The sequence below is a fragment of the Scyliorhinus canicula genome, unplaced genomic scaffold (assembly GCF_902713615.1).
Source record: "Scyliorhinus canicula unplaced genomic scaffold, sScyCan1.1, whole genome shotgun sequence".
Lineage (NCBI taxonomy): Eukaryota > Metazoa > Chordata > Chondrichthyes > Carcharhiniformes > Scyliorhinidae > Scyliorhinus > Scyliorhinus canicula.
In genome coordinates this window covers 568,542-640,630 of record NW_024055498.1, presented here as the reverse complement: position 1 = coordinate 640,630, position 72,089 = coordinate 568,542, and the positions used below count along the sequence as shown (strand labels likewise).

The window sequence follows — 72,089 nt, the reverse complement described above, 5'->3', positions numbered from 1 at the left end:
AGTTTATACATTCTTCCCGTGTCTGCGTGGGTCTCACCCCCACAACCCAAAGATGTGCAGGATAGGTGAATTGGTCACACTAAATTGCCCCTTAATTGGAAAAATATAATTGAATAATTAAAAAAAAGAAAAATGAAATGAAAATCGTTTATTGTCACAAGTCGGCTTCAAATGAAGTTACTGTGAAAAGCCCCTAGTTGCCACATTCTGGCGCCTGTTCGGGGAGGCTGGTACGGGAATTGAACCGTGATGCTGGCCTGCCTTGGTCTGCTTTAAAAGCCAGCTCTTTAGCCCTGTGCTAAACCAGCCCCTAATAACCTTTGGACTGTGGGAGGAAACCGGAGCACCCGGAGGAACCCACGCAGACGCGGGGGGAGGGGGGGAGAACGTGCAAACTCCACACAGTCACCCTAGGCCGGAATCGAACCTGGATCACTGGCGCCGTGAGGCAGCAGTGCTAACCTGAAGATCACCACACCTCAGGCGAAGGGCAAAGATTCAGACTGGGGCCTTCATGAATTTTTTTTTTTAATTTAGAGTACCCAATTCATTTTTTTTTTACCAATTAAGGGGCACTTGAGCATGGCCAATCCACCTACTCTGCACATAGAACATAGTACAGTACAGCACAAGAACAGGCCTTCGGCCCTCGATGTTGTGCCGAGCCATGATCACCCTACTCAAACCCACGTATCCACCCCTATACCCGTAACCCAATAACCCCCCCCCCCCCTTAACCTTACTTTATTAAGACACTACGGGCAATTTAGCATGGCCAATCCACCTAACCCGCACATCTTTGGGGTTGTGGGGGCGAAACCCACGCAGACACGGGGAGAATGTGCAAACTCCACACGGACAGTGACCCAGGGCCGGGATCGAACCTGGGACCTCGGCGCCGTGAGGCTGCAGAGGGTAACCCACTGTGCCACCGTGCCGCCCTTGGGGCCTTCATGAATAACGTCAACCTGCCACCATCCTGATCGAGGCTGTGGGCTCTGTCTCGATATCTCCTCATGTGGCTCTGTGTGTTCGATAAAACTCCTGTCAAGCACCTCGGGGACGTCTTACTTAACCGAAGGATGAGTAACGAAGAGGCCCAGGGTGATGTTCCGAGGGCCCTCGGTTCGAACCTCGCCACAAATAAAAAAACGTGGAATCGAAAGCTCACATCCCCTGCATTAAAATAAAAAATCTTCATCCTTGGAAAGTGGAGTGTTGATTGGACGCGATGTGCTGGCTGTGTGTCTGACTCTACTCCCAGCTGCTTGGCAGTGGGAACCATCAGGGTTTAGTTCGGTATACGCGGCGGGAGAACATCGGAGGACAGAACTAAACTCTGGAAATTACTGCGTCTATATATGTATATAACATACCGTCCTAATGTAAGCAATATTCATTAAATTTCAGACTTTCTGGGAGTTCAAATACTTGCTGATAAACGGCATATGTTAACGCAGAGCCAGTCTAGTTTGTGCAGGCTGAGAAATATAATACCAGTGTTCTTCAGGCCAGTCCACAAAGCTTCATATCCAAATATACTAGACCTCCATACTGTTTTCAAACGGGCAGTTAGTTTTCGAGGCAAATATATGAATAGGGTGGGGAACGGAAGGCTACGGATTCAGTTAGTGCAGACATAGAACTGTACCAGCACAGTGCAGGCCCTTCGGCCCACAATGTTGTGCCGAACTGGGCTGAAACTAAGATCGAATCAACCTATTCTTGACGGCTTTAGTTCAGGCAGCTACCATGGACAGTACAGGCTTGGAGGGCCGAAGGGCCTGTTCCTGTACAGTATTGTTCTTTATTTTGAGGAAAGGGAGAATGGTCATGGCTTTGTGGAGAAGGCCAGGGAGAGTGACACGGAGGCTCAGTCGGAACACGTACGCACACACGACAGGACAAACGTCCTCCTTCTGTCCTCTCACCCGTTCTATGACTCGGGTTACAGATCGCTCCACAATTCAATGTTTCGTACGGAGGTCTGGGCTGGGCCGGCCGCACACATCCTCAGGACGGACCCAAGACGCTTTACAGCCAGTGAGGGAGTACATCCTCGTTGAGGCGCCGGAATGTTGATCGACCCTGTTGATCGAAACCCTGTCTGCATCAGCCTGGAAAATATTCAACGACCCCGCAGCCTCCACCGCCCTCAGGGGCGAGAATTCCAGAGATGCCGGACAAAATTCCTCCTCATCGCTGTCTGAAATGGAGACCCCTTATTCGAGAATGGAGGCTCAGCTTTATAATTCCAGCTGCCGGGGTTGGATTTGAACCCGTGTTCCCCCCCCCCCCCCGCCCGGAACATTTACCCAGGGGCCTCGCCGGATTGCTAGCCCAGTGACATTCCCACTACACAACTACCTCAACCTCAATCGACATCATTAAAAAAAAACAAGGTGCCACAATGCTGTCTGTGGGAGCTGGCTGTGCACAGAATGGCTGCCGCATTTCCTACATGGGGGCAGCACGGTAGCACAGTGGTTAGCGCAGTTGCTTCACAGCTCCAGGGTCCCAGGCTTGGGTTACTGTCTGTGTGGACTCTGCATGTTCTTTACCGTGTGTGCGTGGGTTTCCTCCGGTCGCTCCGGTTTCCTCCCAAGTCCAAAGATGTGCAGGTTGGGTGGATTGGCCGCGCTAAATTGCCCCATAGTGCCCAAAAAGGTTAGGAGGGGTTTCCTGGGATACGGGTGGAAGTGAGGATTTTAAGTGGGGTGCTCTTTCGAAGGGTCGGTGCCGACTCGATGGGCCGAATGGCCTCCTCCTGCACTGTAAATTCTATGATTACTAATCGCGCGACATTACCACGACGCCACCGTTTCGGCACGTCTGCGTTTTGCCTACCTTCCTGGGCTTGTCGAGGAAAGCCTGCTTGATCAGCTAAAGCGGCGCGTCCGATTTGATTCCAGGATGGCGTAGTAATCGGCGGCGGCTCCAGACCTAGTCGTGACGGGAGACAGGAGAAGGCAGGGTGTTATTGCTCTGGGCTGCTGCTGTGTGACCCCCTACCAGGGGGGGAGGGGGCTGGGCCAGTCCAAACGCGCTGTGCAGCGGAGGGGAGGAGTGGTGCGGGTGGCCTTGGACCCCGAGGGCACAGTCCTCTGTCCAAGCCCCTGATATACACTGCTTATGGGCAGGGAGAACAGCCAGGAACTTCCTTTCCCTCACCTCTTGGACATCGTTAATTGGTGCTCAATAGCCAATGGGCTGGCAATGAGAGTGTAAGCAAGTACAACAACAACTTGCATCTAGATGGTGCCTTTACGTAATGAAACCTCCCGAGGGGCTTTGCCGGCCGTGTTGTGGGGGGTGGGGGGGGGGGGGGGGACCAGGCAGCTGAGGCCTGCCCGCCAATGGTGGGAAGATCACCAATGGCACGAGAGGTGAGAATTGGAGGAGCGCAGAGACCTCAGGGGGCTGTTGATTCAGGGGGGGGGGGGGGGGGAGATTACAAATACGGGGGAGGGGGCGAGGCCATCAACGGATTTGAAAACCAGGAGGAGAGTTTTCAAATCGAGACGTCGCTTGAGCGGGAGCCAGTGTGCGCCAGCGAGCGCTGAGGGCGGGGGGGGGAGAGGCAATCAAGGAACCCGACGTGGGGTCGGCTTTGGAACTCCAGTGGACGGAGGAGCTAGAACGTGGGATGAGCCGGACTAATCGCACGGTAGCTACAGCGGTAGCACAGTTGCTGCACAGCGCCAGGGTCCAGGTTCGATTCCCGGCTTGGGTCACTGTCTGTGCGGAGTCTGCACCTTCTCCCCGGTGTCTGCGTGGGTTCCCTCTGGGCGCCCCGGTTTCCTCCCACAAGTCCCGAAAGACGTGCTTGTTAAGGTGAATTGGACATTCTGAATTCTCCCTCTGTGTACCCGAACAGGCGCCGGAATGTGGCGACTAGGGGCTTTTCACAGTAACTTCATTGCGGTGTTAATGTGAGCCTACTTGTGACACTAATAAAGATCATTAGATCATTATTAGATAATGAAGGCAGAGATGAAGGCTTCAGCAGCAGATCAGCTGAGACAGGGACCAGGCCGGCGGCCGTTATGAGAGATGGGGTGAGCGAACGTTATGGCAGGAGCTGGGGGAATTATTCTTTTCTGCAAAGATTCAGTTTGAAGCTATGAGCTATCGTTGTGCGGCCGTTCAATTTGACATGTATCGGTGAGCACCACGCGCTCGACCCTTGTGACTGCCCGGAGGGGGTGGACATTTACCAAGAAGGTGCCCCGGAATAGGAGAGTTTCAGCCGTGGGGAAAGGTGGAGAGGCTGCGGGGAATGTTTTCTTTGGAAGAGAAGAGGCCCGAGGGGAGATTTCATCAAAGTTTATAAATGATGAGGGGTAGAGATAGGGTGGAGAGTGTTGACCTGATAGAATCCAATACCAGGCGTTTTCGATGCTTGAACAGAGGGGACTACGATAGAATGAGGACGGACCTCGCTAAAGTAGACTGGAAACAATATTTTTATGGTCGGACAGTTGAGGAGCAGTGGAGTACTTTCAAAGAAATCTTTCATAGTGCTCAACAAAAGTATATTCCACTGAGAAGGAAGAATTGTAAGAAGAGGTAATCTACCATGAGTGTCTAAGGAGATACATGAGGCTGTCAAATTGAAAGAGAAGGCTTACAAAGTGGCCAAGATCAGCGGGAAACTAGAAGATTGGGAAAACTTTAAAGGTCAGCAGAAATCCACGAAAAAAGCCATAAAGAAAAGTAAGATAGAACACGAAAAAAACTGGCACAGAATATAAGGATAGATAGCAAAAGTTTTTATAATTAAATAAAACTAAAACGAGTGGCTAAAGTAAACATTGGTCCATTAGAGATTGAGAGTGGTCATTTAGTTATGGGATATGATGAAATGGCGGAGGCATTGAACAAATATTTTGTATCGGTCTTCACAGTGGAGGACACTAATGACATGCCAGCAATTGACCGAGAGAAGAAGGTAGGTGAGGACCTGGAAACCATTACTATCACGAAAGAGCAAGTGTTGGGCAAGCTAATGGAGCTCAGGATAGATAAGTCTCCTGGCCCTGATGGAATGCATCCCCAGGGTACTGAAGAGATGGCTGGAGTAATAGCAGATGCACTGGCAGTAATTTTCCAAAATTCGCGAACACTGGGGCCAGTCCAGAGGATTGGAAAATAGCAAATGTGATGCCACTGTTTAAAAAGGGAAGTAGACAAAAGATGGGGAATTATAGACCGGTTAGCTAACCTCTGTCCTGGGCTAGATGCTTGAGTCTATTATCAAGAGATAGGAGGGCACCTCGATAGAAATTGTCCCATTGGACGGACGCAGCATGGATTCTTGAAGGGCAGGTCATGCTTGACAAATCTCTTGGAATTCTATGAAGACATTTCGAGCAAGGTAGACAAAGGGGACCCAGTGGATGTGGTGAAGCTAGATTTCCAAAAGGCCTTTGACAAGGTACCGCACAAGAGGCTGCTGCATAAGTTAAGGATGCATGGTGTTAAGGGTAGAGTACTAGCATGGATAGAGGATTGGCTGTCTAACAGGAAACCTAGAGTGGGAATAAATTAGTGCTATTCTGGCTGGCAATCAGTGACGAGTGGTGTGCCTCAGGGATCGGTGTTGGGACCACAATTATTTACAATTTGTATAGACGATTTGGAGTTGGGAACTACGTGTAAGGTATCCACGTTTGCAGATGACACGAAGGTGTGTGGCAGAGCAAAGTGTACTGAGCACTGTAAAACCTTACAGAGGAATATTGACACATTGAGTGAGTGGGCAAAGGTCTGGCAGATGGAGTATAATGTCAATAAGTGTGAAGTCATGCATTTTGGTAGGAGTAACAATAGAACGGATTATTACTTAAATGGTAAAAAGTTGCAGCTGCTATGGAGAGGGACCTGGGTGTACTTGTGCATGAGTCAGAGAAGGTTGGTCTGCAGGTGCAACAAGTAGTTAGGAAAGCAAATGGAATTTTGTCCTTCATTGCGAAGGACATTGAGGTTAAAAGTAGAGAGGTAATGTTGCAGTTATACAAGGTGCTGGTGAGGTCACACCTGGAGTACTGTGTGCAGTTTTGGTCTCCACACGTGAGAAAGGATGTGCTAGCACTAGAGGGGGTGCAGAGGAGGTTCACTAGGCTGATTCCGGAGTTGAGGGGGTTATCGTATGAGGAGACATTGAGTAGGTTGGGATTATATTCACTGGAATTCAGAAGGTTGAGGGGGGATCTAATAGAAACATATAAAATTGTGAAGGGAATGGATAAGATGGAAGTAGAAAGGATGTTTCCACTGGTCGGTGAAAGTAGGACAAGACGGCATAGCCTCAAGATTAGGGGGAGCAGATTTAGGACTGAATCAAGGAGGAACTTCTTCACTCAGAGGGTGGTTAAAGTATGGAATTCCCTACCGAAAGGAGTAGTAGCCGCTACTTCATTGAATATATTTAAAGATACGGTAGATGTTTTTTTGAAAAATAAAGGAATTACGGGATATGGCGAGAATGCGGGTAAGTGGTTCTGAGACCAGGAAAAGATCAGCCGTGATCTTATAGAATGGCGGAGCTCGAAGGGCCGGACGGTCTACTTCTGCTCCTAGTTCTTATGTAGGGAGCTCTTTCCAAGAGCCGGTGCAGACTCGATGGGCCGAATGGCCTCCAGCACTGTAAATTCTATAATCAGACCTGCCTGGTGTATATTTATAGATATCCTCACTGTGTAGGTGTGTTTGGGGGGGGGGGGGGGGGGGGGAGAGAATAAATGCTGTGGCCAAAAGGAAAACAAGACGGCCGACAGTTGGCGAACCTCCCCTTTAAGGCGGCGGGGGCCAGAGGAACCTCCCCTTTAAATGGGAGAGATGGTCCCGTGACGGGGAATCAAAGAGCTTTGCGAGTCAGTGACAAGAGGAGGGAATTCACGAGTGGGCGGAGCCCCACAACCTTTCTACCTTTTTGATCTCTGAACGGCGGCGACGGAGCGCCTCCCCCTCGCCGTCCAGCGCCGCCTTCCTCGGTCCACTGCCATGTCCGCGCATGCGTCCGAGAGGGCGCGGCTGAGGGCGGGGCCTCCGCCTATTGTGACATCGCCCGGACCCGACCCCTTCTTGCGACGCCACCGGGCCCAGCCGTTGACTTTTAAAAAGGACGCGAGCGTCCCCCACCAACCGCCCACACGAACACGCGCACCGAGCATGCGCCGAACCCAGTGGTGCCGGCCAGCGCGCACCGAGCATACGCCGGTCCCGGCCAGCGCGCACCGAGCATGCGCCTACCCCACCGGACCCGGGCGGGTGCCGGCACTCGCGCATGCTGCCCCCATGCCGGCGATGCCCCGCTCAGTCGAACAGCCCATCTGCACAAACAGACACTTTTTGAAGGAATTCGACACTCGAGGAAACAGAGAGGGAAAGGGAAAAGGGGTGGGTGATGATTCTGGATACACGGCTAAAGGGGGGGGGGGGGAATGGGGCGCGATTTTAACCCAGTCAGGCGGGTTTCCCGCCCCGCCTGATTTACTGTGCTGCTATAATATTGACGTTAGGCCTCAAAGTGGGTCAATCTGCTGCTGCTGGGTGAGCCGGAGCGTCACGGCGGCGACGGGAGGCCAGTTGGCCCCTCGCGCCCGTGCCGGCCCTTTGACGGATCGATTTGGATTTATTGTCGGCGGTACCGAGGTGCGGTGAAAAGTATCGTTCCACGTGCAGTCCGGGCAGATCGTTCCGGACGTGAGAATCAGACGAGGAATACAGATTCCCGTCTCCACCCCCTGCCCCCCTGACTTCGCCTAACTTACAAGCAAGGAGCGTCTCGCGCATGCGCAGATCGGTGACCTCCCCGAAGGCAACTGCGTCCTCCCCGGAGAAGATCAAGCGGCGACACGGGTGTTCGACGACACGACGAGGGGAGGGGGTGAGGTTGGTGGTGGTGTCGCTGGATGGCGGACGGGAGCCCCCCCCTGCTTGAAGTCCCGCACCCCAGTCCAGGCACGTTCTTCGAGTTCAATCCGGAATGAAAAGACCACGGAGCCGTCGCCGACTGTCGTTGAATAAAGGGTGGCACGGTAGCACAGTGGGTTAGCACTGTTGCTTCATAGCTCCAGGGTCCCAGGTTGGGTTCCCCGCTGGGTTACTGTCTGTGCGGAGTCTGCATGTTCTCCCAGTGTCTGCGTGGTTATCCTCCGGGTGCTCCAGTTTCCTCCCACAGTCCAAAGATGTGCAGGTTAGGTGGATTGGCCGTGCTAAATTGCCCTCAGTGTCCAAAAGGTTAGATGGGGTTATTGGGTTACGGGGATAGGGTGGAAGTGAGGGCTTTAAGTGGGTTGGTACAGACTCAATGGGCCGAATGGCCTCCTTCTGCCCTGTATGTTCTATGTTCTAGAAGGTTTTCTAAACCCACCTGGTTCACCGATGTCCCCTTTGGGGGGAAGCAGATATCTTGCCGTCCTTCCTCGTGTCTGGCCCACATGTCCCTCCAGGTTCGCTCTCAAATGGCCCAGCAAGCCACTCAAGTCGCTGATTACGGGTGCACAGTGAACACAGACCTTGCCAGCGACAAATAAAACCAAAATCTTAGAACGGTACAGCACAGGTAGGCCACTCGGCCCATCAAATCAGTGCCAGTTCTTTTGGCGGGTGATCCGCGTGGCCCCACGCCGCCCACTCTTTCCTCGGAACGCCTGATTTTTTTTTTCCTCTTCTTCTTTAAGCGTTTACCCAACTTCCTTTTGTTTGTTTCTCGATTTTTTTAAGGGGCACTTCTGCTCCCTAAATGAGGGAAGGGGCCGGCGAGGGACCCGGCTGCTTTTGAAGTAATGGCCAGGATACGCCGTTGACAGGGTCTCGCATCTCTCCCCACCCCCAATTTGGGCGGGGAACACGGCTCCGTGGCTCCTGAGCCCTCCCTCCCCGCAGCCAGTTCACCCTCGAATCAACTTTATGTGGCTGCTGATGGTATCTCCACCCAACCCTCGCTAATCCATCATGTGTCCCACCCTCCCCCCCCCCCCTCAACCCACTTCCCCCATGTCTCGTCCGAGATCTAAGTCTGTTACTATCCAGGCTTCCTCCAGACGAGGCCTACCCTTCCGATTACTTCAAAATGGAGGCTGGGCGAGAAACTGGCCAATGTTTACTGGGGCAAGGGCCCCGGGGCCTTTGAACAGGGGTGCAGGTGGCAGGGTCTCACTGGAACCTCTGCAGTGAATGGGGGTGGGGGGGGGGGGTGTCAGGCGATTTCGTGGCCACAGAAAGGGCAGCTGGATGAGTGGCACAGGGGTCAGCACCGCTGCCTCACGGCGCCAGGGACCCGGGTTCCATTACTGTTGCAGGTCACTGTCTGTGGCGGAGTCTGCACGTTCTCCCCCTGTATCTGCGTGGGTTTCCCCCGGGTGCTCCAGTTTCCACCCACCGTCCAACGATGTGCAGATTAATAATAATAATCGCTTATCGTCACAAGCCGGCTTCAAATGAAGTTACTGTGAAAAGCCCCTAGTCGCCACATTCCAGAGCCTGTTTGGGGAGGCTGGTACAGGAATTGAACCCGCGCCGCTGGTCTCGTTCTGTATTGCAAGCCAGCTGTTTAGCCCACTGTGCTAAACCAGCCCCTGATGTTAGGTGGATCGGCCGTGATAAATTGCCCCCTTAAGTGTCCAAAAGATTAGGTTGGGTTACGGGAATAGGGCGGGGGGAGTGGGCCGAGACGGAGGCGCTCTTTCAGAGGGTGGGTGCAGACTGATGGGCCCAATGGCTGCGCTGCGGGATTCCGTGATTCGATGTACCCACCTGGGAAGAAGGATATGCTGATTGGGCGGGGGGGGGGGGGTGGGGGGTGGGGGGGCGGTGTGAGTGGGCGGGGTGGGGGGGGCGGTGTGAAAGGAGGCCCGTGTGGGGTAGAAGACGCCGGCACAGCGGATGGGCTGTCTCTGGGCTGTCACGATCGCCGTAACCCCAGCTGAAATCCTCCGCAACAATCCCCTCCCGCCTCACCGCCCCCACCCAGTTGCAGCAGGCCCTCAATTCCGGCGCACAGAGGTGGCATTGTCCCTGATGTTGGTGGGGATCTTGTCTCCATTGAAAAGCATTCCTCTGGCATCACGCAAGTCGCAGGGATCTGTGCTGGGGCCCCTATTGTTGTGTCATTTATATAAACGGCATAGGTGACTATGTTGGGGGCGGGTGGGGGAGGGGGGGTAGGGTCAGTAAGTTTGCAGATGGCACAAAGATTGGCCGCGTGGTTATCAGTGAGGTTGAGGGTCTTGGGTGGCAGGAGGATGGAGACGGGATGGTCAACTGGGCAGATAATGGAATTTAACCCTGAAAAGTGCGAGGCGATGCACTTTGGAAGGAGTAATGTGACCGGGAAGTGTTCAACGAATGGCCTGATACTGGGAACGTCCGAGGAGCAAAGTGACCTCGGGCGTGTTTGTCCAAAGATATCTGAAGGCAGGAGGGCAGGTTAATAGGCTGGTGAAAAAGGCACATGGGACACTCGCCTTTATCAATCGAGACATCGATTACAAAAGCAGGGAGGCCATGTTGGAGTTGTATCGAACTTTGGTGAGGCCACAGCTGGAATACTGTGTGCAGTTTTGGTCTCCACACTTGAGAAAGGATGTGCTAGCACTAGAGGGGGTGCAGAGGAGGTTCACTAGGCTGATTCCGGAGCTGAGGGGGTTATCGTATGAGGAGACGTTGAGTAGGTTGGGATTATATTCACTGGAATTCAGAAGGCTGAGGGGGGATCTAATAGAAACATAAAATTTTGAAGGGAATGGATAAGATAGAAGTAGAAAGGATGTTTCCACTGGTAGGTGAAAGTAGGACAAGAGGGTATAGCCTCAAGATTAGGGGGAGCAGATTTAGGACTGAATCAAGGAGGAACTTCTTCACTCAGAGGGTGGTTAAAGTATGGAATTCCCTACCGAAAGGAGTAGTAGCCGCTAATTCATTGAATATATGTAAAGATGCGGTAGATTTTTTTTTGAAAAATAAAGGAATTACGGGATATGGCGAGAATGCGGGTAAGTGGTTCTGAGACCAGGAAAAGATCAGCCGTGATCTTATAGAATGACGGAGCTCGAAGGGCCGGATGGTCTACTTCTGCTCCTAGTTCTTATGTAGGGCGCTCTTTCCAAGAGCCGGTGCAGACTCGATGGGCCGAATGGTCTCCTGCACTGTAAATTCTATAATCAGACCTGCCTGTTGTATATTTATATATATCCTCACTGTGTAGGTGTGTTTGGGGGGGGGGGGGGGGGGGGGGGAGAGAATAAATGCTGTGGCCAAAAGGAAAACAAGACGGCCGACAGTTGGCGAACCTCCCCTTTAAGGCGGCGGGGGCCAGAGGAACCTCCCCTTTAAATGGGAGAGATGGTCCCGTGACGGGGAATCAAAGAGCTTTGCGAGTCAGTGACAAGAGGAGGGAATTCACGAGTGGGCGGGGTCTCACAACCTTTCTACCTTTTTGATCTCTGAACGGCGACGACGGAGCGCCTCCCCCTCGCCGACCGGCGCCGCCTTCCTCGGGCCACTGCCATGTCCGCGCATGCGTCCCAGGGCGCGGGACTGAGGGAGGGGACTCCGCCGATTGTGACATCGCCCGGACCCGCCCCCTTCTTGCGACGCCACCGGGCCCAGCCGTTGACTTTTAAAAGGGACGCGAGCGTCCCCCACCAACCCTCCACACGAACGCGCGCACCGAGCATGCGCCGGTCCGGGTGGTGCCGGCAAGCGCGCGCCGAGCATGCGCCTCTCCCACCGGACCCGGGCGGGTGCCGGTACTTGCGCATGCGCCCTCCATGCCGGCGATGCCCCGCTCAGTCGAACAGCCCATCCGCACAAACAGGCACTTTTGATGGAAATTCGACACTCGAGGAAACAGAGAGGGAAAGGGAAAAGGGGTGGGGATGATTCTGGATACACGGCCAAAGGGTGGGGGGTGGGGGGGAATGGGGCGCGATTTTAACCCAGTCACGCGGGTTTCCCGCTGGGGACGGGTTTCCCGCCCCGCCTGATTTACTGTGCTGCTTTAATATTGATGTTAGGCCTCAAAGTGGGTCAACCTGCTGTTGGGTGAGCCGGAGCGTCACGGCAGCGACGGGAGGCCAGTCGGCCCCTCATGCCCGTGCCAGCCCTTTGACGGATCGATTTGGATTTATTGTCGCCGGTACCGAGGTGCGGTGAAAAGTATTGTTCCACGTGCAGTCCGGGCAGATCGTTCCGGACGTGAGAATCAGACGAGGAATACAGATTCCCGTCTCCACCCCCTGCCCAAAAGTTGAAATGCTGGCAGCTCATTCTGTAGGATCACAAGCTCAGAATAACCACTTGTTAATGTGGCAATGTGTTAATGTTTTCACGTACCAGCCTCCCCGGACAGGCGCCGGAATGTGGCGACTAGGGGCTTTTCACAGTAACTTCATTGAAGCCTACTCGTGACAATAAGCGCTTTTCATTTTCATTTCATGTACTAGAGGGCAATCAGTGACTAGGACTGAACCCAAACACATTCATACTGGTGAGAGTCTGTTCACCTGCTCTGTGTGAGAAGAGATTCAGTTTGTCAACTCACTAACTGACCCGCCAATGCACAAGTGACTGCAAGAATTCGATTCTGCTGTCATTGCTGCTGATAATGCAGCATGCTTGCCTTCATCAGCTGGGGCATTGAGTATAGGAGTTGGGAAATCATGTTGCAGCTATATAAAATCTTGGTTAGCCCACATTTGGATTGCGTGCAGTTCTGGTCACCATATTATCAGAAGAACGTGGAATCTTTGGAGCGAGTGCAAAGCAGGTTCACCAGAATGTTGCCTGATCTCGAGGAGAGGTTGAATAAACTAGGTTTGTTTTCACTGGAAAGATGGAGGCTGAGGAGGGACCTGATGGAGGCCTACAAAATTATGAGAGGGATAGACAGGATGGATAGGCGGAGGTTTTTTCCAAAGGTTGTTAACACACCATTATTCTTAGAATTCCCCCGATACCAAAAAGGGCCGACATTCTAAATGGTGAACAGAGATTCTCACTCCCTGACTCCGATGCAGGCTTCAGTGGGTGCTATTCAGGTCAAACTATATGTTCAAGTTATCCCCTGGTATAACCCATACCTTCACCGAAGATTTTATCTACTTCCCACTTAGTAGCATCGATGTCCTGGGTCCTGCGTTGTTAAGTAAGTAAAGTAGACTTTAGGAATAACCACTATTTCAGGTTCAATTAAGTTATTTGATTATATATATTTTTTCTTTTAAAAGCTGCAAACACTTCCTTTACAGAAAGGTAAAAACATCTTGCTTCTGGATCCTTCTGGTTGGCTGAAGGGACCTTCAGGCCCACCTTCACAATCAATCTTCTTTAAAGTCTGGACTTCATGAGATGTATTCGCTGGTTAGCTCCATTGCTGTGTCTTGTCGATCCCATGTACTGAGCTATAAGAGCTGGCTCTGCTTGCTATCTCTCAGCTGACTCTGACTCCTGTTAAATTCTAGTCTTCCTTAGATGTATAGCTGTTTACGCTCGTCTGCTTGTCTCATCTTTCCCATGACCGAGCTGTGAAAGCTGAATCTGCTTCTCTTGTTCCTTCTCTCTCTGAGTTGTGATGCTGCTTCTGCTCTGGTCTCTGGGTTTATATTCTCTTTCTAACAGTTAAGTTTTTATGACCTTATTGTAAATTAACTTATTTCACTTTGATTGTAAAAAGTATCTTTGATCTAAACATTCTAATACAACTAAGTATTCATTTTGGGCATGACCTCACCTCTCAGATCTGATTAAATTGTCCTTTGTGATGTTCAAAATGCTTTTTTGGTTTCAATAGAGGTGTTACTTTTAATTCTTGTCATTTCAAAAGTTTAATTTTCCAATTGTCCCCAGCTCATAACTTTACATTTGATTTTGACTTTAAATTATGTTTCTCATAGACTGATAGTCTCCAATGTTCTTTCAATTTACTTGATGTTAGTAGAATTTCACACCTAGAATTGACACTGTCTGTGCGGAGTCTGCACGTTCTCCCCGTGTGTGCGTGGGTTTTCTCTGGGTGCTCTGGTTTCCTCCCACAGTCCAAAGATGTGCAAGTTAGGTGGATTGGACATGATAAATTGCCCTTAGTGTTGGGTGGGGTTACTGGGTTATGGGGATAGGGTAGAGGTGTTAACCTTGGGTGCGGTGCTCTTTCCGGGAGCCGGTGCAGACTCGATGGGCCAAATGGCCTCCTTCTGCACTGTAAATTCTATGTAACACTATGTGACACCAAATTCAACCTAACCTAATCCTTTCCTTTCCAGTTGTTTACTAAGAGAGTTAATTTCAATGAAGGTGTGAACCATTGTTTTTAAACTTAATACAAGAATCCTGTGTGTTTGCTGAACCTGCTTGAGAGAAAGAATTTGCATTTTATAATCCTGCTCTTTGTAGCTGCTATTAACCCTTCGTGGGATCTTTCCCTATATCCTCTCATGTTTCTCTCAGACCAGATATTGCCAGACTTCCATGTTTCAAATGACACATTTTTCTGTATTTTCAACAACAGGGTGCAGTGTCAATTACAAATGGGGCGCAGGCTCCAGGTGAGAAGGGGAAAGTTTAAGGGAGATGTGCGGGCTAAGCTTTTTACGCAGAGTGGTGAGTGCCTGGAACGTGTTATCAGAGGATTTGGTGGAAGCAGGCACATTAACAACATTTAAGAGGCTTCTGGATGGGTACATGAATAGGGAGGAAATAGAGGACAGAGTCAGGGCAGAAAGTTTTTAGTTAGGGTATCATGATCAGCACAGGCTTGGCGGCCGAAGGGCTTGATCCTGTGCCGTGTTTTTCTTTGTAATTCCATCTAGGACTGAATCATTTTCATTCTGACAGTTCGCCTTTGCTTCTGTTGATAATCCCCATAAGGGTTTTGAACCTCGTGTCTTTCCTACCTGATGGTTCAGCATCAACTATCTGGAGCACAGAAAGGATAATCTGGGGAGGATCAGAGCTTCAGCCTGGACAGTTCTTCACGGTCACACAGAGAGACGAACGTGCACTTTGGTCTTTCTCATCTCTCTTCACTAACAGTGTGCGGTAACTGAAAATAAATGTTTCCCGGCTTCTCTCTCTTTCCCAGCTCTTCGACATGGAACTGAAGACTTTTACAACTGTGCTCAGAGCCAGGAAGAAGAACAGAAAATGTCAGAAACAGGCTGTCAAATCAGGAGATTGGTGGACAACTGATTTGGTCCAGATGGAAAATAAAACGGCGAAAGATAAATTGGGAACAAGGTTCTTGCCCCGTAATTTGTTACAGAACTCGCTGCTCCCTTAATCCTCTGACCTCTGAGTTCTCTTCCTGTTGGCTTCCAGGACAATCGATCAACACTCGCTAACATTACACTGTCAGATAAAGTTCAGGGTCTTGGAGGATGAAACAAAATGAGGCCATGACTTATAACATTTTATTTTTCAATGACACATGATGTTTCTCTCTATGAATGGGTGATTCCACGAAAGCTCCGCCTTCTTTCCGGAGCATGCGCGGCTGCAGGAAGCTGAGACGATCATTAGCGCAGCCTCAGGAGCAGCGAATATAAACAAACAGGGAGCTCTAATGGCGGGAATTTTACCCAGCCTTCCCCGCGGTGGGAATGCAGCTGGAGATCTGAACGCATGCGCGATTCCTCCAGTGTTCCGAGTATGCGCAGGCTGAATGATAGTGAAGGCGAGACGCCTGTTTGTCGCTCGGCAACCGGTAAGAAGCGGTAGCAGCGGCGGGAGGGGGGTCCTGCGATTGTGTGGGTGAGAAGACAGTTCATTAACACCCGGTGCAGGCCGCAAACCCCCAATAACAACCTGCAGCTCCCGCGTTTGTAGCGTTGGTGCTTTCCCCGGGAACAGGCCGAGATTAACGGCCGCCATCTTTTTCCAGCGGGGAGCAGAGCGCACGCATCTTTGTGACGTAACAATGAAGGGCAGGACGCTGGGTAGTGGAGGGTCAGAGGGAGCAGCACAGGGACATCAGCTGGTTCAGAAGGCAGATGGGACACTTGGCTTCATTAGCAGAGATGAGGAGATGCGGACGTTGGACTGGGTGAGGCACAGTAAAAAGTCTTACAACACCAGGTTAAAGTCCACAGGTTTGTTTCGAATCACTAGCTTTCGGAGCACTGCTCCTTCCCCAGGTGATTCCCGAGTTGCCAAAGCATATAATATAAGAGCAGGGAGGTTCTGATCGATCTGTTTGAAACACTTGTTCGGTCACAGCTGGAATATTGTGTACAGTTCTGGTTGCCACACTATAGGAAGATGTGATTGTACCAGAAAGGGTACAGAGATTCACTAGTATGTTGCCTGAACTGGAATGTTTCAGTTATGAAGAGAGTCTGACTAAATTGGGGTTGTTTTCCCCAGAGGAGAGAAAGCTGAGTGGGGCATAATCGAGGTGTACAATATTTATGAGGGACATAGATAGGGAAGTGCTTGTCCCCATAGTAGAGACATCAATATCCAGGGGATGTAGATTTAGGTTAGGGGATTTGAGGGAATGTTTTTTTAACCCACAGGCTGGTGGGAATCTGGAACTCACTACCTGAAAGGGGGCTCGAGGCAGGAACACCCACAACATTTAAGAATCGTTTAGCTGAGCACTTGATAGAGTGGATGTGGAGAGGATGTTTCCACTTGTAGGAAAAACTAGAACCAAAGGGCACAATCTCAGACCAACGAGACAATCCTTTAAAAGTAGAGATAAGGAGGAATTTCTTCTGCCAGACGGTGGTGAATCTGTGGAACCCTTTACCGCAAAAGGCTGTGTAGGCCAAATCACTGAGTGTCTTTAAGACAGAGATAGATAGGTTCTTGATTAATAAGGGGATCTTGGGTTATGCACAGAAGGCAGGAGAGTGGGGATGAGAAAAATATCAGCCACGATTGAATGGCGGAGCAGACTTGATGGGTCGAGTAGCCTAATCCTGCTCCTATGGCATGTGGTCTTGATATGGAATAGCATGCATGACTTTGGACCAAGTCCTAAAACTGGCATTAGTATAGATGGGTGTTTGATGGTCAGCACAGACACAATGGGCGTCTTTTGTGTAAAACTCTATGATTTCAGCGCAGGAAGGAATAAAAACTGCAGGATGGGGATTTAAAACTTCGGTGCAACAAGTGAGGGAGAAATGGTCCATAGAAACTAGAATTGTTTCTGAATTTCTGTCTGTACTGACAGTGATGATTTTTGTGAAATCCTGATTTGTCTCAGAACTAAAAGGATTCTAACTTCAGGGTGACTGTCTCCTTCTGTGCTGTGACTTTGTCTCATTCTATTCTTTTATAACAGGATCTGGAAGCACTCATGGAAAGAATCCAGTATACTGACTGGAAAGAGGTTTCTCTGGTTGCAAAGCCTGACAGTGGAGAGAAAACGAACACGTGTTGTGTGTGTGGACGAAGTTTCAGCTGATCATCCAACCTGGAGAGACACCAGGACATCGGCACCATGGAGAAACCGTGGAAATGTGGGGAATGTAGGAAGGGATTTAATTATCCATCCCGACTGGAAATCCATCTTCGCCGTCACGCTGGGGCTGGCATAATGGAGAAACCCTGGAAGTGAGAGGACTGTGGGAAGGGATTCAATTATCCTTCCCTGCTGGAAAGTTCACCGACGCAGTCACATGGGAGAGACACCCTGAAAATGTGAGGACTGTGGGAAGGGATTCAATTATCCATCCCTGTTGGAACTTCACCGACGCAGTCACATGGGAGAGACACCCTGGAAATTTGAGGAATGTAGGAAAGGATTCAATTATCCTCCTTGTTGGGAAACTTTACATCCAATTGAAGTCAACAATTCCAGGAGTTCGGCCAGAAGCGAAATGTGCTCTGCCTTTGTGTCTGTCTGCAGTAGTAGATCGTCTACATACTGTACCAGACATTCGGGGCGGGAAAAGTTTTCTAATCCACTTGCCAGCTGTCGGTGGAAAATGGAGGGTGAATTGTGGAATCCCTGTGGGAGGCATGTCCACGTATACTGCTGAGTTTTAAAAGTGAATGCGAATTTGTATTGGCACGCTTTTGCCAATGGTATGGACCAGAATCCGTTACTGATATCCAATACCGTGAAGTACTTGGCGTTGAGACCCTGCTTGAGCATGGTCTCGGGACTAGTAGCTACCGTTGGGGCTACTGCGGGGGTTACTTTGTTGAGTTCCCGATAATCGATGGTCAGACGCCATGATCCATCGGGCTTCCTCACTGGCCAAATAGGGGCATTGTTGGTGGAGGCTACCGTTCTAAGTACACCTTGGTCCAACAAGCTACCTATAACCTTTTCTATTTCCACCTCTGCTTCAAGGGGAAATCTGTATTGCTTTTGCGGTCGGGGGTCCTGTCCGGTAACATGAACTTGTCCAGTCATTCTGCCACAGTCATGACGGTGACTTGCAAATGCTGTCCTGTGTTTGTTCAGTAATGCTTTAATTTGTCTGTCTGTGTGGAGTGTAGTCAGGTCGAATGAGTACTCTCCCACTGCGCTAATCCGATTAGCGTAGTCTCCTACTGTGAGGGTGGCTGGTGCTCTGTCTGCTCTTGCCATTCGCCAGACACACTGGTTTACTGGGTCGAACGATAAGCTGTGTGTGTTCATAAAATCAATCCCTAGGATGTGTTCTGCTGTCCTGGGAAGGTTTACTAGAACTACGGGGTGTCGTGTGGAAATGTTCCCTAGCTGAATTGCTATGGGTGCTGTAATGTGTCCCTGCTGCGAGTGTCCGGTGAACCCGCTAAGTGTAATGGTGGATGTGGTCGGCCACGTGTCTGAGTGTGCCGTGATTGTGGAGTTAATGGTGGTGCGGGAGCCTCCTGTGTCCCACAGTAACTCTATGGGCTTCCCTTTGACTTTCGCTGTGACTACGGGCCTCCCTGATGGATCCCATAGTGTGTCACAGACCCAAGTGGGGGAGCCCGGACACCGTCAGTCCGTCTCGTCCACATTGGTGGGTCCTGACTGTACTGTAACATTATGGATCGGTTTTGACTTATTGCGGTTCAGAGTGCCTGTCTGCTGGCCTCTCTGAGATCGCTGGGGTGCATTGCACTCTTTAGCCCAATGCCCTAACTGTCCACAGTTATAGCATTCCTGTCCTTTCTGCTGAGGGCTGCTCTTGCCTTCATTTACCCATGCGGGCTTCTGGTGCTCTCTGACTGCTTGGATATCTGCAGCAGCCTGAGCCTCTTCTGGGGATCTAACTTTGCCTTTTTCCTGAAGCGATTGCTCCCAAGCGCAGGGACAACCTTTTCAGGACCCATTTCTCGTTATGGGCCTCTTCTGAGGGGTCATAGCTGTTGCAAGCGCTCTGTCCTGCTTCTGTTGCGTGGGAGATTATTGTGCGCGTCCATTTAACCATGTTTTCGCGGGTTAAATGCGCTCTATCTAATTGTCCAAAAACTGCGCTGAAATGAATCCACAGCCTTCCTGCGAATGCTGTGGGGTGTTCGGATCTTTTCTGCCTGCATTTGTTTAATCCTTCTACTGGGTCACCTCTATTGTACCCTATGGCATCTAAAATGGCGGTGTGCATCTCCTCTAGGCTGCCTCCTGCCACGTTCTGTGGGTCGGGGAGGGCTGCTACTACACTCTGGTCTAAACTCAGAACTGTGAGCTTAACCTGCTCGCTCTCATCCAGGCCGTACATGGTAGCCTGCTGTTTCACTTTTGCGAAGAATTGGTGGGGGTCTGCGGTGAGGAGGAACGGAGTGATCTTTTCACACGCGTCCCTTAGCTGGGTTACTGTTAAAGGGGTGGTGTAGGTTATGTCTGGGGCGCCTTCTGATTCGGCTTTTCTCTGCGTGGTTACGGGATTCATGGGTGCGGTTATGGTCTGAGCTGTGGGGGGTTGGGGTGCCTGTCGTTTCTGCTGAGCTGCTGGCGCACATGTTCCCTGAACATAACGCTGTGCTGTCTCACTTAATTCCTGCCAATCTGGGGCATTTTCCCCATCTAACTGTGCTCCAAAGGTGCTTTGGAAGCCATTCTGCACCGAAAGCAGAGATTGCAATTCCGCAATCTGTTTCCTGCATTTCGCGTGGTCAACTGTGCTTTGTCTTTGTTCGGTCGTTGCAGCATGGAGTGCTCTCAAAGCTGCTTTGAGATCAGAGCATTGCCTCTGCAATGCCTCCACCTGCTTCTCCGATTCCTGTCTTATCAGAACGGCACGTTGCACGTCCTGATAGGCTTTCTCATACTGGGTCTGGGAACTGCTCAGATGAGCTAGACAAGACTGGTGAGCCCTCTTGGCATCATCCACCTCTCTATCCTTCTCTGCCAACTTCCCTTTTAGATCCAGGTTCTCCTTCTCGATGTCCCTGACATCGACCTTACTCATCCTATTCCTCTCTTCTAAATCTGTCCGGAGCGTCCTGATGACCTCCTCTGCGCCTCGCAACTGTGCCAAACAGGACACAATCGCCATCGGCTTGCGTGCTTTACCTAGGTTCTTTTTGTGTATTTGAGAGAGGTTCTCCCACCAAGTATGACCTATACTCCCGGGACCTGTCTCCTCATTTGCACAAAACTCTTTCCAAAGGGGCCATCCCTTTCCCTGTAAATATTTGCGGAGTTCCAGCTCCCACGTGGGACACTGGCCTACCCTGCTACTGTTGCTGGTCGCTGCGACCACAAACCTTTCTGGATCCATCAGACGTTCCATTGCCTGCATGGCCATTTCCTCTGACTCTCTTTGTATAATTTGGAACAGGGGGTTGTTGGGGTTGTGTTTCAAGAAACGGGTACGGCTTACGCTATGTTCCGTTAACGAAACTACCGAAAGTTTGTCGCAACAAAAAGCTTTCAGTTTTACCTTACAGCCCTGTTAGTACGCATGCACTAAACACACTTCCGAATTACGCTTATTATTTTGAACACCTTGAATACTTGTGATCTCTTTCTTTCTCTGCAATTTGGAGTTCTAATTCAAATTTCAGGGTCCTGGACGGTGTGGGGTTTCCACTTACAACCGTGTCCCGGCGGAGTCGCCACTAAATGTTGCACGTTTTACTGTGGGCGTAAAACGCGTTTATTGGAGTGTATTAACACGCCTCCGTATTCGACGTGTGCTTAACACTACTAGGCTCTGTTCTATGTATTTATTCAGCTCTGGAGTCGCCAGGTGCCGTATAGACACCGTCACAAGTATTCCAAGGTCAAGTTCAAAGTAATAAAGACGATACACCGATTAGTAAGGTTCAAACGATCAATATTTATTATACAGTTATAATAAATACTCATGCACACACTAAGAGACTAAGCTATAACTAAACTTAAGTGAACAGAATACTTATCTAACAGGAACAGGCAAGGTCAGAGAACGAGGCCTTCGTCCTGGTCTTGTACTGCAGCCTTCAGCAAGCGTTCTGGTACTGGGGGTCTAGTGGGCTTGGATCGCGTAGCGAGCGTTGAACTTACGGTTTCGGCGGCTGGTGCTCAACGGCTGGAGTCAGGATGCAAGATGTCTATCAGGGCCGGAGCACGGGTTTAACAGACCGGGCTATGTGGGGAATTTGCCTTTATACCCCTCTCTAATGTCCTTGCCCCCTTCTAGGCGGGCTCTACCTTTCGGTACCGATTGGAGCGTTTCCAAACGGTTACCTTCGAAATCCTCCAATGCGAGGGCCTTCCTCGATGTTGGGGGGTGGTTTCGATATTCGTTACTCTGGTGCCATCCTGTCTGCGCAACCAATTAAGTGTTACATTGAGATGGAAATGTTGCCATTGTTCGTGCCTGGATCTGGGCTGCCTCATCAGAATGCTAAGCGCTTTGCCATTAACACCTTTGGCTTGGAGACCTTGCACCTGGCCAGAAACTGGTTTGCTGCTTGCAAAATGCTAATTAGTTGAGAGCAGGCTGTCTGTTCTCACTAAACAGGCTTTTCCTTCTGTCTTCCATTTTACTTTGGCTCAGTGTCCATTTTGCGTGGCCAGCATGGCTACAATGGTCAGCACAGACACAATGGGCGTCTTTTTGTGTAAAATTCTATGATTTCAGCGCAGGAAGGAACAAAAACTGCAGGATGGGGATTTAAAACTTCAGTGCAACAAGTGAGGGAGAAATGGTCCACAGAAACTAGAATTGTTTCTGAATTTCTGTCTGTACTGACAGTGATGATTTTTGTGAAATCCTGATTTGTCTCAGAACTAAAAGGATTCTAACTTCAGGGTGACTGTCTCCTTCTGCGCTGTGACTTTGTCTCATTCTATTCTTTTATAACAGGATCTGGAAGCACTTACACCGGAGCGATAGTCAGTATACTGACTGTGGAAAGAGGTCTCTTTGGTTGCAAAGCCTGACAGCAGGGAGAAAACGAACACGTGTTGTGTGTGTGGACAAAGCTTCAGCTGATCATCCAACCTGGAGAGACACCAGGACATCGGCACCATGGAGAAACCATGGAAATGTGAGGACTGTGGGAAGGGATTTAATTATCCATCCCTGTTGGAACTTCACCAATGCAGTCACATGGGAGAGAAACCCTGGAAATTTGAGGAATGTAGGAAAGGATTCAATTATCCATCCCTGCTGGAAATTCACCGACGCAGTCACATGGGAGAGAGCCCCAGGAAATGTGAAGAATGTGGGAAAGGATTCAATTATGCCTGCTTGTTGGAAAACCATCGACAGTCCTACTGGGGAGACAATATGGAAATGTGAGAAATGTGGGAAAGGATTCAATTACCTATCCCTGCTGGAATACCATCACTGCAGCCACACTGGGGGAGGGACCATGCAGAAACTGTGCAAATGTGAGGACTGTGGCAAAGGATTTAATTTCATATGTCTGCTGGAAATCCATCGATGCAATCACACTCGGGAGAAGCCATTCACCTGTTCTGTGTGTGGGAAGGGATTTATGAAGTCAACCACTCTGCTGAGACACCAGCGAAATCACACTGAAGAGAAGGTCTTCCGCTGTACTGACTGGAAAGAGTTTCAGGCAGTTAACCAACCTCACTGAACACTAGTGGGTTCACACCACGGAGAGGCCATTCAGCTGCCTCGTGCGTGGGAAGCGATTCACTCAGTCCTCCACCCTGCTGGTACATCAACGCACTCGCACTGGGAAGAAACCATTCAGCTGCTCTTACTGTGGGAAGAGGTTCGGGCAGTCTTCCGACCTCACTAGACACCAGCGAATTCACACTGGAGAGACACCATTCATCTGCTCCGTATGTGGGAAGAGATTCACTCATTCATCTGGCCTCTAGTCACACCGGCAAATTCACACCGAGGAGAAGCCATTCAGCTGCACTATCTGTGGAAAGAGCTTCAGACATTCTTCTGTCCTCACTGCACATCAGCGCACTCACACTGAGGAGAGACCATTCATCTGCTCCCAGTGTGGGAAAGGATTCACTCAATGCTCTCATCTGCTAACACACCAGAGAGTTCACACTGGGGAACCTGCTCTGTGAGTGTGAAGGGATCCACTCAGTCACAACACCTACTGTCACCTCAGCAAGTTCACAAGCGACAGCAGTTGTTGAATTCTGCTGTAACTGCTGCTGTTAATTACGTCAAGAATTGGTCATCTGAGAATATTTGGTTTGTTTCTGCTGATATTAAGAATAATTGGCTTGGGACTTCCGGTTGCGGCTATGACCAGCTAAGTCGCACGTTTGGCGTCTCCTGCTACAAAGGTGTTTTCGGGCCGATTGGAGGGCCCCAACGGCGCTGTAAGGACAAATCCCGGTGGGGGAAGGCTCCCTGAGGAGAACCAGACCAACTTTATGGTCGGTACCCGGAGTGGGGTGGTAAAAAAAGCAACAGCAGCTCCCCAAAAAAAGCGGGGGAAGAAGACCAAAATGGCGGCCGGTGGCGCACCCGAGGAATGGAGGAAATGGGCGGAGGAGCAGCAGGCCGCTCTCCTGCGCTTCTTTACGGAGCTGAAAATGGAGCTCTTGGAGTCAATGAATGCGACGACCACCAGGCTGATGGGAGCCCAGGCGACCCAAGAGGCGTCGATTCGGGAGCTGCAGCAGGAGATGACTGTGAGGGAGGAGGAGGCCACGGTCCTCGTGGGAAAGGTAGAGGTGCACGAGGCACTCCACCTGAAATGGCAGAGCCGTTTTGAGGAGCTGGATACCCGAATGAGGCGGAAGAACCTGAGGATCTTGGGCCTGGCAGAAGGCCTGGAGGGGTCAGACCTCCCGGGATACGTAGCAGAAATGCTGAGCTCCCTGATGGGGGCAGGGGCCGTCCCTTCGCCCCTGGAGCTGGAAGAGGCCTACAGGGTCATGGCTAGCAAGCCAAGAGCAAATGAGCCCCCGAGGGCGGTGCTGGTGCGGTTCCAGCGACTCAGCGATCGTGAGAGAGTGCTGGAGTGGGCCAAGAGGGAAAGGAGCAGTAAGTGGGAGAATTCGACGGTGAGGGTCTACCAGGACTGGAGTGCGGAGGTGGCTAAGCGGCGGGCCCGGTACAACCAGACGAAGGCGGTGCTACATGCAAAAAGGATCAGGTTCGGAATGCTGCAGCCAGCGCGCTTGTGGGTCACCTACAGGAACCAACACCACTATTTTGAGTCCCCAGAGGAGGCGTGGGCCTTTGTACAGGAAGAGAAACTGGACTCGAATTAGACCCAGGGGGTACTTGGCGGCCGTGTCCGCTCGGGTACTTTCAGCTGAACAAGCGGTTCGTTTTTTTTTCGGCTGGGTCGGAACTGGGCAACTCTTATTGGAACGGTTTCCTTTTTTTTTTCTTCTTTCCTTGTTTGGATCTTGAACTCTTGCTTTGGGTTTTTTTTCTTCTGATGTTTTTTCCCCCCTTTGCCAACTTCCCTTAGTTATTGTTATTGTGGTTATTCATGGTTATTTATGGTTATTTATGGTTATTTATACTGTTTGGTAGAGGGCGACTGTTAAGTACATTGTTATTTGTTATCTATTTGTTATTTATAATGTTAAGTTGGGGAGGCGGGACGGGGGGGAGAGCAGATCGGGGATATGGGCTCCTAGGGGGGGTTCTTTACAGGCATGGACGGGGACGGGGGTGGAACTGAAGATGGCAGGGTGGGGTGTGGCAGGGCGAAAGCGCGGGCTTTCCTCTGTTTTCCCGCGCGCGGGGCAGAGGAGGGGGGAGGGGAGGAGTGCGGGGCGTGGCTAGCAATGGCGACCTTTCCCGCGTTGGAGCGGGGCCAGGGAGGAGTGGCAAGGGGGGGGGAGGCCCCCCCCCCCCCCCCCCGAGCCGGGGAGAGTCGGAGTGTGGCAGGAGCAGCCAGGTCAGCGCAAACCAGCTGACTTACGGGAGTACGATGGAGGGTACATCGCGGCTAGGAGGGGTCCTAGCCTGGGGAGGGGGGGGGGGGAGGGGGGGGGGGAGGGGGGTTAGGGAGGGACACCGGGTTGCTGCTGGAAAGACCAGAAATGGGAAGTGGAGGACTGGAGAGGTGGGGGGAGGGGGCCATCGCCATGGGGAGCGGGTCAGAAGGGGAGGGTCGACCCGGGGCGAGCAGGGAACGGGACATGGCTAATCGGCAGGGGAAGGGGGCGGGTCGTTCCGCGACCCGGCTGATCACTTGGAACGTGAGGGGGCTGAATGGGCCGGTCAAGAGATCAAGGGTATTCTCACACCTGAAGGGACTGAAGGCTGATGTAGCAATGTTACAGGAGACCCATTTGAAGGTAGTGGACCAGGTTCGCCTGAGAAGGGGGTGGGTGGGACAGGTGTTCCACTCTGGATTGGACGCAAAGAACCGGGGGGTGGCGATTCTGGTGGGAAAGAGGGTGTCGTTCGTGGCGGAGGAGGTGGTGGCGGATAAGGAGGGTAGGTATGTGATGGTGAAGGGTAAGCTGCAGGGGGAGAAAGTGGTGATGGTCAACGTATATGCCCCGAACTGGGATGACGCGGGCTTTATGAGGCGCCTATTGGGCCTCATTCCGGGACTGGAGGCAGGGGGCTTGATCATGGGGGGGGACTTCAACACAGTGCTGGACCCCGGGCTAGACAGATCGAGCTCAAGGACCAATAGGAGGCCGGCAGCGGCAGAAGTGCTGAGGGGGTACATGGAGCAGATGGGAGGAGTAGACCCATGGAGGTTTGGTAGGCCGAGGGCGAGGGAGTATTCCTTTTTCTCCCACGTCCATAGAGTGTACTCCAGAATCGATTTCTTTGTGTTGAGCAGGGGGCTGATCCCGAGGGTACGGGAAGCTGAGTACTTGGCCATTGCGATCTCTGATCATGCACCACATTGGGTGGATGTGGAAATGGGGGAGGCGCGGGACCAGCGCCCGCTGTGGCGGCTGAATGTGGGGCTGTTAGCGGACGACGAGGTGTGTAAAAGGGTCCGGAAGAGCATTGAGAGCTATCTGGACTTGAATGACACGGGGGAGGTGCAGGTGGGGATGGTCTGGGAGGCCCTGAAGGCAGTGATCAGGGGAGAGCTGATCTCCATAAGGGCACACAGAGAAAGAAAGGAGAGGCAGGAGAGGGAGAGGCTGGTGGGGGAGATATTGGAAGTGGATAGGAGATATGCGGAGGCACCAGAGGAGGGGCTGCTGGGAGAACGGCGCAGCCTGCAGGTCAAGTTCGACCTGCTGACCACCAGGAAGGCAGAGACGCAGTGGAGAAGGGCACAGGGCGCGGTCTATGAGTATGGGGAAAAGGCGAGCAGGATGCTGGCACACCAGCTTCGCAAACGAGATGCGGCTAGGGAGATTGGGGGAGTGAAGGAGAGGGGCGGGAAGGTAGTACAGAAGGGGCAAGAAGTGAACGGGGTCTTCAGGGATTTTTACAAGGAGTTGTATCGGTCTGAGCCGCCGACAAGGAGAGGGGGAATGGAGGACTTCCTAAACAAATTGAGGTTCCCAAGGGTCCAGGAGGGGCGGGTAGAAGGGCTGGGGGCGCCAATAGGGCTAGAGGAGCTAGTCAAGGGAATAGGTCAGATGCAAGCGGGGAAGGCGCCGGGGCCAGATGGGTTCCCGGTGGAATTCTACAAGAAAAATGTGGACTTGGTGGGACCGGTACTGGTACGGGCCTTTAATGAGGCGCGAGAGGGGGGGGGGTTCTGCCCCCGACAATGTCGCAGGCTCTGATCTCCCTGATACTGAAGCGGGATAAAGACCCCGTGCAGTGCGGGTCCTACAGGCCTATCTCGCTTCTGAACGTGGATGCCAAGTTGCTGGCAAAGATCCTGGCAGCTAGAATAGAGGATTGTGTGCCAGGGGTAATCCATGAGGACCAGACGGGGTTCGTGAAGGGGCGGCAGCTCAACACGAACGTGCGGAGATTGCTGAATGTAATTATGATGCCGGCAGTGGAGGGGGAGGCTGAGATAGTGGTAGCGCTGGACGCGGAGAAGGCATTCGATAGGGTGGAGTGGGAGTACCTGTGGGAGACGTTGGAACGGTTTGGGTTTGGGGAAGGGTTTATTAAGTGGGTGAAGTTGCTCTACTCGGCCCCGACGGCGAGTGTAGTGACAAACGGGAGGAGGTCGGAGTATTTCGGGCTCCACCGAGGGACCAGGCAGGGATGTCCCCTATCCCCCCTACTTTTCGCACTGGCGATCGAACCGTTGGCGATGGCACTGAGGGGTTCAGGGGGGTGGAGAGGACTGACTAGGGGAGGGGAGGAACATCGAGTATCGCTGTATGCGGATGATCTACTGCTGTACGTGGCAGACCCAGAGGGGGGAATGCCGGAGATAATGGAACTATTAGCAGAGTTTGGGGACTTTTCGGGGTACAAACTAAATTTGGGCAAAAGCGAGGTTTTTGTGATACACCCGGGGGACCAGGGAGAGGGTATTGGGAGACTCCCCTTCAAGCGAGCAGGAAAGAGCTTTAGGTACTTAGGGGTGCAGGTGGCAAGGAACTGGGGGACCCTCCATAAGTTGAACTTTTCCAGGCTGGTGGAACAGATGGAGGAGGAATTTAAGAGGTGGGACATGGTACCGCTGTCGCTGGCGGGGAGGGTGCAGTCAATCAAAATGACGGTCCTCCCAAGGTTCCTGTTTTTATTTCAGTGCTTGCCCATCTTCCTCCCTAGGGCCTTCTTCAAAAAGGTGACGAGTAGCGTCATGAGCTACGTGTGGGCGCACGGCACCCCAAGGGTGAAGAGGGTCTTTTTGGAGCGGAGTAGGGACAGTGGAGGGCTGGCACTACCCAATCTCTCGGGGTATTACTGGGCAGCAAATGTGTCAATGGTGCGCAAGTGGATGATGGAAGGGGAGGGGGCAGCTTGGAAACGAATGGAGAGGGCGTCCTGTGGCAACACAAGCCTGGGGGCCCTAGTAACGGCACCATGGCCGCTCCCCCCCACGAGGTACACCACGAGCCCGGTGGTGGCGGCCACCCTCAAGATATGGGGGCAGTGGAGGCGACACAGGGGGGAAATGGGTGGTCTGTTGGCGGCGCCAATAAGAGGGAACCATAGATTCATCCCGGGGAACATCGACGGGGGATTTCAGAGCTGGTACAGGGTGGGCATACGGCAGCTGAAGGACCTGTTTATAGAGGGGAGGTTTGCGAGCCTGGGAGGGCTGGAGGAGAAGTTTGAGCTGCCCCCGGGAAACATGTTCAGATATTTACAAGTGAAGGCATTTGCTAGACGGCAGGTGGAGGGGTTCCCCCTGCTCCCCAGTAAGGGGGCGAGTGATAGGGTGCTCTCGGGGGTCTGGGTCGGAGGGGGGAAGATATCAGACATCTACAAGATAACGCAGGAGGCGGACGAAGCATCAGGGGAGGAGCTGAAAGCCAAGTGGGAAGGGGAACTGGGAGGGGGAGGGGGGGAGGGGGGAGGGGAGGGGGGAGGGGGGGGAGGGGAGGGGGGAGGGGGGGGGAGGGGAGGGGAGGGGGGAGGGAGGGGGGGAGGGGGGGGGAGGGGGGAGGGGAGGGGGGGGGAGGGGGGAGGGGGGAGGGGAGGGGGAGGGGAGGGGGGAGGGAGGGGGGAGGGGGGAGGGGGGGGAGGGGGGAGGGGAGGGGGGAGGGGGGGAGGGGGGGGAGGGGAGGGGGGGGAGGGGAGGGGGGGAGGGGGGGGAGGGGAGGGGGGGGGGGGGGGGGAGGGGAGGGGGAGGGGGGGGAGGGGAGGGGGGGAGGGGGAGGGGGGGGAGGGGAGGGGAGGGGAGAGGGGAGGGGGGGGAGGGGAGGGGGGAGGGAGGGGAGGGGGGAGGGGAGGGGGGGCAGCAATGGTCGTGGGGGGACATGTACGACTGTAACGCGGGCAAGTCTGCTCGCTGCTCATGTCTGAAACTGTAGGCTGCCTTGTTTGTTAAGTTGTTGCTTTGGGGGGGGGGGGGGAGGACTGGTGCGCGCGAGAGGGCGGGCGAGGGAGGGATTTTTGCCTAGAGGGATTGTGTTGTATATAATTTTAAAAATAGTAGGGGTAAATGTTTGTATGGAAAAACTCTTTCAATAAAAATTATTTAAAAAAAAAGAATAATTGGCTTGAGTTGAATATTCTGGAGAAGCCACTGATTTTGAGGACCACAGTCTCCCTTTTAAAAAACGTCATCTGTAATTTTCTGCTTAATTCAAGAACCCATGACAGATACTCCATTCTAATACAATTATGGGGCTGGATTCTCCGCCGGTGGGATGCTCCCTTTTTGCCGGCGCCCGGGGGTTTCCCGACGGCGTGGGGCTGCCCCACAATGGAAATCCCATTGACCGGCCAGCGTAACAGAGCATCCAGCTGGCGTGCTGAAACAGAAATGTGGCACGGCGGGATGGAGAATCCAGCCCATTAACTTCTACTGCAATCTGAAATTGATCTTGGGTAAAAATCTACAATTCAGTTTCTGAAAGGTTACACCGATTAACGTCTCCAGTTAGAAAGTGCTGATTAATCCTAGCTAAGAATTCTTACTGATTTGCACATTATTCACAGTGACACCTCCGTTGTGAAAATAAATTGTCAAGGAACATGAAGCAAAACAATAAAATATTTTACTGATACAATAAAAGATGTGATGTGAATGGACCATTAAGGGATAGACAGCATAATGCCATAGTGAATGATAGAGAGCAGACAGAAATATTCAACATTCTTGTGATGACTCATTGACATCACAACACCAGGGAGAGACTGTTCCTCTGCCCTGTGTGGGTGGGAAGAGATTCACTGAATCGTCCAGCTTCCAGAAACACCAGCACATTCACAGTGAGGAGAAACCGCAACACTGACTCTGTGTCTGGGAAAAGATTCAACCAGTTATCCAGTCTCTGGATACACCCATGGGTTCACACCAGGGAGAACCTGTTCATCTGCTCCATATATGGGAAAGGATTCACTTGTGTTTCCAGCCTCACTGCCCTTCAAGTTATTCACTGAAAAGAGACATCTTCAAGTGTCCGCACTGTGTGAAAAGTTTTAAATGTGATAAATATCTGATGTAATACCAACTCACACAGGAAGGAAACCATTCATTGCATTGAGTGTGGAAGGGATTCACTCAGACACACCAGTGAGTTCCCATCTGACTGTATTGGGTGGCCACCAGCTTTGCTGGTCATCAGCACATTGCTGTTTGTCTGGGCTCCCATGCCTTCTGCATTGCAACAGCGAGTCAAATTCAACAGCATTTCATTTTTTAAAGGCTTCGGGACTTCCTGGGATTCGATATATGTATTTTTCGATGTTACCTGACGTACTTCACAAAATTCACGGTGTTTCAGATCAAAAATGTTCAGAGACAGGGAAAGGAGTGTGAGTAGACATCACTTGCTCAAATATTGGAGGTTAGGCTTTGTCCTCTGCACTGATGCTGAGCACTGGAACATTTGTTTTGTGTGGATTTCCTTTTTCTTAGTCCTGAGGGGGGGGGGGGGGAGGGGGGGGGGGGGGGGGGAGGGGGGGGGGGGGGGAGGGGGGGGGGGGGGGAGGGGGGGGGGGGAGGGGGGGGGGGGGAGGGGGGAGGGGGGGGGGGGGGAGGGGGGAGGGGGGGGGGGGTAGGGGGGGGGGGGGAGGGGGAGGGGGGGGGGGAGGGGGGAGGGGGGGGGGGGAGGGGGGGGTGCCATTTCAGGGCAGTTAATAGTCGATCACATAGCTCTCGGTCTGAAGTCACATGTAGGCTAGACCAGGGGTTTTACGACAATTCATGTTAATTTCATGGTCGCCATTATTGAGGCTAGATTTTATTAATGGAATTTAAATTCCACCAATCCATATTGGGATTTAATCCGATGTTCCAGAATATTTATCTGGGCCTCTGGATTATTAGTCCAGTGACATTATCGCGACCCCTCCATCTCTCCGTATCCTAACTCACAGTTAGTCCCATTCACTAATTACCTCTGTACTCACTGATCGACATTGGTTCACGGTCCAACAATGCATCAGTTTTTTTACAATGCTCGGATTTTATTTCAAATCCCTGCCTGATGTCGCTCCTCTCTCTCTCTATAACCACCTCCAGCCCGACATCCCACCCAGATCTTTCTGCTCCTCCAAGTCTGGACCTCGCACATCTCCGATGCTCATCACTCTCAAGGTTGAGAAGGTGGACCTTCATGAATAACCACAGCAGGCACTGGAATTGAACCCACGCTGTTGGCGACGCTCCACAGCATGAACCAGCCAACTCAACTGACTGACCCCACAACCCTCAAGTAATCTCGACTGTCTGTTCTGAAGGAATCCATTTCAGTAACAAATATTGAAATGTTTGCTCCACACCCACTGGGTTTCATCTGTTTAAAGCCAGAAATAGAAAAGTCCAGTTTTCTCCTCGGAGTTGGAGAAAAATCGGCTTCAAAATGATAGAGTCTCAGCCAATGAGAGGGTCCGGGTTCAGCCCCGCCCCTCATTCACTCCGATTGGTTGGACGACCAATCGCCACACTCGGTCCTTCAGACCCCCTATTGGTCCGGAGTTGCCGTCAATCATTCCCCGGCCATTGTGAACTGTCAGTGGGTGGGGTCGGGTTTAGTGGATCAGGGTCCAGGATCTCCTGCCGCCTCTGGCTTTACCCAACTCAGAAATAGTTCAACAATCTATTGTTTCAAGAAGTCAACTTGCTGGAGTGGAGACATAGTTTAACATTGGTGAGTAAAATGTGCTGCTTTTCAAACATCGCAGGAAGCGTCGGAGTGAGAGCAGTTCTTAAAGGGACATATTCCACACATTGAAGGAAAGTAGGGAGTGAGATCAGCTCTTAAAGAAACAGACACTAATTTTCAATCACCGTAGTTAAAGGACCTTGTTTTGTTTACATGGTGCATTGCATCAAGTCAGGTCAACTCCAGATGCTGATATCAGGCCCCCGGGTTCAAGTGGCTGGAGAATTGAGCTTCTGTAATATTGAGCACTTGAACAAGGGGCTGGAGTAGAACCAGTGACCAGTGAATGTAGAACTGAACCCTGTCAGAGTCAACATTTGATTTTTCTGGAAAGAGTTCAGAGGAAACTCACCAGGATGTTGCCTGGGCTGGAGCGGTTCAGGGTGGCTGGATAGGCGGGGATTGTTTTCCTTGGAGCAGAGAAAGCTAAAGGGGAACATAGGATCATAGATCATAGAATTTACAGTGCAGAAGGAGGCCATTCAGGCCATCGAGTCGGCGCCCGCCCTTGGAAAGAGCACACTAAAACTGACTATGACACCGTGAAGAAGGAGAGAAAGGACCCAGGAAGCCCTGGTGAATGTAATCTGAAATGAAACAGTTTGTGCAGTTTGATTCAGGATAAAACAGGAACAGCGTTTAAAACAATTGATAAGAGGAAATAAGTCAGATCCCACAGGATGGATATAGAGTAATGTGTTGTTTAAAACAAAACTACATTGACTGAAGCCATTGGAAAAACAAACAGGACATGTCTGAACAGACAGGAAATTGGTTGAGGTGCTGCAGCTAGTTTAACAATCTCAGGAAGTGGATTGATACACAGAGCAGCCTCTCTGATTGGAAAGAAACCCAGCCCCTGAGTTTGCTCTATTCAGCAAGAGCTAAATAAAAGACAATATTGCAGAATTGTAAGAATCATAGTACAGTAAAATAGTGGTAATTCAGCAGATCGATTCTGTATTATCTCTTTATAAAACCAATCCAGTTTGTCCAATTTCCCCATTTCCCTAGTTGCGGCTTTGAGTTTTTAATCTAATTCCTTTTTGCGGGTAATTATTGAATCTGTATCCACCATCCGATCGGGCTGTGCATTCGAAATTCTAACAAAATTCTGCTCTTCTTTGGATTATTTCTCCTCATTCCTCCACCCAGAGTCGATCACCTCCCAGTTTGCTGTGTTGAATTTCATCTGCCGTGAGCTCACCATTCCGCTTCTGTCCTACTCAAATCTCTCACTCTCTTCCTCACCGATACTTTCAACTTTTGTGTCATCTGAAAATATTGATATTGTTCCTGTAACCTCTAATCCAAGTCAGAAGGATGGCATGGTGGCACAGTGGTTAGCATGATTGCCTCACAGAGCCAGGGACCCAGCTTCAATTCTGGCCATGGGTGACTCTCCGTGTTTGCACTTTCTCCCCGTGTCTGCGTGGGTTTCCTCCGGGTGCTCGGTTTCCTCCCACAGTCCAAAAATGTGCAGGTTAGGTGGATTGACCATGTTAAATTGCTCCTTCGTGTCCAAAGATATGCAGGTTAGGTGGGGTTACAGGGTGGAGAAGAGGGCTTAGGTAGGGTGCTCCTTCAGAGGATCGGTGCAGACTCAATGGGCTGAATGGCCTCCTTCTGCATTGTAAGGTTTCTATGGATATTGATTTTTATGGATGTCAGTGATATCGAATCAAAAAGGCAGTGACCCTGATACTTAACCATAGCGAGGTCCACTGTATCCCTTACTCCTTTATGAAAAACAACCATTCACCACAGCTCTAATTTCATCCCATGGCTTATTTTGTATCCATGCTTCTGCTGACAATTTAATCCTGTGGGCTTCAAGTTTGCTAGATGCTTAATAAATGGTACTTGATCTAATATTCACATACACAACATAAACTGCAATAAAAACAGAAAATGCTGGAAAGATATAGCAGGTCTGGATTCATCTGTGGAGAGAGAAACAGAGTTAACGTTTTGAATCCGTCTGACTCTTCTTCAGAATGACAATGCTGTCATCCAGTCTCTCTGTTAACCTCATCCAAAAACGTAATCAAGACCTTTTTCAACAAGGGGCAGTACGGTGACACAGTGGTTAGCATTGCTGCCTACGGCGCTGAGGATCTGGGTTCAAATCCCGGCCCTGGGTCTCTGTCTGTGTGGAGTTTGCACATTCTCCCCATTTCTGCGTGGCGTGCCGTGGCTAGCACGGCTGCCTCACAGCGCCGAGGTCCCAGGTTCAATCCCAGCCCCGGGTCACTGTCCGTGTGGAGTTTGCACATTCTCCCCGTGTTTGCGTGTGATTCACCCCCACAACCGAAAGATGTGCAGGATAGGTGGATTGCTCAGGCTCAATTGTCCCTTAATTGGAAAAAAATAATTGGGTACTCTAGATTTAAAAATAATTTTTCAAAATAACTATTTAAATGGAAATAAGGATTGTGTGATCCACTGTTGTCCTTTGGGTCATGGGAGTGGGCCATTCCTGATTCCCTCTCCTCATATATCTGTCTGCACCTCTTTGGATGTGAGCTATACTGAGTGACAAAAGGCACTTTGGTCTTTCTTGGCTCTCTTCACTTTCAATAAGATGTGGGATAAACCTGAGGTGTCCAAGAAACATTTCCCAACCACTGGAAATGTGGGGACTATGGAAATGGATTTAATTATCCATCTGACCTGGAAATTATGTGGTGTATTCACACTAGGGAGAGGCCGTTCACCTACTCCGTCTGTGGGAAGGGATTCACTCCATAATCCGACCTTCTGAAACACCAGAGAGTTCATCTGGAGAAAGTCTTTTCAACTGTATTGAATATGGGAAGCAATTTAATGCACGTTTTGTCACAGCAGCAAGTTGACACTAAGAGACTGGTCCAGCTTTCCATCAGCTGTTATTGGAAGAAGCTGTCACACTCAGCCCCGACCCTCATTCTCTCCGATTGGCTGGAGGACCGGGCGCACCGGCTTGGTCCTCCGACTCCGCCCCTTTTCCTGTCACCCACTCCCAGGCAGGGTGAACTGAGCATGCGCAGGCCATGGCAGCAGTTGGTATGAGCGCTCGAGCGAGCGGGTTTTAAATGGATATTGTCCGAAGAGCGAGTGTGGACCCAGAGTCCAAAATAAAATCGTCAACATTTTCTATCCCAGACATGACTATAAAACCATCAATATTGTTTCTCGCACCAATCTCGACTACCCGGTTTCGTCCCTGGCGTCCGGGTCCGTCTCGCATGCGCAGTGTGGAGCTCACTCAGGGAGCCTCTGTAAAAATGAAGGCAAATGATAATTTAGGGAGCGTCGGTAAATGGGAAAAGTGGGATCTGTGAAAATGGTGATGGTCAGGAAATAGCTGCACATTAAGGAAATAATGATTGAGCATAGAGTATTTGAAAAGGAAGGGATATGCTGATGAGTAATTAGTGTCTGCAAAAACTAATTGGGAATCCAGGTTCGAATCCCCACCACGGTGGACAGTGGAACTTGAATTTAACAAAAACCTGTAATTATAAGTCCAATGCTGAAACATGAAACATGAAACCATTATCGTAAAACCCATCTTTCACTAATGTCCTTTAGGGAAGGCCCTGGTCTGGCCTACATGTGACTCCAGACCCACAGCAATGTGGTTGACTCTTGCCATCTGAAATGGCCGAGGAAGCCATTCAGTTCGAGGGCCTTTAGGAATGGGCGATAAATGCTGGCCTAGCCAGCGATGCCCACATCCCACAAACTAATTTTTAAAAGTCACAGAATACTCCCAACACAAGTTGGCCCATTAGGTCTGTGCCAGCTCTTTGATGGAGTAATCCAATTTGTCCTTTTGTTATTTTATTCATTCACTGCAGGTGGGCTTCACTTTTTGCGAACATTCATTGCTCAACCGTAATTGCTCGAGAAGTTGGTCCGGCTGCCCCGATGGGAACGGCTGCTCGGTGGGGAGCAAGGGAGATGATTTTGAGTCCCTCTGTAGCGAGGCAGTGGTTTCCCTCGTGTTCTACACCAAGTTGCCCCTCATCCCCTGAGGGGAACACCGGGATTTTCTATATGCCAACCTTAGTCACCGAAACCGAGTGCAGCTGGATCTTGACCGGTGGTTGGACATAATAAGCTTTATTGTCACAAGTAGGCTGACATTAACACTGCAATGAAGTTATTGTGAAAAGCCCCTAGTTGCCACACTCCGGCGCCTGTTTGGGTATAGAATTTACAGTGCAGAAGGAGGCCATTCAGCCCATTGAGTCTGCACCGGCTCTTGGAAAGAGCACCCTACCCGAGGTCAACACCTCCACCAATCCCCATAACCCCACCCAACACTAAGGGCAATTTATCATGGCCAATCCACCTAACCTGCACATCTTTGGACTATGGGAGGAAACCGGAGCACCCGGAGGAAACCCATGCACACACGGGGAGGATGTGCAGACTCCACACAGACAGTGACCCAAGCCGGAATCGAACCTGGGACCCTGGAGCTGTGAAGCAATTAAGCTATCCACAATGCTACCATGCTGCCCGTACACAGGGAGAATTCAGAATGTCCAATTCACCTAACAGCACGTCTTTCAGGACTTGTGGGAAGAAACTGGAGCGCCCGGAGGAAACCCACGCAGACAATGGGAGAATGTGCTGATGCTGCACAGGCAATGACCCAAGCAGGGAATCGAACCTGGGACCCTGGTACTGAGAAGCAACAGTGCTAACCACTGTGCTACCGTAGCACTGCTCGTTACATTTTCTCTCGCCGACGTTAAAGAGGTGGGAGACACGAATGTGACTGAGCAGCGTTGGCTGAAATCTTTCTTCGCTGGACTCCTGAGGGAGAAGAGGGACACGCACACCTCTGCTCCCTCCAAACACTAAAAACATAAAGGTAGCACTTTACTGCTGACATGGAGGTGACCATAGTCAACATCAACATTAAAGGCAGCGGGAACATGCTCTGCACGTTCCAGAACTTTTCGGTCCTCTGGAACGGGAAATAGGCGGTGTGCTTCCTGCAAGAAACCCACACTGCTCGGGCGATGATGCCACATGGCTGCTGGAGTGGTGAGTACATGAGTCACCTAACCTCACGTTTAGGCAAAGTGGCTATCTTGTTGGTCCCACATTTTCATTAGGGTCAAGGAGCCAGTGCCAGACCTGACGGTCCGTGAAGGGGTCGAGGTACTTCACCTTGTGAATGTCTACGCTCCCCAAGCTGGACAGCAGCAGACGACTTTCCTCGAGCAAGTGTCCACCCATCTTGGCACCATCGCCACAGGCGGGTGCATCATCCTGGGGGTGGAATTTTAATTGCACCCTCGGGACAAAGGACCGCCTCGGTACCCAGTGCAGCTCTCGTGCGGTGGTGAAGTTAAGGAACCTGCTCGGGTTCTTTGACTTGGCGGATGTCTGGCGGACTATCCATCCTGACTCCAGCATCTGCACTTTTGTGAGGCCTGGGGTTGGAGCATCCAGAATCGACCGCTGTACATTTCAAGGGTGTACCTGCCCCATGTCCCGATGGCCTCTGTGCAGCAGGTGCTTGCAGAGTTTTCTGGGAGGACCTGCCGCAGGTCGGCCCAGAGGGCGCCGGGAGGCTTGCTACCCCTATGGCCTGGGGGAGCTGACCGGCACCCTCGACAGTCTGTCCAGGGGCAAAACCGCAGGGGTGTATGGGCTGACCGTGAAGTTCCTCAGGGTATTCTGGGACGTCCTGTGGAGCGACCATGCAGCGGTCCTGGGGAAAAGTATCGCGACCGGGGAGATGCCCTTCTCATGGCGCAGAGCCACCTACCCTGCTGCCAAAGAGAGGGGGGGAATCTCCGCCATCTTAAAAACTGGCGTCCGGTCTCTCTCCTCAGCACGGATTAGAAGATCTTCGCCAAGGTGATGTGTTAGCGCCTTGACACTGTGCTGGACCACATGATCCACCCCAACCAGTTCTACACGGTTCCGGGCCACACGATCCGTAGCAACATTCATCTGGTCCGGCACCTGGCCCATCATTCCCAGAGGGCTGGTATGTCGAGCATCTTCCTGCCCCTTGATCAGGAGAAGGCGTTCGACAGGGTGGATCACGAATATTTATTCAGGACTCTGCAAGCATTCGGGTTCGGGATGCATTTTGTCGCCGGGATCCGACTTCTGTAAACTGCCGCGGAGTGACTCGTTAAGGTGAACGGGTCCCTGATGGCACCTCTTCACTTTGGGGGAGGAGTGCGACAAGGGTGCCCCTTGTCTGGTCAACACTATTCTATTTGCGTGGAGCCTTTCCTGCACCTCATGCGGAGGAGGTTGTCAGGGCTGCGTCTGCGCGGGCTGGGCATTGGGGTGGTCCGCTCGGATGACGTGCTCCTCATGTTCACTGACCCTGCTGACCTGCGGAGGATGTGAGAGTGCCAGGCTGGGTGTCTGCCGCATCCTCTGCCAGGATAAACTATGCCAAGTGTTCCAGACTCCTGGTTGGTCTGTGGCAAATGGACCCCTCCCAGAGGAGCTCAGGCCTTTGACCTGAAGCAGGACCAGCCTCCTCTACTTGGGAGACCATCTTTGCCCGGCTGAGGAATCCTGGCCGGCTAACTGGCAGGAGCTGGAGGCCAAGGTCACTGCTTGCAGGAAACATTGGACAGGACTGCTCCGAGTGCTGTCTTACAGGGGTCGAGTTCTTGTCATAAACCAGCTGATAGCCTTCATGTTGTGGTACCAGCTGTTCACTTTGACCCCTCCCCCTGACGTTGTCACAAAGTTCCAGAGAATGCTTGTAGAGTTCTTGTGGGACAAGAGACTGCACTGGGTCGCTGCTGACATTCTGAGTCTCCCATGTAGGGAGGGCGGCCAGGTGGCGACCTTCCGCCTTCAGACTCTGCAGTGATACCTTTACGTTGACCCCCTCCATGATAGTGTGTCCTGGCGACGCATTTCTTCTGCCAAGTGGACGGCCTGAATTATGACGTATAGCTCCTATTCATAGATCTGCAGGGTCTTCGTTACCCTCCGCTGGCGCTGCCCATCTTTTACCAGCACCTGCTCTGCTCAGGAATCTGCACCTCCACCAATACCATTTCAAGTGGCTGGCGGAGGAGCAAGCTGTGGCTGCTGGGCTAACCAGGATCTTGGACCTGCTGGGTGGCGGAGGAATGGGCTGGTTGTTACCCCACTTGCGGTTTGGAGGACGCACAGTTGAGTGGTGGTATCCCGTCTGGGCGAATCCCTGCCTGAACAGCATTCCACATTGGCCCCAGGCACCAAAGCCTCCCTGGATGGGCCGAATGGCTGACTGCAGCTCATATTTGTTTTGATCTCCTGGACAGGAAGCTGTGAGCTTGGATTTGTCAGTCACCCTGAATCAGCACCTTCAGGAGAATAGGGAGGGTGAATATTAGATACAGCAGAGTGAGAATGGAGGGAGATTGTGTGGGATGGAGATTTACAGCTTTCGGGGAATAAGAGAGAAAATAATGTTCCATAGGAACAAGAATTGTCTGTACTGAATTTCTATCCTGTACTGACAGTGATGAGTTTTGTAAATTGTTTTTACAGGATATTAGATGAGGAGGAATTACAGACAGAAATCTCAAACGTCACGTCTCGATCTAACAGTTACTCGATTCCCTGGAACCTGAATCTCATCGGCCTTTGAATCTAGAAGGAGAAAGTTTGCCCAGACTGTCAGCTAAAGATTTCAAACATCAGTGTGACTGGAAAGGCACCGAGACCCACACAACACACAATCGAGTGAGAGAGTTCCAGTGAACTGACTGTGGAAACATCAGTGTGACTGGAAAAGCACCGAGACCCACACAACATACACCCGAGTGAGAGTGTTCCAGTGAACTGACTGTGGAAAGATCCTTAACCAGTTACACAGCCTGAAAAGCACCACAATATACTCAGTGAGGGAAGACCATACCTGTGTTGTGTCTGTGGAAGAGACTTTAACTGATTGACCAGCCTGGAGAGACACCAGGGGACCCAAAACATGGAGAAACCATGGAAATGTGAGGACTGCGGGAAGGGATTCAGAGTCCCATCAGAGTTGGAAACTCATCGACGCGGTCACACTGGGGAGAGGCCATTCACCTGCTCTCAATGTGCGAAGGGATTCACTCGGTTATCCAGCCTGCAGAAACATCAGAGAGTTCACACTGGGGAGAGACCATTCACCTGCCCTGTGTGTGGGAACGGATTCAGTCGGTTATCTCACCTGCATTCACACCAGCGAGTTCACACTGGGGAGAGGCCATTCGCCTGCTCTCAGTGTGGGAAGGGATTTGCTTGGTTATCCAGTCTGCAGTTACACCAGCGAGTTCACACTGGGGAGAGGCCATTCACCTGCTCTCAGTGTGGGAAGGGCTTCACGCAGTTATCCAACCTGCAGACACACCAGCGGGTTCACACTGGAGAGAGTCCATACACCTGCGCTCAGTGTGGGAAGGGATTCACTCAGTTAAATAACCTGCAGACACACCAGCGAATTCAGACGGGGGAGAGGCCATTCACCTGCTCCCAATGTGGGAAAGGATTTACTCAATTATCCACCCTGCGGAGACACCAGCGAGTTCACACTGGGGAGAGGCCGTTCACCTGCTCTAAGTGTGGGAAGGGATTCACTAGGTTATCCAACCTGCGGAGACACCAGCGAGTTCACACTGGGAAGAGGCCATTCACCTGCTCTCAATGTGAGATGGGATTGCATGTTTCACCACACCTGCAGTGACACCAACAATTTCCCAATCGATTACAGGGCTTGGATTCTGCTGTTATTGTTCCTGCTCTGCACCCAGGACAGCATTTTGTTCATTCTGACAGGCGGTCAGTGGGGATGGTCGGAAGGTTTCTTTCTGCTGGACTGGCCGATCTCACCACTTTGCCTCCAGTGGGCTGATGCTCTTTGAGCCTTGTTGCTAATACCTGGCTTCAAATTGTACAAGGGTGTTTGGAAGATTGAAGATATTTAGTTTCCATTTCTGTTTGGAACACCACAAAACATGCCACATTGCCATGGAGATGGGCCCTGGTGGTTACATCATTCTTCTGTTTAATTTATCTGGGTGTTCCTCACACAAGCAAACTATCAGGGTATGAGGGGCAAGTTGTCTGAGGTGGATGGGAAACTGATTGGTCCAGGGAATACCTAATATTTAAGGAATTATTTCATATTTATCGGGCGTAGGTTTGCTCAGTTGGCTGGACAAGTGGTTTGTGATGCAGAGCAAAGCCTACACCATGGATCCAACTCCCGTACTGGCTGAGTTTATTCATGAAGGCCCGGCCTTCTCAACCAGGCTCCTCGCCCGAGGTGGCTGACCCTCAGGTTAAATCACCTCCAGCCAGCTCTCTCTCTGTCAAAGGGGAGTGCAGCTTATAGTCCTCAGGGATTTTTGTGACTTTTATTTCACATATAAATAACAAATATCAATTCCTTTGAGGAATAAAAATCCAACAGGAAAAGTGATGCAACCTTGGCTAACAAGAAAAGTTAAAGATCCCATTCGATCAATGGAAGAGGCTCATAACGTGGTCAAAATATTAGCCTTTTCCAGCTCAGCCATGAGAGGCAGCTGCAGGAGAGTCAGACAGTGACTGGGAGATGCCCGTCTGACTGAGGACAGCTGACAGTCGTGTTCAACCCAGCGGGACATCTGTTTACATCTGTCAGGATGTCACCATGTTGGATTTCAGGGGAATGACTTTGGTGATGGTTAGACGGGGAGCTTTCTTCTTCCCATCACACACAGATTTCCATTATCATTTTTTACATAAATTTAGAGTAGCCAATTACTTTCCAATTAAGGGCAATTCAACGTGGACAATCCAGCTAACCGGTACATCTTTGGGTTGTGGGGGGGGGGGGGAGATCCATGCAGACACGGAGAATGAAAACGCCACACAGACAGTGACCTGGGGCCAGAATCGAACCCGGGTCCTCAGCGCCACTGCTAACCACTGAGCCACTGTGCAGCCCTCCATTTCTGTTATCACAGGCAGTGTGGAATTACTGACGTTGGCTGTCTAGTGTTTATTTGTACAATCTTGCCATTTTTTACATAACTGCCTTGGCTGCTTTCAGTGATGCAGTGTTCTCGGTGTTGGGTCCATGTTGCACATTTGCTTTTTGCTTCAATGACAGATGTTATAGGGGCTGGTTTCGCATAGGTCTAAATCGCTGGCTTTTAAAGCAGACCAAGGCAGGCCAGCAGCATTGTTCAATTCCCATACCAGCCTCCCCGAACAGGCGCAGAAATGTGGTGACTAGGGGCTTTTCACAGTAACTTCATTTGAAGCCCACTTGTGACAATAAGCGATTTTCATTTCATTTCATCTACCTCTGCTGAGTGGATCTCAAACCAGTCTGTGTTGTGGGTTCCACCTTTACCATAGAATCCTGTAGGTCTTTACAGTACAGAGGGAGGCCATTTGGCCCATCGAGTCTGCAGCGACCCTGTCAAAGAGCACTCCACCTCAGCCCACTCCCCCACTCTCTCCCCCAACCCTGGCTGGTGCTGCTGTGTCCGAAATGATTGAACTCAGTGACTTCCAAGCTTCATCAATATCAATGTTGATTGATGAAGTTTTTATTGATGTGAGTATGAAATGTTTCACTGTTTTGTTTAATGTTCTTTGATTATTTAATTTCACAATGGACATGTTACTGTGAGGAATGTGTGAGTCGCTAACAATTGTCAGCAAGGATTAATCAGCACTTTCTAATTGGAGATGTTAATTAGTAGAACCTGTCAAACTCTGAATTGTAGATTTTGGATCAAACATCAATTTAGGACGATCCTGTTAAGAGTTCTTGAATGAAGGAGAATATCACAGATGCTGCTTTAAAAATGGGACATTGCAGCCCCGAGAATCAGTGACATCTGAAAATATTAAACTGCAGCCAGTTCTAGGGTTTGTTAATATCAGCAGAATCAAACCAGATATTGTCAGACCATCAATCCTGGATGTGAATAACAGCAGCATAAACAGCAAAATCCAACCCTTGCAGTCACTTGCCAACTTGCTGATGTCTCAGCTCATATCGTTATTGAGTGAATCCCTTCCCACAGTGTCGATGGTCGGTCTCGGCCCTTTGTGAATTTGTTGGTGTGCACTGAAGGTGGATGACTTCCTGAGTGTCTTTCCAATTAAACTGCAGCTGAACGGCTTCTCCATAGTAACTTCACTGGTGTCTGAGCAGACTGGATGATTGAGTAAATCCCTTCCCGCACACTGAGGAGATAAATGGTCTCTCCCTGGGGTGTGAACACAATTGTGTATACTGAGATGACAACGTGAACCTCATTCCACAAGACATGCAGCTGAATGCTCTGTCCTCAGAGTGAATTCATTGGTGTAACATGAGTCTAGCTGACTGAGTGAATCCCTTCCCACACACAGAACAGGTGAACAGCCTCTTCTCAACACAAACCCGCTGGCGTGTATGCAGGTTGGAGTGAATCCCTTCCCATAATTGTAGCAGGTGAATGGCCTCTCTCCAGTGTGAACTCACTGTTGTGCTGGCGGAAGAATATGTGAATTGCTTCCCACAAGTGCAGCAGGCGAACGGTCGCTCCCCAGTGTGAGTGTATTGATGTGCTGTGAGGGAAGAGGAATGCTTTGAACTTTCACAGGAAGTGCAGCTGAATGGTTTGTCTTCTGCATGAATTCATTAGTGTAACAGGAGGCCAGCTGATTGAGTAAATCCTTTCCCACATTCAGAGCAGGTGAATGGTCTCCTGTGTGAATATGTTGGTGAGTTTACAGCAGGCATCGATAATCGAATCCCTTCCCACATTCCCCACATTTCCATGTCTTCATGATCCAGGTGTCCTTGTAAATCTCTAGTTCAGACAATCAGTTGAAGCCTTGTGCACACAGAATACATGGATGTTTCCTCCTCCACGCGAATGGTGCAGGCTGTGTATTTGGTTCAAGCCATCCTTACAAATTACTGCCTCATCTTCAACCTCCCTCTCCTTTCCAAACTCTTTAAAAGTGTCGTCACCTCCCAAATCCTTGACTATCTTTCCCAGAATTCCCATGGTTGAACCCTTCAATCAGGTCTCTGCCCTATCACAGTGAAATACAAGAGACAAACAGAATCTCACCCGGAGAGAAAGACAGGCAATCCGGGAGCTTGGATCCAACACGGATATGTCCATATGACAAGGGTAGCAGCACAGTCATTATCGAGAGACAACAATACCTGCTGGAGACAGACAGAGAACCAAACAACATGAATCACACCAAGCTACCTAGACCCATATACCCCAGACAGGAAGGAGAATTGGAGACGGACTGGAAGAACTCAAAGACTCCAGACACATTAACCAAAAACAGGTGGAATATCTGAGGGGACAACAAGTAGAACCAAGGAAGTTCTACCTGCTCTCTAAAATACCAAACACCCAAACACATGGACAGTACCAGGGAAATACCACCAGGCAGACCCATCAGACTGAGAAAATCCTACAAAGTAGCTGAAACATCAACACACTGCTCCTAGTAGTTGATGGTTCAGTGGTCCAATAAATATAATTAGTGGACTAAAAATGTGTGTAATGTAGAGTGAAAACAGAAAATGCGATTAACTCAACAGGTCTGGCATCGAACCCCTACAAGTGCAGAAGGAGGCCATTTGGCCCATCGGGTTTGCACCTACCCTGCAAAAGAACACCCTACCCAGGCGCACTTCACCTGCCCTCTCCCCGTAACCCCACTTCACTATTGTACACCAACGGGCAATTCAATCCACCAAACCTGCACTTTGCAGTCAGTTCACTGGAACACTGTCACTCAGATGTGTCTGTGCCTCTGTCCTTTTCCAGTCACACTGCTGTTTGAACTGTTCTCCCACAGATAGAACAGACAAACATTTCTCCTTCCACATTCAAAGGCCGTGGATTACCAGCTATTGATGAAGCCATTAACTCAGCCAAATGTTCTTGTAATATTTGGTTCGAGTTTCCAGTCTTTGAATCCTCCCCTTTTAATACCTTGCAAAAGGAATTTACAAAATCCATCACTCTCAGTACAGAATAGAAATTCTGAAGAGATAATTCTAGTTTCTCTGGAACATTTTTTCCTCTCTTGTTCCCCCAAAGCTGTAAATCCCCATCCCACACACTCTCCCTCCTCCCTGGGCTGAAATCCAAACCCATCTCACCATCTGCACCATTTCTTTCCTCCACTCCCAGTTTTCTCCCTCCCTCTCCTCTGCCTGGGTTCAGTTCTCCAGCTCCTGTCTGCAGACTGACAATAAAACCAATGGGTTTTATTGGGGGTTTGGTGCCTCTAGCGGGTGTTTGTGAATCCTCCCGCCCACCTGCCAGGGTTTCCTTCCTTGGCAGAGTTCAGAGTCCTCATTGATTTGAGTGCAAAGTGTGAGCTCTTATTTATTATTCCACCTCCCCCATCCTCTAATGTGAACCACCCTCCAGTGGTTGAAGCAGGATGGCAGATTTGAAGGACAGAGAGACAGTACCTGAAGAGAGAGAAATGTTGACAATATCCATGGACACAGGAAAGTTGGCCGATCAGTAGCTCAGTGGGAATAGGGTCGATGGAGCAGGAGCTGGGTCTCATGGACAAGATGAGCTCTGAGAGGGCATGACGGGAGATGGGAGAGAAACTAGAGAAAGATGTGGGTTCAGGGCTCGGGAAAGGATGACATTTAGAGACAGTTTGGTCCGGTCGGCTCGTGGAAGGGAGGGAAGCAGCAGAGGCAGCTGATCAGATTTACTCAATCTCAGTCACAAAGAAGCTCCACAAGCTCCTCACACTTCTTGTTGGAGGTGAGGATGGAAGAGACAGGGGAGAGTGAGAGAACTTCAAAAGGAAATAACTTGTGTCAGAGAGATTAAAAAGTTTCAACACACTGCGCATTTAACACAAATCTAATTTATTTAACTTTTAGCCAGAATATTAGCCTCTGTAAATGGGCTGGAGTTTGTTATCAGCAGAAAGAGACCCAAATGATCATGGTTCAGTCCTGAATGTGAGGAACAGAAAAACCCAATCACTGTCGTTACTTGTGGCTTCGTTGGTGTCTCAGCAGGTGGGATGAAGTGGTGAATCCCTTCCCACACTCACAGGTGAATGGCCTTTCCCGAGTGTGAATTCGCTGGTGCTTCAGCAGGTTGGATGACTCAGTGAATCTCTTCCCACACTCGGAGCAGGTGAATGGTCTCTCTCCGGTGTGAATTCGCTGATGTACAGTGAGGTGAGATGAGTGCCTGAACCCAGTCCCGCAGTGAGAGCACTTGAACAGTCTCTCGTCAGTGTGAACACGCTGATGGCTCATCAGATCCCCAGAACGTTTAAAGCACTTCCTGCAGTCTGGACATTGAAATGGCCTCGCATCAGTGTGAACCCGCTGGTGACTCAGCAGGTTGGCTGAAATAGTAAATCCCTTCCCACACACTGAGCAGGTGAATGGTTTCTCCCCAGTGTGAACTCGCAGGTGTGTGGACAGAGCGGATGACTCAGTGAATCCCTTCCCACACTTGGAGCAGGTGAATGGTCTCTCCCGAGTGTGAATTCGCTGATGTGTCAGCAAGTTGGTTGACTGAGTGAATCCCTTCCCACACTTGGAGCAGGTGAATGGCCTCTCCCCAGTGTGAATTCGCTGATGTACAATGAGGTCAGATGATTGTCTGAACCCAGTCCCACAGTGAGAGCACTTGAACGGCTTCTCATTAGTGTGAACACGTTGATGACTCCTCAGTTCCCCAGAACGTTTATAGCATTTCCCGCAGTCTGGACACTGAAATGGTCTCTCCCCAGTGTGAACTCGCTGGTGACTCAGCAGGTTGGCTGAAATAGCAAATCCCATCCCACACTTTGAGCAGGTGAATGGTCTCTCATCAGTGTGAACTCGCTGATGATTCCGCAAGTTGGATGACTGAGTGAATCCCTTCCCACACTTGGAGCAAGTGAATGGTCTCTCCCCAGTGTGACTGCGTCGATGAATTTCCAGCTTGGATGGGGAAGTGAATCCTTTCCCACAGTCCACACATTTCCACGGTTTCTCCTCAGTGTGACTGCATTTGTGTCTCGTGAGGCCTGATGATCGACTGAATCCTCGTCCACACACACAACACGTGTACGGTTTCTCCCCACTGAGAACAATGCTTTTTCCTTCCATGATCGATGATATTCAGGATATGATGAATTGAGGACTCTGTCAGATCCTGATGTGATGTTTGGTTTGCGTTTCCGGACTTTGAAGCCTCCCCTTCGAACACCCTGTGAAATTGATTGAAAACAGAAAATAGGGAATGAGAGAAAACCCACAAAAACACAAAGGCAGGTTGTGAAATTGAGCTGAATGAATTGGGTCATTTGTGGGGCCGGCACTGGGAAAAAGTGACCATGAAAACTGCTGGATTGTCATAAAAATCCAACTGGCCTCTTTGGGAGGAGAGAGAAAGAGGTGAAGAGGGATTTTGTACATCTACAAGACATAATAAGAGAATAGTTGGCAAAGTGAATTCGATCTCGAGCTTCATAAACAGTAATACTGATACCGAAACAATGCTTCTGGTGGCACAGTGATTAGCACTGCTGTCTCACAGAGCCAGGGACCCAGGTTCAATTTCGGCGTTGGTGACTGTCTGTGTGGAGTTTGCAGTTTCTCCCCGTGTCTGCGTGGGTTTCCACCCGGTGCTCAGGTTTCTTCCAACAGTCCAAAGAAGGGCAAGTTAGGTGGATTGGCCTTGATAAATTGTCCGTTAGTGTCCAGGGATGTGCGGGTTCGGTGGGGCTATGAGGTTACAGGGACAGGGTAGAGGTGTGGGCCTAGACAGGGTGCCCTTTCAGAGAATCAGTGCAGACTTGATGGGCCGAATAGCCCTCCTCCTGCACTGTAGAAATTTTATGGTTCTAATTCTATTCTATGAATCTTTATAAAGCTCTGGTCATCACTCTTCAGGAAGGATGTGAAGATTCTTGGAGAAGGTGCAGAGGAGATTTACCAGAATGGTTCCAGCAAAGGAGGTTGAGGGGAGATTTGATTCAGGTCCACAAGGTTATGCCAAGTTTTGATCAGGTGGGCAAAGAAACTGTTTCCATTCACTGATCGTACAAGCACTAGGGACACCGATTTAAAGTTTTGGGTAAAACCTGGATTGAACTACACAAGATCCTGATGTGGAGAGGATGTTTCTTCTTGAGGGAGAATCGAGAACGAGGGTGTCACTGTTGCAAAATAAGAAGTCACCCATTTCAGATGGAGATGAGGATTTTTTATTCTCTTGAGGGTTATCAGACTTTGGAACTCACGTCCTTAAAAGGCAGAGGAAGCAGAGTCCTTGAATATTTTTAAGGCAGAGCTGGATAGATTCTTGACGAGCAAGGGGGTGAAAGGTTATCGGGGGGAGGCAGGAATGTGGAGTTGAGGTTAGAATGAGATCAGCCGCAATCTAATTGAATGCTGAGCAGGCTCGAAGGGCCGAGTGGCCTGTTCCTAGTTTGTATGTAAAAGGTACAGGTGATATGAGGTATGTTTTTACACAGCGAGCGGCAATGACCTGAAACTTGCTGCCTATGAGGGAGTTTGAAAATAGACACAATGAATGATTTGATTTCAAAAGGAAATTGGATAGACATCTGAGGGAAATAAACCTGCGAGGATACAGGGATGGAGCAGGAGAATGGGACCGACTGGATTGCCCCAGAGAGCTAGCATGGATTCAATGGGCCGAATGCCATTCTCTGTGTCATCATGTCTCTGACTCTTTTGTGTAATCTAGTTTTGTAATTTAACCACGGAGGGTTCAGATATCACTCAGGTAAATCTGTGCTACACTCCCTCCAAGGCCATTATATCCTTCCTCAGGTCTGTTGCCCAGAACTGAACACAGTTCTCCAGGTTTGGTCTAACCAGGGTTTGTGAATCTCGGGGCTTTTCCAGTCACACTGAGACCTGAAATCTTCCCTCACAAACAGAACAGACAAACATTTTACCTTCCACACCCAGATGCTGCAGATATTCAGGTTCTGATGAATCGAGTGACTCTGTCAGATCGCGATGTGACATTTGGTTTGCGTTTCCCGTCTGTTAAACCTCCTCTTCCAGTATCCTGTAAATTTACAGAAACCTTACTGTCAGTTTAGGATAGAAATTCACAACATTCTCTCCTCGCCAACTTTGATTAAATGTATTCCTGGAGGTTTGATCACATAACCTGCCCCCATCCTCCAGCCATTAATCGGTCAACACATCCATCCTTGTGACACACTGCCTTCCTCAGCCAATTGGGAAAAGGACTCATTACCTTACAGGACAGTTACTGTCCTAACGATTTTCCAGACACCCAGGTATGAATCTCACCAACACAGGGAGCGGAGTTGGTGTGAACCCGAGCAGGAGGAGCTTCGGAACAGTAAATATAAATAACTTACCTCGGGGATTCACGGCCCAGTCGGCAGGTGTTCAGTTTTAGTCGCCTTGCTATAGGAAAGATGTTATTAGACTGGAGAAAGCGCAGAAGAGATTTACAAGGATGTTGCCAGGACTCAAGGGACTGAGAGATTCGACAGGCCAGGACCTTTATCTTTGGATCGTAGGGGACTGAGGGGTGATTTTATTGAGGTGCATAAGATCATGAGAGGCATGGACAGGGTGAATGCACTCAGTCTTTTCCCCAGTGTTGGGAAATCGAGAACCAGAGGGCACAGGTTTATGTTAAGAGGGGAAAGAATTAATGGGAACCTAAGAATCAACGGTTTTACACAGAGGATAGTACGGAATGAGCTGCCAGAGGAAGGAGTTGAGGAGGGACATTTCCAACACTAAAAGGCATTTGGACAGATGCATGGATAGGAAAGGTTCAGAGGGATATGGGCCAAATACAGGCCGATGGGATTGGCTTAGATGGGCCTTTTGGTTGGCATGGACCAGTTTGGGCCGAAGGGCCTGTCTCCATTCTGTAGATTCTATGAACCCCAAGTCTCTTTGGACACCGACTGTACTGAACCTCTTTCCATTCAGAAAGTACTCAGTTCGATCCTGTTTTGGTTCAAAACAGATAACCTCACACTTGTTTATAATGCCACAATCTTGCCCATTCACCTTGTCTGTCAGTCAATATCTTCTTGCAATTTAATGCAATCATCTATGCTGCCACCGAACTTTGTATCATCAGCAACTCAGAGGGGCTGGTTTAGCATACTGGGCTAAATCGCTGGCTTTTAAAGCAGACCAAGGCAGGCCAGCAGCATGGTTCAATTCCCGTATCAGCCTCCCTAAACAGGCACCGGAATGTGGCGACTAGGGACTTTTCACAGTAACTTCATTTGAAGCCTACTTGTGACAATAAGCGATTTTAATTTCATTTTCGTTTCATTTTTTTCACAGTGCAGAAGAGGCCCTTTAGTCCATCGGGTTAGCACTGACACATGATAAACCTGACCCACCTACCTAATCCCATTTGCCAGCACTTGTCTCACAGCCTTCGATGTTATGACGTGCCAGTCTTCATCCAGGTACCTTTTTAGAGGATGTGAGGCAAACCGTCTCCATCACCCTCCGAAGGCAGTGCATTCCAGGCCGTCACCACCCTTTGGGTAAAAACATTTGTCTTCAGTACATTTGTCAATAAATCTAATCCCCACTCTCTGCTGTCTGCTGGTTAGCCAATCCTCTATCCAAGCTAATATATTATCTCTCAACCCCGTGGGATTTTACGTTGATTATTACCTTTTGTGTGACACCTTATCAAATGTATTCCGGGAGTCCAAATACATCTACAGGACCCCATTATCCACTTGGCTTGTTACATCTTCCAAGAACTGCACAAAATGAGTCAAACATGATTTACCCTTCACAAAACCACACTGACTCTGATGGATTGGAGTTCGACTTTCCAAATGTCCAGTTACTTCCTCAATAATAGATTCCAATAGTTTCCCAACAACACGCATTAAACTAACTAGTTTCCTACTTTCTGACCTAATCCAGTTGGAGTTCGACTTTCCAAATGTCCAGTTACTTCCTCAATAATGGATTCCAATAGTTTCCCAACAACACGCATTAAACTAACTAGTTTCCTACTTTCTGACCTAATCCAGTGACATTGGAGATTTTCTCAGTGACCCTCAGTCACCATCATTGGGATTAACTTTAAATTCCAGATGTTATTAAATTAATGGATTGGAGCCGATGTCCCCAGAACATTTTCCTGTCTCTCTGGGTGACTAATGCAGTGACATTGTCACTGGGTCAGTGTCTCTCTCCTGGTCTCCATGAGGTTGTTTGTGGAGAGAAACCGGAAGTGACGGAAAGTGAGAGTGGAGAATGTTCATTGTTTCACGTTCGGCTCTGGGGCCGCGCCCGGGATTTGTAAACCCCGCCCCCGACACCTGACAATGCGCGAAGTGATTGACGGCAGCACCGACCAATAGGCAAAGAGTAGACGGGTCCGGAGGACCGATCGGTCGTGACTGGTCCTCCAGCCAATCAACGTGAACGAGGGGGCGGGACTGAACTGAGTGAAGCATGCGCAGTGTGATTAATGGTGATGCAGAAAAACGTTCGTTCTCGGATCCACAATCCGTGAAGGTGGGAATGGCGGGACGGAGGGAGAGCTCGATTACGCGGGTCGTTAGGCACGCTTCGGGAACTTGTTATTTGCACCGAAAATCCGGAAAATAACCTACCGGTGCCTGGGGAACTGAGCGGAGGCCGCAGCTTTATTGCAGATCAGACTATGCGGCCGCCATCGTTATTTGGTACTGGCAGTGGTGCGCATGCGCACCCACCATCTTTATTGGGGCACGAACAGCAGAGCGCATGCTCAGTAGCCATCATTGTTGGGGGCAACATTTTTTAAACGTTTCTTCATGACAGAATGTCCAGCAGACTGCTTCACTCTGAGTTACAAATTCCTATTTATGGGGAAAAATATATGTCCAGAACAGTGTCAATAATTCGAATTTATATTATGACTTGAACAGAATATAACTTTTCAGAGAAAAGTTCAGAGAAACATTACAAAATAACAATTGACACAGACTCACATGAGGAGATATTAGATTTTAAGGCGAATCTTAACTGAGGAAAGTGAGTTTGAGAGTCGGAGTTTTAAGGAGGAAATTCCAGAAATTGAGGCCTTGGCAACGCAGTAATGGTGGACAGATTCAAATCAGGAATTCTCAAATGGCTGGAATTAAATGAGTGCAGAGATCTCAAAGGGGTGTGTGTGGAGGAGATTACAGAGATCAGGGATGATCATTACCATGGAGGAAAAGAATAATGAGAAATTTAAACTTTTTGTGCCTTTTAAAAGGAAGCATTTCAGTGGATCAGTGGGCACAGATGCTGGCGTGAGTAAGCACATGGGTAGCAGAGTTTGGGATGGGATGGAGGGGGTTGTTTAATGTTGGAGTCCGGCTGCAAGTGCGTTGGAATAATTTGTTTGAGAGGTAACAGAAAAATGGATGATGGTTCCTGCAGCAGATGAACAGAGACTAAGGTGGAGTTGAGCTATGTTCCTGAGGTGGAAATCAGCAATCTTGAGGTATTTTTGGCATTGTAAACAGTTACAGTAATGTGCAAATATCAATACAAAGCAGAAACATAGTGCAAAAGACCACTCCTCTCATAAACAGTACCCGCCTATTTATCCCCCCTATTCTACTCTAATCTCTCCTCTCCCCCCACCCCCCCCCCCCCTCCCCCCCCCCCCCCCCCCCACCCTGCTGACATTTAATTCCCTGTGAAGAAGTCGATGAATGGTTCCCACCTTCGGGCGAACCCTAATACAGATCCTCTTAAGGCGAACTTATTTTTTCCAGCCCTAAAAAGCTCGACATGTCTGAGAGCCTTGCTTCGGTCTTTGGGGGCTTTGAGTCCCTCCATGCCAGCAGTGTACATCGCCAGGCTACCAGGGAAGCAAAGGCCAAGACGTCGGCCTCCCTCTCCTCCTGGACCCCTGGGTCTTCCGAGACCCCAAGAATTGCCACCACTGGACTCATCACCACCCTGGTTTTCAGTATCTGGGACACGACGTCCGCAAATCCCTCCCAGTATCTCCTAAGTTTTGGGCATGCCCAGAAGATGTGGACGTGATTTGCTGGCCCTCCCGCACTCCTCGCGCATTTGTCCTCCACTCCAAAAAATTTACTCATCTGGGCCACAGTCATTTGGGCCCGGTGGACGGGAATGGGTTCAGTCTTGTCAATATTTAAATAGAGGAAAGTTCTGCTCCTCCAGCATTGGATGTCTGACAAGATCGGACAGTGTGTGTCTTGGAAGGGAACTTGCAGGTGGTGATGTTCACATACATCTGCTGTCCTGGTCCATCCAGGTGGTGGAGGTCAAGTATTTAGGCGATTCTGTCAAATTGTGATTCAGTTGTCAGTCGAGAAAATGCCTCTCCAATGCCACCTATCATCCCCCCCCCCCCCCCCCCCCCCTCTGTTCTCGCTCTCTCTCCCTTTCCCTCATTCTTTTTGACTTTCTCGGTTTCTTGCAGTGAATTCTCTCGCCCAGAGGGTTGTGGATGATCCATCAATGAATATATTGAAGGCTGAAATTATGAGATTTTTGGTCTCTCAGGAAGTCAACGGACAGAGAAAGCTAACAGGAAAGTGGAAATGAAGACTGAGATCAGCCACAATCGTGTTCAATGGCAGAGCAGGGTCGACGGGCCGAATGGTCTACGTCTCTTATTTCTTGTGTTCTTGCAAAGGCCCAAATCTTGTGTGGGCTCAGGCTGGGTGGCAGGTTCCCTTCCCTGAAGGACATGAATAAACTAGTTCACTTTCCACAAAAGATTCAACAGTTTTCCTGGTCACTTTTTCCCGTTGCTGGCCCCACAAGTTACCAGATTCATTCAGCTCAATTTCACAACTTGCCTTTGTGTTTTTGTGGGTTCTCTCTCATTCCCTTTTTTCTGTTTTAAATCAATTTCAGAGTTAGAAGGGGAGGATTTGCAGTCAGGAAACTCAGATCAAACATTACATCAGCATCAGTCAACGTCACCGAATTCATCGTAACCTGACTATCGGTGAATTTTGACCATGGAAGGAAAAAGCAGCGTTCACAGTGAGAGAAACCATGGGAATGTGAGGAGGAATTCAGATCCACATCTCAACTGGAAATTTATCATCCCAGACACTCTGGTCGTGGGAAGAAATTATTTCGATCATTCAGCCGGCTGCAACACCAGTGAGTGCACACCGGGGAGAAACCATTCAACTGCTCCGTGTGGGAAAGGATTCGCTCGGTCATCTGACTTGAAGACGCACATGCGTGTTCACAGGGATGAGAGACCTTTGAAATGTCCAGACTGTGGGAAGTGCTTTAAATGTTCCCGGGCATTAATACTCCATCAATGTGTTCACACCAACGAGTGACCGTTCAGTTTCTCTCACCAGCACACTCACACTGGGGAGAGGCCGTTCATCTGCTCCGTGTGTGGCAGTGGGTTCAGTAGGTCATCAAACCTGCGGACACACCAATGGGTTCACTCTGGGGAGAGACCTTACACTTGCTCTGAGTGTGGGAAGGGATTCACTCAGTTATCCACTCTGCTGAATCACCAGAGTATTCACAATGAGAAGAGACCATTTAAATGTACAGACTGCAGTAAGTGCTATAAAAGTTCCCGTGAACTGCTCCACCATCAGCGTGTTCACACTGATGAGAGACATTTTCAATGCCCAGACTTTGAGAAGTGCTTTAAAAGTTCCGGGGAACTGATGCATCATCAACATATTCACACTGATGAGAAACCGTTCAGGTGCTCCGACTGCGGAACTGGGTTCAAGACATCATCTGACCTCACTGTACACCAGCGTACTCTCACTGGGGAGAGGCCGTACACCTGCCCCAAGTGTGGGAAGACATTCACTCAGTCATCCAGCCTGCTGACACACCAGCGAATTCACAAGTAATTACAGTGAGTGGACAATCTGATCAGCTGCCTCTGCTGCTTCCCACCCTTCCACTAGCTCCACCGGGCCAAACTGTCACTAAAAATCCCCCTCGTCTGATTGTGAACTCATATCTATCTCAGGTTTCTCTCCGATCTCCTCTCATGTCCTGTTCAATCTCATCTTGTTTATGAGACCTGACTTCTGCTCCCTTGACCCGATTCTCACTAAACCGCTGACCATCCAACTTCCCCACATTAACTGATATTGTTCACAGGTCTCGCTTTCTTCTAGTTTTGCCACTACACTATCCTCACCTTTCCTGAGAAAATAACCCTTGATGCCCAACCTCCTTGCAAACGGCCATCCCATCTCCAACCTCCCGTTCCTCTCCAACAAGGATCTATCCTTGGCCCCTCCAATTTCTCATCGACATGATGGCACGAGAATCCATAGAATCCCTACACTTTCCGTTGGGAATTTGGTCAACGCGCAGGCGCTTTGCCGGCCCGTTTGACTTGAACCGACTGAGCATGCGTGGCTCTGACATGTACTCGGCATATTTAGAACATAGAACATAGAACAGTACAGCACAGAACAGGCCCTTCGGCCCTCGATGTTGTGCCGAGCAATGATCACCCCGCTTAAACCCACGTAACCCGTATCCCAACAATCCCCCCATTAACCTTACACTACGGGCAATTTTAGCATGGCCAATCCACCTAACCCGCACATCTTTGGACTGTGGGAGGAAACCGGAGCACCCAGAGGAAACCCACGCACACACGGGGAGGACGTGCAGACTCCACACAGACAGTGACCCAGCCGGGAATCGAACCTGGGACCCTGGAGCTGTGAAGCATTGATGCTAACCACCATGCTACCGTGAGGCCCCCAAAGGGTCAGTGTCCCTTTGCTGTTGCAATTTAAAGGGTCAGATGTTGTGAGCCTCATTTGAACGCAGATAAGGGAGAATAGGTTTTGTGGCTTCAAAAATAATGTAAAGTTAGAAAACTATCCACCCTCAATTTCTGCATTTATTTTCTTTGCAGGAATTACTGATATAAATGATTAAACAAGGAGTGGATTCACAGACAGGAAGCTCTGACTCCCAGACACCACATCAATCTAACCGAGTCACTTAATTAATCAGGACTCAGTAAGATTGGCCATATGGAAGGGGAGAGCAGCATTCCCAGCGCAGACAATCTGTACACGTCTTCAGCGTGTGGACCTGGATTTAACCATTCGACCAATATGGGACGGCACACGTGTGACCGGAAAAGGGAAGGTCTGTCTGGACAATGTGGGGGCGTTGGGAAGGGATTCGGTTGTCATCCCTCTGATCAGGATATTTATCGATACAGTCATACCGGGACAAGGCCATTCACCTACCCACAGTGTGCCAAGGGATTCACTCGATTTTCAAATATGTTGCGACACCAGCAGGTTCACACCGGGGAGAAACCCTTCAATTGTTCCCAGTGCGGAAAGGGATTCACTCAGTCATCCCACTTGCTGACACATCAACGAGTCCACACTGGAGAGAGACCATTCACCTGCTCAGTGTGTGAAAAGAGATTCACGGAGTCATCGGCCCTGCTGAGATACCAGCGGGTTCACACTGGGGAGAGGCCATTCCCCTGCTCTGTGTGTGGGAGGGGATTCACTCAATCATCCAACCTTGTGAGACACCAGCGAGTTCACAAGTGACTGCAATGTTCCAATTCTACAGTTATTCCTGCTGTTAATCAGATTTAGGAGTAAAACGTGTTCATTATGAAACAGGGGAGTGTCTATGCTGTTGCTGATAGCCACAGTAACCGGGTTGCAGTTGGAAGACTTTGCATTTATAATAATAATAATCTTTATTGTCACACGTAGGCTTACATTAACACTGCAATGAAGGGCAGCACGGTAGCATTGTGAATAGCACAAATGCTTCACAGCTCCAGGGTCCCAGGTTCGATTCCGGCTTGGGTCACTGTCTGTGCGGAGTCTGCACATCCTCCCCGTGTGTGCGTGGGTTTCCTCCGGGTGCTCCGGTTTCCTCCCACAGTTCAAAGATGTGCAGGTTAGGTGGATTGGTCATGATAAATTGCCCATAGTGCCCAAAATTGCCCTTAGTGTTGGGAGGGGGGGGGGGGGTTACTGGGTTATGGGGATAGGTTGGAGGTTGTTGACCTTGGGTAAGGTGCTCTTTCCAAGATCCGGTGCAAACTCGATGGGCCGAATGGCCTCCTTCTGCACTGTAAATTCTATGATGAGTTACTATGAAAATCCCCTCGTCGCCACATTCCAGCGCCTGTTCGGGTACACGGAGGGAGAATTCAGAATGTCTAAATTACCTAACAGCATGTCTTTCTGGATTTGTGGGAGGAAACCAGAGCACCCGGAGGCAAACAACGCAGACACAGGGAGAACTCTGCACTGCCTGTGCCCTAAGTAGGGAATCGAACCTGGTACTCTGGCGCTGTGAATCAACAGTGCTAACCACTGTGCTACCATGCCGCACATGGTATTATAGTGCCTTTGTAGTATATAGTACCTTTCACAACTTCGGATGTCTCTGTGTACAGTAAGCCTCCAAAAACAGCAATGCGATAATGACCAGTGATTCTTTTAGTGAGATTGGTTGAGAGTAAACTATTAGTCAGAGAGCAGTGAGAACTCCCCTGCTGTCCTTCTACCAATGCTCGGAGATTTTGTTTAATAATATTACTGCAGAATAGATAAGGGGAACCAATGGATGTGGTGCATTTGGATCTTCAGAAGACTTTTGATAAACTCCCACAGAGGAGGTTAGTAAACATTAGATTGGGGGCGTATAATGGCACGGATTGAGGATTTACAGAAAACAGAGAGTAGGAATAATCAGGTCATTTTCAGGTTGGCAGACTGAATAGTGAGGTACGGGAAGGATCAGTACTTGGGCTCCAGCTATTCACAATCTACATCAATGATTTGGATGTGGGGACTAAATGCAATATTTCCATGTTTGCTGATGACTCAAAACTAGGTGAGAATATGCATTGTGAGGAGAGTACAAGGAGGATTCAAGATGATTTAGACAGGATAATGAATGGGCAAGAACATGGCAGATGGATGATAATACAAACAAAATGTGAAGTTATCCTCTTTGGTGGGAGGACTGGAGATGTAGAATATTTCTTCAATGGTGAGACATTGGGAAGAGCCGATATCCAGAGGGATCTGGGTGTCCTTGTTCATATGTCACCAAAAGCAGGTGTAGCAAGTGATCAGGAAGGCAAATGGTACATTGAACTTCATTGCAAGAGGATCTGAGTATGTGTTGGAATTTATTATCAGGTTAGCAAGACTTTACTAAAACCAAAACGATTCAATATCTAAAATCCTGGGGCTTCTGACCTGGTCTGGCTTTGAGCAGAGGAACCAGATTAGAACAATGTGCTGATTACACTCACAGCTCTTTCTAATGTGTCCTCCTTTGAGTGTCCAATAATCTCGTGGTCTCAATGTGCAGTCACTTATGTAATACAAAGAACAAAGAAAAGTACAGCACAGGAACAAGCCCTTCGGCCCTCCAAGCCTGCGCCGACCATGCTGCCTGTCTGAACTAAAATCAGCACTCCCCGGGTCCGTATCCCTCTATTCTCATCCTATTCATGTATTTATCGAGATGCCCCTTAAATGTCACTATCGTCCCTGCTTCCACCACCTCCTCTGGCAGCGAGTTCCAATCACCCACTACCCTCTGTATAAAAAACTTGCCTCGTGCATCTCCTCTATATCTTGCCCCTCGTACCTTAAACCTATGCCCCCTAGTAATTGATCCCTCTACCCTGGGAAAAAGTCTCTAACTATCCACTCTGTCTATGTCCTCATAATTTTGTAGACCTCTTTCAGGTCACCCCTCAATCTCTGATGTTCCAGTGAGAACAAAACGTTAACGAATAAACATTAAATCAACACCCCATTGTTTCCTACTTTCTGAGTGTGTTTAATGGAGTCTGGATACAGAGAATTCCTTCAAACCACAATGTATATTGAACCTGTTAGGGGGAAACAATCTGTTACAATTTGAAATAAAGTCCAGGATTTCTGAAAAGCAGTGGATCCAATATCAGCAAAGTTCTCACCCACGAAGAAGATACGTTACTGAGTGAATCTCTTCCCACACACAACCACGACACCGAAAAGGACAAGGGAAGCAGATACATGGGAACATCACCTAGAAGTTCCCCTCCAAGCCACCCCATACTGACTTGGAAACATATCACCTTTCCTTCGCTGTTGCTGCATCAATATCCTTCCTAATAATTCTGTGGGGAGACCTACACCACATGGACTGAAGAGGTTCAAGACGGTGGCTCACTAGGGGCTTTTCACAGTAACTTGATTTTCATTCATTTCATTTCACCCCTGCCTTCTGAGTAAATTTAATGCAGCTCTTCTGTAGTGGATGTTACTTGGGGCAGGTACAACACTTGTCAGGAACAGTGAAAGTCTTTCTCTACATTTTCTAAGGTACAGAACAAAGTTCTCTCTAAATCATCCCATCACAAACTCACAGGACAAGTACAGCCCGGGCTAGGTACAAAGGAAAACTCCCACTACATGACACATCAAACAGTGCCAGAGAATAGATGCAGCACAGCTTTGATAAGGGTAAAATTCCCTCTGCCCTGCCCCATCAAACACTCCCAGCCCCTCATGAACTGGATTCTGGGAGGGCATTTACCAGGCAATGGAATGATGTCATAAAGCATCACCATTCAATGGAGCTGGTTCTCTCCTTGTCCTTTTAAAGGTGGTGAACTGGGACATCCTGTCTCCAAAACACATCCCACCCTATTCACACTGAGAATCCCAGGGTGGACAACTGGGACATCCTGTCTCCAAACACATCCCGCCCTGTTCACACTGAGAATGCCAGGATGGATAATTCTCACACACATTCATTCCTGTGGATTTACTGGTGTGCGAAAACAGACATTAGAGGTTCACTGGTTAGTTAAGCATACAAGAGTTCCTGTTAGTATTTGATCCAATAATTCTACACATTTCACATGCCCCAGTTACATTATTAATAAAGGGTCAAGTTAAGGGAGTGTCCCCAATGTGATAGAACAGATAGATTATAGAATTATAAAGTGAAGACATAATTATTCTGCAACCTCACAATGGCTGGGTGTTTTGCAGTATGAACAACCCCACATGTTTGGAAGGTGGAGAGATGCCAATGTCCTGCAGATTCCTTCCTACTGCACATCTGCACCTTACTGACATAGACATAGAAATGATAGACACAGAATTCTTACAGTGCAAAAGGACGCCATTTGGTCAATTCAGTCTGCACCGTCCCTCTGAAAGAGCAGCCTACCTCGGTCCATTCTCCCAATCTAACTTTGGACACTAAGGGGCAATTTTAGCATGACCAATCCATCTAACCTGCACATCTTTGGACTGTTGGGGGAAACTGGAGCACCCGGAGAAAACCCACCCAGACATGGGGAGAATGTGCAAACTGCACACAGTCACCAAAGGTCAGAATCAAACCTGGTTTCCTGTGAAGCCGAAGTGTTAACCACTGTTACATCGTGCTGCCCGTGTCCTGCTTGGAGCAATGTGGATAGAATGATTCACCATTTATATATCACAGAATGGAAGGGAAGGGCATATATCATAATCCTACTGAATAGAATAATATAGAAGAGTGAACATTATCCAGTCCCACTCCCTAAAGGTGTTCAGAAAATGAATGCATTAATTGAAAAACAATTATTTTAATTTTAAATTTAATTATCAATTTAGCACGGCCAATCCACCTAACACACACATCTTTGGACTGTGGGAGGAAACCGGAGCACCGGAGGAAACCCACGCACACACGGGGAGGATGTGCAGACTCCGTAGTGACAGTGACCCAGCCGGGAATTGAACCTGGGACCCTGGAGCTGTGAAGCATTTATGCTAACCACCAGCACTGTCAGTAACCCCTACAGCCAGCATTGCCAGTGCTCCCCCACAGCCTGCACTGCCAGTGATCACCCCACAGCCAACACTGCCAGTGTTCCCCCACACAGCCAGCACTGACAGTGCTCCCCCACAGCCAGCAGTGTCAGTGCTACACCACCACAGCCAGTACTGCCAGTGCTCCCACCACACAGCCAGCACTGACATTGCTCCCCCCACAGCCAGCACTGCCAGGGCTCCCCGCACAGCCAGCACTGTCGGTGCTCCCACCACAGCCAGGACTGCCAATGCTCACTCACAGCCAGCACTGCCAGTGCTCACTCACAGCCAGCAGCACCAGTGCTCCCCCCACAGCCAGCACTGCCAGTGACCCCCCCGACAGCCAGCACTGACATTGCTCCCCCCAACAGCCAGCACTGCCAGTTCTCCCCACAGAGCCAGCACTGCCAGTGCTCCCCCCACAGCCAGCACTGCCAGTGTTCCTCCCACAGCCAGCACTGCCAGTGCCCTCCCACAGCCAGCACTGCCAGTGCCCCCCCTCCACAGCCAGCACTACCAGTGCTCACCCCAGCCAACACTGCCAGTGCCCCCCGCACAGCCAGCTCAGCCAGTGCTCCCCCCACCGCCAGCACTGCCATTGCTCCCCCCAGCCAACACTGCCAGTGCTCCCCCCACAGCCAGCAATGCCAGTGCTCCACCCCACTGACAGCACCGCGAGTGTTCCCCCACAGCCAGCACTGCCAGTGCTCCTGCCCACCCAGAGCCAGCACTGCCAGTGCTCCCACACAGCCAGCACTGCCAGTTCTCCCCCACACAGCCGGCACTGCCAGTGCTCCCCCACAGCCAACACTACCAGTGCTCCACCCACAGCCAGCACTGCCAGTGCTTTCCACACTGCGAGCACTGCCGGTGCTCGCCCCATAGCCAACACTGCCAGTGCTCCACCCACAGCCAGTACTGCCACTGCTCCCCCCACAGCCAGAACGGCCAGTGCTCCACCCACATCCTGCACTGCCAGTGTCCCACCACAGCCAGGACTGCCAGTGTCCACCCACAGCCAGCACTGCCAGGGCTCCCCCACAGCCAGCACCACCAGTGCTCCCCCCACAGCCAGCACTGCCAGTGACCCCCACCCGCAGAGCCAGCACTGACATTGCTCCCCCCACAGCCAGCATTGCCAGTGCTCCCCCAACAGCCAGCACTGCCAGTGCACCCCCCACAGCCAGCACTGCCAGTGCTTCCCACACAGCCAGCACTTCCAGTACTCTCTCCCCCAGCCAGCACTGCCAGTGCTCCCCCCACAGCCAGTTCTGCCAGTGCCCCCACACAGCCAGCACTGCCACTGCTGCCCCACAGCTGATTTACTGAGAGGCTGTCAGCCAGCGGCTGGAGCTGCTGATTGGTTGAGAGGCTGTCAGTCAGCGGCTGGAGCTGCTGATTGGCTGAGAGGCTGTCAGTCAGCGGCTGGAGCTGTTGATTGGCTGGTAGGCTGTCAGTCAGCGGCTGGAGCTGCTGATTGGCTAGGAGGCTGTCAGTCAACGGCTGGAGCTGCTGATTGGCTGGTAGGCTGTCAGTCAGCGGCTGGAGTTTCTGATTGGCTGAGAGGCTGTCAGTCAGTTTGATTTTCTCATTAATTTAATAATTGATGTAACCGGATATTTCACCGCGATCTTGATCTGCTCCCTGAACCTGGACTGAGTCACCACATAAATAAATGTGTTTGTGCAGCAATTTACATTCAGCAGCAGTAATCCGACTTGTTGCAAATTATATTGAGGATCGGTGAGGTAATAAAAATCTGACAAATCCAAATAGAAAAATTTAATAACGTACACGGTCCAGAGGAGAATGAAAGCTCCGGAGATGCTGAAGAGTAAAATCATTGACTTCCTTCTGCTCTCCATCTCTGGGTCTGTGCGATTGTCTCCCTGACTCTGAGCCCTCAGTGTCTTCCGGACCCGACTGGTGAGTAAAATATGTCTGACTGTCAGAGCGTTGGTCAACAGGATTGAGAAGAACGGGATCAATGGGGTTAAAAGCTTATCAAACCAATTATATCCAACCCATCCCGGGTCAGTCCAACTGCTGCTCTTTGCCTTACAGCCCCACTGGACATTGTCGATTATCCCTATAGGTTCATATATAAAGTACTGGGGGATGTTTTTCACAAAGAGCAGGAGGCCGCTTGTGGACAGAACCACAGACGCAGTTTTCCCAGTGCAATATTTATTTTTCAGTTTCTGGCAGCGAATGGCCACAAATCGATCAAAGGAGAAAGTGAGGGTGAACCAGACAGAACAGTCCCTGGCTGCAGCCATCAGGACAGAGCGAACACGGCACACAGGGGTGAGGTCCAGGAAATTCAGGGGGAAATAATCACCATTGATCCTGTTCAGTATGGGGTTAGTGATAATATACAGCAGATCCGCCGTTGCCATGGCCACCAGGTAGCGAGTGGTGCAGGTAGAGAGACCACACTTCCCCCGACACAGAATCAGAATTCCCAGTAAATTAACTGTCAGAGAGAGAAAGCAGAGACGCGGGAAATTACTGGATAATCAATCTCCCTGTCTGAACATAATCTCAGCATCAATACAATGGACAGTGGCTGGGTGGGGGTGTTGGGAGAGGAGAGAAGAGTGGGCACAGAGATTAACATTGTAGAGAGGGAAGTAGCAAATGTAACTCCAGTGTTAAAGATGGGGAATGGGGGGAAAAGTGTGGATTGCAGCCCTGTCAGTTTGATGGCAGTGGTAGGAAAATGTTTATAATTCAGATACCTTTGGGAGAGGTTACATTTCACATTCAGTCTGATTTACAGGATTCACTCAGACCGGCCAGGTTTCCCAAACCGGATACAAACATACCAGAGATTGTCATCCCTGCTCAATTATTGGACCACATCCCGGATTGGACCGTTCCCTGGACTGGGTTTCTGATGGGGTTGGACACCACTCCTGGTTTATCTGAATCATCCACGATCAATGGAAAAATAAAACAAACGCAGGACCTTCCCACTTCATAATCATGGGACAAATAGAAACATAGAATGTATAGTGCAAAAGGAGGCCATTCAGATCATCGAATCTGCACCAGCCCTTGGAAAGTAAACACCAGTTAAGAGCACCCAATCCCCATAACCCAGTGACCCCCATCTACATTGTTTGGAAAGTAAACACAATTTATCATGGCCAATCCACCTAACCTGCACATCTTTGGACTGTGGGAGGAAACCGGAGCACCCGGAGGAAACCCACGCAGACACGGAGAAAAAGTGCAGTCTCTACACAGTCACCCAGGGTAGGAATTGATCCGGGGACCCTGGTGCTGTCAGGCAGCAGTGCAAACCACTGTGTCACTGTGCCACCAATGTCATTGGGAAGGGACAGAACAGGATAAAGCGGATGGAATTAAGATAAGAAGAAATTATCTTGCTGGGCTGGAACAGGCCGAAATAATGGGTCTATTGGGACTTTCCTGTTTGTGGATTTTGGGAAGGAGGTAGAAGCGGGAGGTTGATGCAGGATGTGTGGGGTTGTGGGACTATGATGTCTGAGCCTGTGGACAGAGGATGTCCAGAGCCAATGTGGTCAGTGACAGTCCTGGAAAAATAGCATGATGTTTGGTGGTGTGCTGCTGATCCAGGATGGGCCTGAGAGTTGACGGTCAGTCTCTGTGAGGAAGAAGTCATTACACCAGACAATAATGGCACCACCCTTGTGGGCAGCTCAGATCACCAGGTCAAGGATATTAGAGAGAGGATTGGAGCAAGTTTAGAGTGAGTCAGGTTATAGTTGGTGAGAGGCACAGAGACATTGAGACGGTCGATGTCGCACTGACAGATCTCAATGAAAAGATCAAGAGGTGATAGGAGGCCAGAGGGTGGGGTCCAGGTAGAGGGAGATTACTGGAGGCGGATGGATTTCAATAACAATTTTTTATAAAATAGACAGTGAGAAACAGCAGAGACAATATTATCTACTCACTGATCACCATCAAAATAATTACCAAAGAATTGAAAAGCAGAAGTCGGTCTCTGTAATTCTTGAATTTACAACAGAATATAATAAAATCTTCCAGTCACAATGTCAACAGTAGGAAAAATGGAATTAGAAGTCTGAGTGAAAGAAATCCAGTAACACAGAGTCTTTTCAATAGTCGGCACATATTCCAAAGTCAACATTATTCCTGGCACATTTCATCCAATTATTGCAATAACTATCAGAAATAATAGATCTGAGTAGTACAATAGATGTTAAATAATTTTACTTTCTAAAGGCCGTCAGTAAGATCCGACATAACAGACTGATGGGTAATCTCAGAGCCAGTGGAGTTAGGGGACACAGCAGCAGAATGGACACATGCTGGCGACACACACACAAAACAGGTAGAGGAGGTAAAGGGATTTAGGCTGATTGGTGGAAGGTGGGAAGTGGTGTTCCACAAGGATCAGCACTGGGATCACTCTCCTTCGCCATTCCCATCACCAGTATGGAATCGGGAAGCAGAATGATAATTACACAATTTCCAGACAAAATCAAATTGAGAGTGATAGTGAATACAGAGGAAGAATACAACTAATTACAGGAACACATTATCAGTAATTATGAATTTGCAAAGTGGGTATTTCAATGGGAAATTAATTTCCCGACAGATCAGTGTCTGCTGCTGCATTTTGATCAGAACAATAAATCCCCCAATCACTCCTTGGAAAACAAGTGTGTGAATGGACTGGAGGGGTTTCTGGGTTCAGGTGAATAGATACACAAATCGTGTGAAGCAGAAACACAGTTTAAAAACACCCATAAAAATTGATCAAACATGTGAGTTCATTTCAGAATGAATAGAAATTAGAAAATATCACAAAACCTATTGGAATACTGCACTGTTGTGGGTTTTATGAAATATTGGAGTGTGGGTGGTATCTGTTGCTGTTAGAGTAGGTCAATAGAAAACAGAGATTGAGACATTACATTTCGTACAATAAATATCAAACATCTTCAAAACCCAGCCAAACAGGGGTTGGTTTAGCTCACTAGGGGCTGGTTTAGCTCACTAGGGGCTGGTTTAGCTCACTGGGGGCTGGTTTAGCTCACTGGGGGCTGGTTTATCTCAGTGGGCTAAATCGCTGGCTTTTAAAGCAGACCAAGGCAGGCCAGCAGCACGGTTCGATTCCCATACCAGCCTCCCCGAACAGGCGCCGGAATGTGGTGACTAGAGGCTTTTCACAATGACTTCATTGTAGCCTACTCGTGACAATAAGCAATTTTCATTTCATTTTTCATTTTCATTTCATTTTCAAACTCTTCCTGTTTTCAACCTGTTCCAAAGTTAAAACTCACAGAGAGAACTCCACAGAATGGAGCATCAACTCACCAATAAAATACATCATTTCAAAATAGATCCAACTAATGTCAGTCCAGTTACTGACCGACACACAATACAATCCACACGGACAGATAGTCCCAGTAATAGAGAGATAATTAGATTAGATATTCCACTCTGGTGAAAGTCCCACATTCAGAACAATTCTACACTGACAGATACTTCCAGTAATCTTTGTTCACCGCTGTCAGATATTCCACTCTGGTTAGTTACCCACACGCAGTCTGCTTTAATTCTTTCTCCTCCGAAACCTCCCATCAGAGAAATTGCCTTCACTGATATCCAATCTAACATTATACAAGATCCAACTCAATATAATAACTTCACCGGTCAGAGATCCAGTGAGTAACAAACAGAGGTTTATCATGAGTTGATGGAAGGGATTCAAACCATTGACACGCTTAAAGACATTTGACAATTATATAGTTGATCATGTGTCTGTATAACAGTGAGCATGAGGTCAGGATTAAACATTTTCACTCAGAGTTTCAAATCAGAGAGCCGCTCACACACAGATTTACACAAGTTCAATGGTGATAGTCACTTACCAGGAACACCAGCGATAGCAATGATTGGGTAGAATATTCTCTCAGCAATATTAATTGGAAGAATCATTGTCAGTGTGAAGTGATGTGTCCTTTCGTGCTGGTGTCAGTCACTGTGTCTGAAACTCCGAGGTTATATATTCCCAAAACATTTAATTTATACCCTGGGAAACCACCTCGGGGATATTGAGGTTGTGACATCGTACACGCTATGTTTAGAAATATATGAACAAACAGATTAAGATATTGTGTTCAGTGAAAGAAAATGTTATTTTTTGAGTGAGTGACCACTTTCCAAACACTGAACTGTGTTGATCACATTGTTCAGCTAACATTAACAGAAAGGATGCTGTCAACTCAGACAACATCAGTCCCATCTCTAGATCTCAGATTGTTACAGTTGTCAGTGTGTTTCTCTGTGTGGGTCCACTGCACTCTGGGGTGTAGCTGTCTCTGTAACTGTGACCAGTGATTCAGTTCCAATTGTCAGTGTCTTTATGTGGGTTGTTCCACTGCACGCTGGGGTGTAGCTGTCTCTGTAACTGTGACCATTCAGTGATTCAGTTCCAATTGTCAGTGTGTTTCTCTGGGTGGATCCACTGCCCTCTGGGGTGTAGCTGCCTCTGTAACTGTGACCATTCAGTGATTCAGTTCCAATTGTCAGTGTGTTTCTCTGGGTGGTTCCACAGCACTCTGGGGTGTAGCTGCCTCTGTAACTGTGACCATTCAGTGATTCAGTTCCAATTGTCAGTGTGTTTCTCTGGGTGGTTCCACAGCACTCTGGGGTGTAGCTGCCTCTATCTGTGACCATTCCTTTATTTGATATCAGTATGTTCTGTATGAGCCTAAGTAGCAAATTTCAATGTCTCCAAAATCTGGAAATTTTAAAGCACAAAGTATGTGATCCCATATCTAAATCTGATTCAGCCCCTCAAACTAAGAAAATCTTTAGAATCATTGGAACCTCAGAAAACTCAAAGGCTGCAGCACATTGAAACTCAACACCTCAGAGAGCAGCATTACAACATGTACACCTGTGAAAACTAATACCCCGTCTCTAACTGATACCTTCCGTCCATCTGATACACATATTTAAACTGGGAGTGAGGCGGGCTTAGATGTGGAGGAAGAGTGAACTGGTCTGTGAGTTGTGCTGATAGACAGTGTGAGAAAGAAGGTGGGAGGAGATAGAATGTGAGAGAAAGTGGGTGGGAGAAATAAAGGATAAAACGAGAGAAGCAGGTAGATTGTCTGAGAGAAAGCAGAGAATGGAGCCGAGTGGGTGAGTGGAGATTGTGTGAGAAGGATGGTGTATAAAATACTAACATAATATCAGACATAAGTAAAGGAGAGAGTGACTGAGGGATTGGGAGAGGGAAAGAGTGTGAGAGAAAGTGGGAGAGAAGTAAAAAGTGTGAGAGAAAGTGTGAGAGAGGGAAAGAGTGTGAGAGAATGTGTGAGAGAGGGCAAGAGAGTGACATAAAGTGTGAGAGGGTAAATAATAATAACATACGACACAGGGGCCACTGTAAATAATGATATACTACCCAGGGACCACTGTAAATAATGATATGCTACCCAGGGACCACTGTAAATATTGACATACTACCCAGGAACCACTGTCAATAATGATAAACTACCCAGGGTCCACTGTAAATAATGATATTCTACCTACGGGCAGCTCGGTAGCATTGTGGATAGCACAATCGCTTCACAGCTCCAGGGTCCCAGGTTCGATTCTGGCTTGGGTCACTGTGCGGAGTCTGCACATCCTCACTGTGTGTGCGTGGGTTTCCTCCGGGTGCTCCGGTTTCCTCCCACAGTCCAAAGATGTGCAGGTTAGGTGGACTGGCCCTTAGTGTCCAAAATTGCCCTTAGTGTTGGGTGGGGTTACTGAGTTATGGGGATAGGGTGGAGTTGTTAACCTTGGGTAGGGTGCTCTATCCAAGAGCTGGTACAGACTCGATGGGCTGAATGGCCTCCTTCTGCACTGTAAATGCTATCTACGGTCCACTGTGAATAATAACAATCTATACAGGGACCACTGTCAACAATGATATACTACCCAGGGTCCATTGTAAATGACGAAATTACATGCTAGGACCATTGTAAATAATGATGTACTACAAAGGGACCACTGTAAATAATGTCATACTATCCAGCGACCACTGTAAATAATGAAATCACACCCTGGAACCGCTGTAAATAGTGAAGTACGACACAAGAAGCACTGAAAATAATGACATACTGACCATGGACTACAGTAAATAATGATATACCCAGGGTCCACGGTAAATAATGATATACTACACAGGGACCACTGTAAATAATGACATACTACCCAGGAACCACTGTTTTTAATGATAAACTACCCAGGGTCCACTGTAAATAATGATATTCTACTCAGGGTCCACTGTAAATAATGACATACTACCCAGGGACCACTGTCAACAATGATATACTACCCAGGGTCCATTGTAAATGACGAAATTACACGTTAGGACCGTTGTAAATAATGATGTACTACAAAGGGACCACTGTAAATAATGTCATACTATCCAGCGACCACTGTAAATAATGAAAATAATGACATACTGACCATGGACTACAGTAAATAATGATATACTACCCAGGGACCACAGTAAATAATGACATTCTACCCAGGGACCACAGTAAATAATGAGATACTACCCAGTGAGCTAAACCAACCCCTAATAATGAGATACTACCCATGGGCCACTCTAAATAATGATATGCTATCCAGGACCAATGTTAATAATTATATTCTACCCAGGGACCACTGCAAATAATGATATACTACCCCTGGATCACTGTAAATAATGATATAACAACCAGGAGCATTGAACATAATGGTATTCTACCCAGGGACCACTGTACTAATGATATACTGCCGAGGGCCACTGTAAATAACGGCGTACTACACAGGCAACACTGTAAATAAAGATATATCACCCAGGGACCACTGTTAATAATGAAATTCCACCCTAAGACCTTGGTAAATAATGTTGAACTATACAGGAGGAACTGTAAATAATGATATATTGTCCAGAGACCACGGCTAATAATGATATATTATCCAGAGACCTCTGTAAATAATGATATACAACCCAGGGACCTCTGTAAATAATGATATACAACACAGGGACCACTGGAAATAATGATGTACTGTTCAGAACCACTGGAAACAACGAAATCACACGCTTGGACCGTTGAAAATAATGATCTACTACAACTGGGCCGCTGTCAATAATGGCATACTGCCCAGGGACCACTGAAATAATAGAATAGTAGCCAGGGACCACTGTAAATAACGATATACTACCCAGAGACCACTGTAAATAATGATATACTACACAGGGACCACTGTATATCATGATATACTACCCCGGGACCATGGTAAATAATGGTACGCTACTCACGAACGACTTTAAAAAATACAATTCCATCCTTGGACCGTTGTAAATAATGATATACTACACAGGGACCACGGGAAATAAGGATATACTAGCCAGAGACCTCTGTAAATAACGAACCTACACGCTTGGCCGCTGTAAATAATGATGTACTACACAGTGACGACTGTAAATAAAATATCCTATCCAGGACCACTGCAAATAATGAAATCAAACGAAATTAAATTAAATCATGATATATGACACAGAACCACTGTATATAATGATATGCTACTCAGGGTCCACTGTGAACAATGATATACTATCCAGGGACCACTGTAAATAATGATATACTATCCAGGGACCACTGTAAATAATGATACACTGCACTGAGGGACTTGTTTATAGAGGGGAGGTTTGCGAGCCTGGGAGAGCTGGAGGAGAAATTTGGGCTCCCCCCGGGGAACACGTTCAGGTACCTCCAAGTGAAGGCATTTGCCAGACGACAGGTAGAGGGGTTCCCCGTGCTCCCCGACAGGGGGGTGAGTGATAGGGTGCTATCAGGGGTCTGGGTCGGGGAGGGGAAGATCTCGGACATCTATAAGATTATGCAGGAGGTGGAGGAGGTACCAGTAGTGGAGCTGAAAGATAAGTGGGAGTTAGAGCTGGGGGAACAGATAGAGGACGGGACATGGGCAGACGCCCTGGAGAGGGTCAACTCGTCGTCGTCATGTGCGAGACTAAGTCTCATTCAATTTAAGGTACTGCATAGAGCTCACATGACGGGGACAAGGATGAGTCGGTTTTTCGGGGGGGAAGACAGGTGTATTAGATGTTCGGGAAGCCCTGCGAATCATGCACATATGTTTTGGGCATGTCCGGCACTGGAGGAGTTCTGGAAGGGGGTGGCAGGGACGGTGTCGAGAGTGGTGGGGTCCAGGGTCAAGCCAGGATGGGGACTTGCGATCTTCGGGGTTGGGGTGGAACCGGGGGTACAGGAGGCGAGGGAGGCTGGAATATTAGCCTTTGCGTCCTTGGTGGCTCGGAGGAGGATCTTGATTCAGTGGAGGGACGAAAGGCCTCCGAGTGTTAACACCTGGTTAAACGACATGGCAAACTTCATCCAATTGGAAAGGATCAAATTCGCCCTGAGAGGGTCGGTGCAGGGGTTTTTCAGGCGATGGCAACCCTTCCTGGACCTCTTGGATCAGAGATAGAAACTGAGGTCGTGACAGCAGCAACCCGGGAGGGGAGGGGAGGGCGGGAGGGGGGGGGGGAGGGGGGGGGAGGGGGGACAAAGACGAAGGAAGTACGGTAGCGGTGGTGGCACGGGCAAGGCCTGCCCGAGGACGCTGCTAGAAATGATAAGTTGGTCTGACTGTCGGTTCGCCGGCGGGGGGGGGGGGGGGGGGGTGGGGGGGGGACGCGCGAGTAGGGGGGGGAACTTCTTTCTTTTTTTTGTTGTTAAGTAGGGGGGTTTGACTTTGTTTTGTTATAATTTAAATGTAAATGTAGGGGGGGTTAAAATGTTCGTATTTTGAAAAATTTCTTCAATAAAAATTATTTAAAAAAAAAAATAATGATACACTGCCCAGGGACCACAGTAAATAATGATACACTGCCCAGGGACCACTGTAAATAATGATACACTGCCCAGGGACCACTGTAAATAATGATACACTGCCCAGGGACCCCTGTAAATAATGATATACTGGCCAGGGACAATTGTGAACAGTGAAATTCCACTCTGGGACCGTTGTAAATAATTATGTACTGCAAAGGGACCTCTGAAAAAAATGAATACTTCCCAGAGACCACAACATATAAAGATATAATACCCAGGGACCACTGTAAATAATGTTTTATACCACACGGGAACCACGGTACATAATGATATACTGTCCAGGGACCACTGTAAATAATGAAATGCTACCCACGGTC

General features: G+C 49.3%; 1 protein-coding gene and 3 long non-coding RNA genes across 5 annotated transcripts in view; 2 read left to right on the top strand and 2 right to left on the bottom strand.

Annotated features, from left to right (window-relative positions):
* Window positions 1-7,012, bottom strand: part of LOC119960315 — a 15,575-nt gene extending 8,563 nt beyond the window's left edge. Inside the window, exon 1 of one of the 2 annotated variants that reach the window (XR_005459377.1) lies at window positions 6,931-7,012. This is a non-coding gene — a long non-coding RNA (uncharacterized LOC119960315). Of the gene's footprint in view, window positions 1-2,847; window positions 2,910-6,930 lie in introns of those variants that run through there. The other variant, XR_005459376.1, reaches the window with a different exon arrangement.
* Window positions 7,013-39,780: 32,768 nt separating this feature from the next.
* LOC119960366 (zinc finger protein 239-like) lies at window positions 39,781-40,580 on the top strand (the record flags this gene model as incomplete). Its single annotated transcript, XM_038788104.1, has 1 exon — window positions 39,781-40,580. A coding segment is annotated over exon 1 (624 nt), but the record flags the coding sequence as incomplete, so codon positions are not given.
* Window positions 40,581-48,994: 8,414 nt separating this feature from the next.
* On the bottom strand, window positions 48,995-51,703 carry LOC119960369. Its single transcript, XR_005459397.1, has 3 exons — window positions 51,629-51,703; window positions 50,391-50,530; window positions 48,995-49,050 (listed from the first exon to the last, which is right to left on the bottom strand). It is a non-coding gene; the product is annotated as an uncharacterized LOC119960369 (long non-coding RNA).
* On the top strand, window positions 51,427-56,800 carry LOC119960368. The gene is made up of 3 exons (XR_005459396.1): window positions 51,427-51,530; window positions 53,446-54,873; window positions 55,900-56,800. It is a non-coding gene; the product is annotated as an uncharacterized LOC119960368 (long non-coding RNA).
* The last annotated feature ends 15,289 nt before the right edge of the window (window positions 56,801-72,089 follow it).